At 42.3% G+C, this 69,073-nt stretch overlaps 7 protein-coding genes across 14 annotated transcripts in view; 5 read left to right on the top strand and 2 right to left on the bottom strand.

Annotated features, from left to right (window-relative positions):
- The first annotated feature begins 18,551 nt into the window (after positions 1-18,551).
- gprc5bb (G protein-coupled receptor, class C, group 5, member Bb) lies at positions 18,552-24,098 on the top strand. Of its 2 annotated transcripts, XM_086210968.1 has the most exons (5): positions 18,552-18,681; positions 18,794-19,319; positions 19,870-20,983; positions 23,048-23,160; positions 23,274-24,098. In XM_086210968.1, exons 3-5 carry the CDS (start codon positions 19,870-19,872, stop codon positions 23,316-23,318), a joined length of 1,272 nt encoding a protein of 423 aa, XP_086067094.1. In that variant the 5' UTR covers positions 18,552-18,681; positions 18,794-19,319; the 3' UTR covers positions 23,319-24,098. The 2 variants fall into 2 exon arrangements, with proteins under 2 accessions (XP_086067094.1, XP_086067093.1); XM_086210967.1 differs by having other exon boundaries at positions 18,552-19,319.
- Positions 24,099-28,091: 3,993 nt separating this feature from the next.
- knop1 (lysine-rich nucleolar protein 1) lies at positions 28,092-33,488 on the top strand. 3 transcript variants are annotated; one of them, XM_086210110.1, is made up of 5 exons: positions 28,092-28,443; positions 29,810-29,879; positions 29,995-31,204; positions 31,946-32,017; positions 32,818-33,488. In XM_086210110.1, exons 3-5 carry the CDS (start codon positions 30,107-30,109, stop codon positions 33,121-33,123), a joined length of 1,476 nt encoding a protein of 491 aa, XP_086066236.1. In that variant the 5' UTR covers positions 28,092-28,443; positions 29,810-29,879; positions 29,995-30,106; the 3' UTR covers positions 33,124-33,488. The 3 variants fall into 3 exon arrangements, with proteins under 3 accessions (XP_086066236.1, XP_086066237.1, XP_086066238.1); XM_086210111.1 differs by having other exon boundaries at positions 28,441-28,551; XM_086210112.1 differs by lacking the exon at positions 28,092-28,443 and adding an exon at positions 28,512-28,648.
- Positions 33,489-35,702: 2,214 nt separating this feature from the next.
- Positions 35,703-39,579, bottom strand: exosc1 (exosome component 1). The gene is made up of 8 exons (XM_086210966.1): positions 39,518-39,579; positions 38,152-38,267; positions 37,839-37,913; positions 37,496-37,584; positions 37,384-37,417; positions 37,241-37,291; positions 36,981-37,065; positions 35,703-36,655 (listed from the first exon to the last, which is right to left on the bottom strand). The coding sequence occupies exons 1-8, from the start codon at positions 39,543-39,545 to the stop codon at positions 36,549-36,551; spliced, it is 585 nt and encodes a 194-aa protein (XP_086067092.1). The 5' UTR covers positions 39,546-39,579; the 3' UTR covers positions 35,703-36,548.
- A 455-nt stretch (positions 39,580-40,034) lies between these two features.
- On the bottom strand, positions 40,035-43,226 carry pgam1b (phosphoglycerate mutase 1b). The gene is made up of 4 exons (XM_086210965.1): positions 42,820-43,226; positions 41,369-41,643; positions 41,079-41,259; positions 40,035-40,643 (listed from the first exon to the last, which is right to left on the bottom strand). The coding sequence occupies exons 1-4, from the start codon at positions 42,956-42,958 to the stop codon at positions 40,474-40,476; spliced, it is 765 nt and encodes a 254-aa protein (XP_086067091.1). The 5' UTR covers positions 42,959-43,226; the 3' UTR covers positions 40,035-40,473.
- Positions 43,227-44,736: 1,510 nt separating this feature from the next.
- pi4k2a (phosphatidylinositol 4-kinase type 2 alpha) lies at positions 44,737-51,300 on the top strand. 2 transcript variants are annotated; one of them, XR_015117566.1, is made up of 10 exons: positions 44,737-45,238; positions 46,918-47,118; positions 47,207-47,338; positions 48,176-48,329; positions 49,062-49,123; positions 49,293-49,392; positions 49,597-49,730; positions 49,919-49,978; positions 50,072-50,289; positions 50,405-51,300. XR_015117566.1 is itself a non-coding variant. In XM_086210964.1 (9 exons), the coding sequence occupies exons 1-9, from the start codon at positions 44,900-44,902 to the stop codon at positions 50,231-50,233; spliced, it is 1,344 nt and encodes a 447-aa protein (XP_086067090.1). In that variant the 5' UTR covers positions 44,738-44,899; the 3' UTR covers positions 50,234-51,300. The 2 variants fall into 2 exon arrangements, 1 of the variants encoding a protein (XP_086067090.1); XM_086210964.1 differs by having other exon boundaries at positions 44,738-45,238; positions 50,072-51,300.
- Positions 51,301-54,016: 2,716 nt separating this feature from the next.
- Positions 54,017-58,446, top strand: LOC147257152 (uncharacterized). Its single transcript, XM_086210963.1, has 3 exons — positions 54,017-54,776; positions 55,582-55,911; positions 57,211-58,446. The coding sequence occupies exons 1-3, from the start codon at positions 54,152-54,154 to the stop codon at positions 57,789-57,791; spliced, it is 1,536 nt and encodes a 511-aa protein (XP_086067089.1). The 5' UTR covers positions 54,017-54,151; the 3' UTR covers positions 57,792-58,446.
- Positions 58,447-59,128: 682 nt separating this feature from the next.
- zfyve27 (zinc finger, FYVE domain containing 27) overlaps positions 59,129-69,073 on the top strand; it is a 12,717-nt gene continuing 2,772 nt past the window's right edge. The window contains exons 1-10 of one of the 4 annotated variants that reach the window (XM_086210959.1): positions 59,129-59,447; positions 60,364-60,601; positions 60,699-60,769; positions 60,880-61,066; positions 64,068-64,163; positions 64,569-64,681; positions 64,779-64,897; positions 65,279-65,350; positions 67,278-67,298; positions 67,491-67,511. In XM_086210959.1, the coding sequence (XP_086067085.1) occupies positions 60,369-60,601; positions 60,699-60,769; positions 60,880-61,066; positions 64,068-64,163; positions 64,569-64,681; positions 64,779-64,897; positions 65,279-65,350; positions 67,278-67,298; positions 67,491-67,511 (933 nt within the window). In that variant the 5' untranslated portion in view covers positions 59,129-59,447; positions 60,364-60,368. The remainder of the gene's footprint in view (positions 59,448-60,363; positions 60,602-60,698; positions 60,770-60,879; positions 61,067-64,067; positions 64,164-64,568; positions 64,682-64,778; positions 64,898-65,278; positions 65,351-67,277; positions 67,299-67,490; positions 67,512-69,073) is intronic. The other 3 variants (XM_086210961.1, XM_086210960.1, XM_086210962.1) reach the window with 3 other exon arrangements.

Raw genomic sequence — 69,073 nt, 5'->3', positions numbered from 1 at the left:
GATGCTGCGGTGTCCCTGATGAGCCATTTGTAAGACACACCTTCTGAGGGCCACAGGGATGACAGCACAGAGGCCACAGGCAATACAGGCCTAAAAAGCATGTCTCTAGTTCTGGTGGGATGCGGGCAGGCCAAACATGTCTTATGTAGTCACAAAGTATGCTAAAGATGGGCTTGTCTGCTGAGGCGGTCTCCAGATCCCGGAGGGAGACTGTTTCCTTCAGTGGTGAGTGGATCAGGTGTACTACCTCCTCCTCATCCTCTGGACAGGCAGCAGAGCAGTGGGTGGCGGCAGGCCAGGATATGTCATCATGGAACTGTGACACCACAATGTCCAGGGCCACAGCAGATGCATCACAGGTCACGTATGTGGGGCAGTCCAGCTGGAAGTGTGCCAGGATTGGAGACGGGGTGAGGAGGCGTTTCAGTTCATTGAAATTTGCTGGCATTAAGGGTTCAAGAATGTTAATGTGTCTGAAGTAAGTGAAAATGAGGACCTGCAGTGATGTCATGAAAAGTGTGTTAAAAGTGTGTTACATTCTAAGACTGTCCACAAGGGTTAAAAATTGCTACTGAGAAAAATTTGATGTTTCAGGACATTGTAGATTTTTGGTCTGGAGCATTCTTAGGAGGTATAGAGTGCTGTAGAAGACTTAGGAAAGTTTGGAAAAATAAGGACCTCAATAATGTCCTGATTTTTTAACTGGTCCTGATACTAATGGTGTGTTGTCATAAAAATGTCCTGATGTGTCATGAATACAAACACACACACACACACACACACACACACACACACACACACACACACACACACACACACACACACACACACACACAAACTGCCGCTGCTGCTGCTTGCAATATTTGAAGTTTTAAATGAAGTTCCTTTGTTCTGATGCTCCACACCAGTTGCCTACCTTGCTGTTTCATGCCATTCTGTGTGCAAGGACGTGGAGCATTCCTGCCCCACCTGTCACAGGGTCATCCATGTCTACAAACGCATGTGAAACCCTACTGTCATGTCAGGAGCAATCACACATTGACTAGGCAAGGCATGACGAAACAAACATGGGGAGGGTTGTCGTCCTCGCCCTGTGCAAACATTCCTCACCTCACTTGTTTCCCTGCCTTAGTTTGTACAGATGTGATGAGCTGGACAAAGACACGAGTTCCCTCTTTTCATTCTCTTGACTTGAATATGTGAAAAGTGTAATTACCTGCACTTTTTTCCCCTTGTATTGTATATTATATACATGTGCTGTAAATGAAACGGCTGCTGATTGCCGACAATATGTCCAACGTATATAATGTCTATCAAATATCTTTATAGAATATTTCAACAGGAACAAAAACACAATTATTCAATAAACATTCCAAGCAAAAACTGTAACTCTTAATCAGTCATCATATTATAATTTATCTGAACAGTCATTTATTCATTAAGAACAGTTTCTATTTCACCAGCTGACAGAAAGATGATGACAAACTGTCTGTAAAGGGATGTTGTTTGTTCATTCATTCATTCAATCTTTCATTCATGACTGTTTCCTGTACTTCATGATCTTATTTGAGAAGAGAACTTTATTTACTCTGTTTCAATTATATTTATGAGGAATCCAGAAGTGAACAAATGTTGTGTCTTCAACCTCTGTAGGGTTATTAACACATTTGTATTCATGCAATCTATTAATAACGAATGGTGGTTGTCAGACTTTGTGACAAATGGGACTAAATTCAGCAGCGCCATCTAGGGGCAATTCACTGAAATGTGCATTTTCCATGTAGGTTGAATTGTGTTGTATCAGAACAGTGTACTTCGAGGGATGACCACTGTTGGTGTCTGAATAAACTGTAGTTGAGCCTTAAAGCGAGCGTAGTAAAACAAAAAAGCAGTCTGTGAATGTGAAAACTCTGTCAGACAATATTTGAATTTAAAATAGTTTGGATTCCTTTTTTCTTTTCCTCTCTTCTTTACATGGGTCTGATTTATTATTTCTGTCTTTCTCAAATGGAAAATCTCATAATGTCCCCGTGGATTGATTACCTCAAGTATAGTTCAATAAAATGCCAAATTTTTTAATAAAAAGGAAATGCATAAATATGTCGATCCATACTTCCTCTATGACTTGTGGCTTATTTATCGAAATGAAGAATGATAAATACCACAATATGTCAAATCTGAGCATTTGTTTCAGTAGAGAGAATTACACGTATTGCATTTTTTTCTACTCAAAAAAACAAGTTGGATGAGCTCTGACCAATTAGACTTTAAGTTGATAAATAGAATAAAACAAAGAAAAAAAAAACCCACACATACACGAGAACCTGTCTCCTTTACTGGAGTTCTATGTTGACTTCCTGAGTTCAAGTGTATTTCTCAGGGTTTTTGTGTTGCTGGGAATAACATGTCCTTCATGAAATCTCACACTATTTTGACAATAAAATGAGCTTCACACGCCCCCTACACTCAGACTTCTTCTTTTCTATCAAGGCAGAGCAAATGCTAGAATCCAGAAACCCAAAACCCTCTTGCTATGAGGCGACAGTGCTGACCACTGCACCACCGTGCAACCCATGTATAAATCAGTTTGCAATGTTTATAATGCAAACACAAGGATGATGCATCATTCATATTTTGGCCAATATTTCCTCAAATGTTTAACATTTTTCCTTCAACGTTGTAATCGGCTGCCAATACAAATTGTGGTTTGACATGACAACTAGAAATATGTGATTGAGTCACCCTGAGGTTCCCCATTTTGCTGTTCACAGGCTTACAAAGAGAACTTTTACTTCGAATACTTTTTTAAGTGGGTATCCATCCTGAAATATACTTACCGGTACTTAAAATGTGACGATGATGTCACAGTGTCTGCCACAAATGAAACGGAAGGATGAAGGATGTAATCCAGATTACACAAATCTCACAACCATTAGAGAAGAACAAACCAAGTTTTTTTTTGAGAGCATAGTTCAATTTATGCTTTATAATGATTTATTCTGGCATTAAGATCCATTGATAGGACCGTATGAGTGCAGTACCATTGTATGTGAAGGACAAGAAAAAAAATTTGATGAAAAATAAATGGTTGATGGGGCAGCACGGTACTGCAGTGGTCAGCACTGTCGCCTCACAGCAGGAAGGTTTTGGGTTCGAGTCCCGGCTCCATCACAGGATCTTTCTGTGTGGAGTCTCCGTGTTCTCCCTGTTCCTGTGTGGGTTCTCTCTGGTACTCCAGCTTCCTCCCACAGTCCAAAGACATCAAGAGGGGACGAGGCTGATTGATACTCTAAATTGACTGTAGGTGTGACTGTGAGTGTGAATGGTTGTCTGTCTCTGTGTGTTGGTCCTGTGATGGACTGGTGACCTGTCCAGGGTGAACCCCGCCTCTCACCTGAAGGCTGCTGGGATAGGCTCCAGCCTAATGGATGGATAAATGATTGATTTCTGAATGAGCTGCTGTTGAAAAGTCTGATATAGCTGATAATAGTCTAACCACAGAAATTACATTAGTAGATACACACACACAAACACACACACACACACACACACACACACACAAAGGTTTGCACAGTTATCTTTATAATGACATTCCATTTACATTCCACTGGTGTTTGGTCCCCATGAGGACTAGGACTATAAGATAAGACATTTTGCAATACATTCATCACATTATTTTCACAAGCAAAAGAAAATTGGGAAATTAAATAAAATAAGTGTCTGCACATTTAAAAAAAAAAGTTCATATCAGAGGAAGTTTTTCCAACTTCTTTTGGAGCATGTAAATACTATATTTGATTATTCACTGAGCATTTTTCCTGTTTCTTCTTTCTTTTCTTAAATAAAGATTCAAACCAATTGAAAGATTAATTGCTAACTACTTCCACCAAGTGGCCATTATTTAACATTGCACGTAAAAGCATAAAAACTGGCCTCCTTTTAAACTGTCTTACAAAAATAGCAAATGCAGAACGTCAAAGTAAAAGCAACAAAGACTGGCGAGCATTTGACTAAAACTGACTACACAACTATAACGACAAACAAAAGTAAATGCTGAGGAGGTTTGTGTCAGTGTTCTGCGTCACATTTACTGGGTGAAGCTGGGAGTTACTGCTTTTTTTATGACACGAGTATGTTTTTTTTTTAAATTTTACGTTGTGGCATTGTTGTAATTCCGTTTCTGTCATGGGGGTTGCTCTAAACCTACCTACCAACATTCCTTTGTTTGCACCTCAAGTCGATGATTTGCACAAATGTTGCATTCGCAGTGTATCTGCACACAAAATGTTCTCACATGAGGTGATCTGCACTGTATTGTGCTGTCTTGTCATATATATGTTTGTTGGTATGTGGTATGGTTGAACAAATATATATATATATATATATATATATATATATATATATATATATATATATATATAATATCAGGTCTTATAGAGCACATTTGTTGGACCAAATGCGCTTCACAACAAAGAAGGGAAAAAGGAAAAGAGCTCATAAAAACAGGGGGGAAAGAAAGCATTGCTGGTGTCTGTCTCAGTGACACTCAAACTGGTGGAAGCACCCGCACACTCCACACCTCCTTGTCAAGTTAAGCAGCGGCTGATCTGTGTTACGATGAAGTAGAATCAAAAATACCAAACACAAGGGTAAGAAGAGCTGATAGACAGTAGGGCAGCAGAGGAGGGAAGCTTTTCATTTGGCTTGCATTTTTTGGACATGTGTGCTTCTGAGTTGATAAAAGAAAATAATGTTTTAATGTTTTATTGTCACACTATGTTCAAATAGAAGTTCATTCAAGGTCACACTGTTATCATCATGAAAACGCACCTGCCTTGATATGAGCACCCATTCACACACTCCCATGTATCTGTATTATCAGTATAATAAAGAAGCAAGGAACTGTCTCGGCGGACTCTCTCTCTGGAAGCCACTGAGACAGGGTGCCCTTTGTACAAAGCTGAATTAGTTCGTGTTGTGTTTTTCCTAATAACGGGAATTTAGGTTTCGACCTGTTTTCCCTTAACATTTAATTGGTCCTTCGAGCCGGATAAACGCAGTGACTGCCTCGACGACGCCGGGAATCCACACCGCAGACTGTCGACAGCCAGTTCACCATAGGGGAACTGAAAGACCCAAACCGTTGAATTCGTGTTGGGCCGGTGGTTAGAGGAGACCGGGCGCCGTCGCCGCGGTTTACTCGTTTTCCGAAGAAACAGCGATTGTCTGAGGTAAGACATAACACGAAAAGACCAAAAGTGTGATTGTGTCTGTACCGGAGGTGAGCGAATAACCTAGGTTGTCAATATAGAAGTGACGTAATACTTCTAAGTAAAGGAGACGGAGGATCTCCGACAGTGTGACCCAGTGAGTGGTCTAAAAAACTAATCTGGAGGGATTAGACAGAATTAAGACGACGTACTGTCTTAATAAAACGTACAGAACAAACAGACGAATGAAAGTGTAAACGTATGAATGGTAGTTAACTGTCCATCACTCACGACAGTTACTACATAAAAAAGTGGGAAGGAAACAACAAACCACCTGTAGATGCACAGGCAAGAATTCTCCACCTGAAAGGGTAGAAGTGAGAGTTACTACAGACTGGTAATTTCAAATTGTTGTCCCACTTAGAAAAGTCGTCAAGTAGCGACCACCCCAGGTGTTAAATTGACGACTCCCAAAAGACATATAAAAAACATAAATGTCCGAAAGCGAATTAATAATTGGAGTTTGGGTCGACCCACAGGGACGTCAAACAAAAGTTGATTATATATATTAAGTGATCGCGATGTTCCAAGTGTAAAATATAGTCGAGTCACATTCTATGACGATAGAATCCAAATAAGACAAAGGTTCACTGACCTCGAACTCGCTGAAGAATTAATAGTCAAGGTTGAAGCTTTCAATTTAATGTGTTAATAAACCACGATGGGAAAAAGGTCAAAGCAAAGAGTTAACAGGCGATGCCCTGTACATGGAAAAACTGTACCCAGGCGCAGGACAAGTATGTTCAAAATGGATGTCCAAATATGGGTTTTCCGGAAACCTATCACTAACAGACATCCAGTTAGCAGTTAGCAGCTGATAGACAGAAGCAGAAAAAGGGAAGTAAGAAAAGACAGAAACTGGACAAAATGTGTGAATGGTCAGATGACTGGTTGAATGCAAGACAAGGAGAAGCAGAAGTTGGAGAAAAAGCTGTGTAGTATGATAGGAGAAGATGAGGAAACATGTATGAGAGTAAGAGACAGATCAAAGAGAAATACGAAGAAAGGAGAAATAGAGAGCCAGTCAGGATCAGATGAGGAAGTAAGTTACACCGGCCCTACAACTAGGGGCCGACAAATCAAAACTGAGTGTACTTCAACTGCGAAGTCAACACGCCCACACAGCATGAGCCCACATGAAAAGAATAAAGGGAAAAGTAAATACCCCGGGCAAGATGTGAAAGACACAGTCCATGCTTACAGGGACGGAAAACCAGAACATTCCTCAGACGAAAGTGAGGAAGAAAGGGCAGTTGGAGGAACTCTAGCTCCTCTAGTGGAAGTCGCAAACCCGAGATACGGCACAGACACAGATGGAAATGGTGCTGACATGCGACCTACTCTCGAAGTATTCCGTCCATGGACTCCCGGAGACCTCCGGAGAGCCGCAGATGGAATCACACCTCCCAGTGAAGATACAAATGAAAGCATAAACCAATTACAGGAACTTATTCGAAGTTTCAGACTAAATGGTCAAGAAATAGTCAGACTTCTACTACTAGTATGTAGACATCGTTGGTCCAGTGTACAAGGCCCATTTACTGGAACCGACCCCCAAGGAAGACCATTTCACCCAGATGACCTCAATCTAACCATACAGTTGCGAGAAGTATGGGAGAGAATGAGAAATGAATATCAGACACAACCTGATTACACCAAAATTGGATCATGTACACAAAAATCAGGCGAAGACCCAAGTGAATACGTGGGCCGCCTGTCCAAGGTAATGCGGAAACACTCTGGCATACCATACAGCGCTGATCCAGCATCCCCATTCCAACATCAGCTAAAACTAGCAATGGTGAACGGTCTACAACCGGACATTCAACGAATTGTAAAAAAGAATTGGGTTCTCATGGGAACTGGAACAGTGGCTGATGGCATATTACAAGCAAGACATGCCGAAAAAGTCCTGGCAGAAAAACAGGCCAGAGACTCAAGAAATGATTCAGCAGGAGTATTTGTGTTCCACCCTCAAGGAGGGAAAACACCATGGAAAGGGAAAGTTGATTTTAACCGAGGAAAAGATAAAAGACAGGAACAAAGTGGATGGAAACGTCCTCAAACTTCCCGTCCTCAAAATAACAGAGATGAAGAACAAAGAGAAAGGGACAGAATTAACGGAGCATGCTTCCATTGTCACCAAACAGGACATCAAGCCAGAGACTGTCCTGAAAAACGTAACCAATCATCATGACTAGCTTCATCCACATCACAACCGACTGATGATGAAGACGAAAATATGCTAGACATACAAGCTTGTGTAGCTAATCAAAGCAAGATGCCAATCAGACGATTAAAAGTTGGAGGAGCAGAGTTCGATTTCCTCTGCGACTCCAGAGCTTGTACAACTGTAGTGAGAACCTCTCCTCCTGAATACAAAAGAAGCAAAAAGACTGTTTTTGTTCGCAGTGCATCAGGTCACACATGTAAAAACAATTTCTCAGAACCACTATCTGTGACCGACATATCCACCACATTGCTCATTGCGCAAACTTCCTGAGTCCTCATGGAAGGACCTAGGTAAGATAGTTGATGTAGGAAATCGCACAACGTGGCCATATGTCCCAATCGGACAGTGGGCCACCGATGACAGAACAGGAATGAGTCGATTAGTGTTAGGTTGGACTCTGAGAGCCAAACCGACAACACATTTAAATGACACAGACGAAGAATGATATCAACTAGCACTGACAGCTACTCAAGAGGCAAGTTTAAATGGCCTACCACAGAAATTATGGTCAACTGGACCAACTGACGTAGGACTAATCAGAAACGTCACACCGGTAGATTTTATCCCACTTACATCATTAAGACCACAGATACGCCAATATCCAATCTCAAAAGAAGCAACTAACGGTATTACACCTGTAATTGAAGATATGTGCAAATCAGGAATTCTATCTCCTGTAAATAAATCACAATTGGAGTGTTATACCCCAATATTTTCTGTAAAGAAAGCAAACAAGAACGCTTGGAGAATGATCCAAGATCGCGCAGTAAATGAGATCTGTAAAAAAGATGACGTCAATGTAGCAAATCCACATACAATCATGAATAGTGTGGAACCTGATGCTACGTGGTTCTCCGTAATCGATTTATCAAATGCATTTTTCTCGGTACCACTTACAGCAAATGCTAAGCAATATTTTGGATTCCAATTTAAAGGACAATATTACACATACAACAGGCTCCCTCAAGGATTCTGTAATAGTCCTACAAGATACACAGAAGCTCTAAAACAATCAATGTCTACATGTCCACCTCTGATACATGGTAAATATTTGCTGTACGTGGATGATATTTTGATAACTGGACGCACACAAAAAGATTGTGAGTCAAACACACTCACCGTCCTTAAACATTTAAGTAATGAAGGTCACAAAGTGTCAAAAGATAAGCTGCAATATGTCCAACAACAAGTGATCAATCCTGGTCACCATCTATCAGCGGGAAACAGCTATTAGAAAGCAGAAAAACAACTATACAAGAAGCTCCTAAACCACAAACGAAACAACAGATGATGTCCTTTTTAGGACTCTGCAATTTCTGTAGGCAATGGATAGCTGAATTTGCAGTCACTGTCCAACCTCTGATGACAGCAATACATGGTCACGCGATGGCCATGAACGATCCTGTTATCTGGACGGAAGATATGAACGCTGCATTTGACAAATTAAAATCGCTACTGCAAACTGACGTCATGTTGAGTCTACCAAACTATGATAAACCATTTCATCTCATGGTTTCTCATAAAGGCCCATTTATGACGGCAGTACTCTTACAAGAATTTGGCAGCGCGAAAAGACCATTAGCCTACTATTCTAGACAAATGGACAACATCATTAGTGGTTTTCCTGATTGTGTTAAAGGTTGTTGCGCGGCTTATGAAGCTTTACAATCATGTGCAGACATTATATTAGGACACCAAGTCACCATCTACACTGAACACGCAGTACATGAAGTCCTATTACACGCGCATCTACCATTTGTAACGCACGCTAGACATCTACATTTAATCAAAGCATTGTTGTCAAAAGAAAATGTAACCATTACTAGATGCACAGCCGTCAATGTTGCAGACAACGTTGCAACACCGCTAGATGGAGCACCACATAGTTGTATTGCAGACATCAAAACACATACGCAACCACGCGCTGACATTTCCACATCTGCATTGACAGATGGAGAAGTTGTTTTCGTCGATGGTTCCGCTTCAAAGGACGAGAAGCGAGTCAACCGTGTGGGTTATGCTGTCGTCACAGCCGACTCTGTGATTGAAGCTCGCGCTCTCGCTCCCTCCTATTCTGCACAAACAGCGGAACTAGTTGCAGTTATGCGAGCGTGTGAACTCTATGCAGGGAAACATGTCACTGTCTACTCTGACAGTCAATATATTTTCAGTTCCATACACCACCATGCACGTATATGGGAACTGAGGGGTTTCAAGACCTCTGCAGGAAAAACATTGACACATGCCTCATTACTACAACAACTACTTGATGCAGTACAGTTACCAAAACGCCTAGCTGTATGCAAATGTGCAGCACATCAAAATGATGATTCCCCTATATCAAAAGGCAACGCCAAAAAAGCTGCAAGAACCGATGACATGTTACAATTATACGCTGTCACAGTTGGTTCACAATTAACCCCAGAACTACTAACAGATGAACAGAAAAGAGCACCGGTCTCCGAGGTAAAGACGTGGATAGCCAGAGGTGCTGTCCTATCTAATGATATCTACTGTGTTAATAACAAACCTATTTTACCAAAATCCCTACACGCAGCCGCAGCGTTGGTGAGCCATGGAAATACCCATGTCTCAACAGGAGGGATGGTAACATTGGTGAATAACCAATTCTACACTATAAATTTCGAAACTCAAGCAAAAATTCATGTTACAAAATGTATGATATGTCAAAAGAATAATGTACAAGGCCGACTGCGACCTAAACGAGGGGCATTCCCGACGCCTCCTCGCCCATTTCATACAATACACATGGATTTCATTGAATTAACATGTGAAGGAGGTACTAAATATGCGCTAGTGATCATTTGTGCATTCTCTAAATGGGTCGAAATATACCCAACCAAAAAAGCAGATGCCCCGACTGTTGTAAAATGCCTATGTAATCACTGTTTTCCCACATACGGTATCCCAGAAATTATCAGATCAGACAATGGTACACATTTTGTAAATCAATTTATGACCGGCATACCAAAAACACATTGTTCCTATCATCCCCAAAGTGCAGGATTGGTGGAACGAACAAACGGAACAATAAAACAGAGACTAAGAAAAACTGTCGCTGAGACACAAAGGCCGTGGCCTGACTGTCTCTCGCTTGTCAAAATGTGGATGAGAATAACATCAAGCAATGGACTTACACCTTTTGAGATTGTGTACGGTAGACAGTTCCCCCTACCTATCCTAAATGGTAACATAGAGAAATCAGAAAAAGAAACGTCGTTAGCAGATTGGATGAGACACATGTTAAAACAACAAGACGTTGTGAACGCTAATAGCGTACCAGACGCACCTGTATCTTCTCCCAACAGACAGCCACAACCTGGTGACTGGATCCTCGTTAAAGTCCTACAAAGAACAAATTGGAAAACACCAAGGTGGGACGGACCATATCAGGTACTATTAAGTACACCCACAGCTGTTAAAATAGCAGAGCGACAAACGTGGATACATCAGAGTCATTGTAAGTTGCTCCTCGATTAAGAGAGCGCTGGAGACACTTAGTGTGAAGGCCAGAACACCTCCAGGGCAGTCTACTCTGAACTGAGACCACAAGGGTCCAAGGAAGGGGGACAACAGGAGGGATCTCCTGGCACCTGGAGCTGGTGAAGTAAACATCGTGGAAAGGGTCAATCACCCTGAGGCCACCCTACGTGTCTCCCTAGGGAACGAATGTATTTAGTTGACATAATCCTTGTCGCCTGCCTGTTATTGATTCTGTGGAAGTGTGAACACGGAGGTGTCACACCTACGACGGTCCTGTTCCTTAACTATTGGTTAATACTTCTCATGTTACAGCTCACATTTGAATAGCCATGAACATCATAATAACCAGTATTACCCTTCTCAGCCATATCGTTGTAGGCGGCGCGTCAGACATAGATATAGACTTAGAGGGACTCTACTACAATAGCAGGTCGAACTTGTTTACAGGCACATTCAAAATTGCTCTGTGTAATTATAACCTGTATTGTCCCATGTGTGAAGAGCCTGGTCACCAAACTAGTTGCTGTACAAGTTGAGACATACATGAGACTGAATCAAAAAGAAGAACACGCACAATCACTCATTGAATCATGCATAGATGACGAAGACGGATCCTCAGATGACATCATTCTCCGTGACATACCTGACCTGTTCCCAGATCCTGGCAACTATGATGGTTAGACAACAAGAGCAGAGTGCTGAGGACTCTAGCTCCACCGGTGGGCCATGTGCTAGTAACCTCTGACCCCATCCCCATGTATATACATGTTACTTGCTTGAAATAATAACTTGTGTAATTTCATGTTTTGCAAACTCCTCATATATTCACAATGTACTCTCACTGTCTTGTCATTCGTATGAAGTCTTGACCGAAAATCGAGAGAAGTGGTTATTGATGGACTTAAACAAAGTATTACAAACAGGAGGGAATGATAAAAGAAAATAATGTTTTAATGTTTTATTGTCACACTATGTTCAAATAGAAGTTCATTCAAGGTCACACTGTTATCATCATGAAAACGCACCTGCCTTGATATGAGCACCCATTCACACACTCCCATGTATCTGTATTATCAGTATAATAAAGAAGCAAGGAACTGTCTCGGCGGACTCTCTCTCTGGAAGCCACTGAGACAGGGTGCCCTTTGTACAAAGCTGAATTAGTTCGTGTTGTGTTTTTCCTAATAACGGAAATTTAGATTTCGACCTGTTTTCCCTTAACATGAGTTTACAATCTAAATTCAACACAGCAAATATCTGACTGTGAAACAAATGAGGACGCATCTTCATTTTTTTTTCTCAGCTCAATTCTTCTTATAAAACAAAGGGGAGGCTGTTGTGCTTCTGATTTTAAGCGCTGATATTCTAATTCAGGCTGTTATTCTTAAAAGAACATGTAAATATACCTCATCGAACCTTGGAGTTTGTATAAAAGTTGTACTGTTTCAACTCCTCGTGTTTTAAAAGCCTTGTTACTTCCTGTTTGACGCGATTGAAGGTCCAGTCAAGAATTTGAATAATTAACAGGGAAAGGACGGAATGAGTGGTGTGTTGTGATTGACTGACCAAGTTGACAGGTTTAGCAAGGTCTGTTATTTACCTCACCTCCACACTTGATCTTTTGTGTGTTTGCTTTTCCTTTCTTCTTTCTGACTTTATTACAATGTATTCTCACAGTGACCAAGAGAGCTCAAGAAACACAAGCAAATGAAGAGAACACCTTGAACGTGTCACCACCCTTGTAAAACAACTGCCACAGACATTTTTTGACAATGATGTTTTTTGCCTAAAACAACTCCTTATGATTTTTTGTCTCCAATTTGTTTGTGTTGTCTGAAAAACTCGAAAAAGTGACAAGCGGTTATTTTAAGACGGCAACAATATTTGATCAATCATTTTCCAGTTGGATAGTGAACCCTGAAAAAACGAATTTACAGAATAGTTCAAACACACGATAGTTTAAAGAGATTAAACAGGAAAGTGCAGCTTATTCCCTTCACAAGCATAAACCTAACTTATTTATTTGAGATCTAATCAATCCAAAAAGGTCTTTATTTTTTGTCATTGTGCGTTATTCTTCTTAATAAATTAAATAAGATAAATTGGGCCGATATGTGGTCGTGCTGCACTTCGTGGCTGGTTGCTATGACTGAAAAAAGATAAGGGCTATGCAGGTTTAATGACATCAAACCGCTGCAGCTTTATTAGTGAGTCGAGTCAAACATGGCAGCCTGAGTTGGCAAACAAAAAAAAGCTGTTCCTTTGATTGTAAAGTTGATGTGCGTGCTCTTGAACATGTACATACTAATCATGTACATCCAAACGAATCAAATGCTATTTTGTCAGTCGAGAGGCAGATCCCAGGTGGACACGTTCGGCCTCATCTAGGAGAATTTTTGCTCTTACGCGAAGGTCATGGCCTAACCTGGGCCAGATGTGGGGCCATGTGAGATGGAACTGTGGTTCAGTTTTTGTAACTTCACTCATTCCAGGCCAAATACGAGCCATAAGAGAACTCACCTGACAACAGTTGTGAGCCACAGTTGGGATCTATAATCTAGCAGTAAGTAGCTTCGTTAAAAAAAAGGACTCGCGTGTTACTGTAATGAGGTAATTCATTATTTGGTATCACAGTTTCATGAGTTTATAGCTCAGTTTTGTTTTTTTCTCCAATGACCTGCCACATTTCTTCATTTTCTTGTGTGAGCGTTTCCTTTAACGCCATACATGGTGAGCTTTTCTGCCTTCGCTTGTGTTTTCTTAAGGTAGCGCAAGCAGATTGATCACTGCCAGAGCAGTTTGGACTGGGAACTTGAATGGGAGACATTTCTCATCAGGGGATGTTAACACCTCACCAGCAGAATTGCTCTCTTCTGTCAGACATTGCTCGCTCTCTCTCTCTCTCTCTCTCTCTCTCTCTCTCTCTCTCTCTCTTAGTCTCTCTCAGCACTAAGAAACTGGAAACATAAGAGTCTCAACATAGAGAATTACACACATAGACCTTTGCAAAACGTTGTTTACAGTATACAGAATAATCTGTTTTGTTTTGTTTTTTAACTTTTTTAAACGCCAGGTGACTCACAGATGTGGAACACTTCCATGGAAAAGCAGGATTAACTGGGTTCTGAGTAATTTCTTTAACTATGTAAATTTTGACGCTGCCAAACTTGCTTCCTGCTCCTCAACAGCGTTGGAATACTCACTTCTTTAATTCAAAAGCACCGCAACTTGATTGGTGGGTTTTTTTTGTGGTTTTTTTACACTGTAAGAGAGGTGGAGGTGTTGAAATACACACAAACTCAAGCTCACATTCAAAAACCCTCTTCACTCTGTCGATCTTCTGTGCTGAGTGAGCACAAGAAGAGCTGCCTCATACTTTCTTTCACTCTCCATCAGACAGGCATCATGGAGAATGATCAGCAGATCAAAGCACCACCGTACCCTGGCCCCCCTTTGGGAATTTACCAAACTCAGCCTGGTAAGACATCAACATGTCTCATGTCTCATTATATTTGCTTTTATTGCAATGCAGCTCTCATTAATCCCTCTCATTTTGGTCCATGTATTCACCTGTTTCTTTTCTCTGCTCCAATGTTTCTCGCTCCGATCCAGTTCAACAGCCGCCGTACCCTGGCCCCCCTGGGGGAGTCAACCAAGCTCAACCTAACTTCCAACCTGGTGAGACTTCACCACATTTTGTTCTTTATTCTATTTGCTCATTTTCCTCAGTTACTGTCATGGGTCTCCATAACTTTTTATTTTTGATTAACTGTGTTTGTTTGTTGTTTTAAAAAAAAATCCATCCAGTTCAACCACCTCTGTATCCGTCTCAGCCTGGTGAGTTTCTCTTTGCCACTGTCATTCACCCTATAAAACATGTCACAAACAAAGAAGGGACTATAAATATATATAAATATATATATATATATATATGTGTGTGTGTGTGTGTGTATATATATATGTGTGTGTGTGTGTGTGTATATATATATATATATATATATATATATATATATATATATATATATATATATATATATATATATATATATATATATATATATGAGGCCACAGATTGAGAGAACACAAGAGGAACCTAAATATTGCAAGCAACTATAGAAACTAAAAAGAAGTAACGGAAAAAATTAATGAAGAAAAAGAAGAAGAAAAGAGATATTAAGATGAAGTGATCTCTTTGCCTGAAGAATAATCTTTGAATAATGAAAACAGTCAGTGGCAACTAAATAATTTACACAAGTTCTATTCATAAAAAAGTGAAATCTTAATTCTCATTTTTACACCCAAAAATCTCATTAACTTTCCAATGTGAAATGAGTCATCATTGGCACTGCGATATTCATAAAATATCTCACTACAGGGTTTTTGCAATATATATTTACAAGGGTATTTTGTCTACTAGTGAACCAGGTAGTGGTGGTGCAGCAGCTGCTGACAGATGTTTCTGGACAGATGATGTGTCCTCACTGTCAAACCCCTGTTATCACTAACACCAACTTCAAAAATGGTTTGATGACCTGGCTGATCTGTGGAATACTAGGAGTCTTCCTGTGAGTAGAAACCCCGGCACACACACACACACACACACACACACACACACACACACACTGCTGCTGCTGCTTGCAATATTTGAAGTTTTAAATGAAGTTCCTTTGTTCTGATGCTCCACACCAGGTGCTGGCCTTGCTGTTGCATCCCATTCTGTGTGGATGCTTGCAAGGACGTGGAGCATTCCTGCCCCACCTGTCACAGGGTCATCCATGTCTACAAACGCATGTGAAACCCTACTGTCATGTCAGGAGCAATCACACATTGACTAGGCAAGGCATGACGAAACAAACATGGGGAGGGTCGTCGTCGTCGCCCTGTGCAAACATTCCTCACCTCACTTGTTTCCCTGCCTTAGTTTGTACAGATGTGATGAGCTGGACAAAGACACGAGTTCCCTCTTTTCATTCTCTTGACTTGAATATGTGAAAAGTGTAATTACCTGCACCTTTTTTCCCCTTGTATTGTATATTATATACATGTGCTGTAAATGAAACGGCTGCTGATTGCTGACAATATGTCCAACGTATATAATGTCTATCAAATATCTTTATAGAATATTTCAACAGGAACAAAAACACAATTATTCAATAAACATTTTGAGCAAAAACTATCTCCATCTTTCAAATTCAAGAAATGTTGATGTAACTGTAAGAACTCTTAATCAGTCATCATATTATAATTTATCTGAACAGTCATTTATTCATTAAGAACAGTTTCTATTTCACCAGCTGACAGAAAGATGATGACAAACTGTCTGTAAAGGGATGTTGTTTGTTCATTCATTCATTCAATCTTTCATTCATGACTGTTTCCTGTACTTCATGATCTTATTTGAGAAGAGAACTTTATTTACTCTGTTTCAATTACATTTAATGAGGAATCCAGAAGTGAACAAATGTTGTGTCTTCAACCTCTGTAGGGTTATTAACACATTTGTATTCATGCAATCTATTAATAACGAATGGTGGTTGTTAGACTTTGTGACAAACGGGACTAAATTCAGCAGCGCCATCTAGGGGCAATTCACTGAAATGTGCATTTTCCATGTAGGTTGAATTGTGTTGTATCAGGACAGTGTACTTCGAGGGATGACCACTGTTGGTGTCTGAATAAACTGTAGTTGAGCCTTAAAGCGAGCGTAGTAAAACAAAAAAGCAGTCTGTGAATGTGAAAACTCTGTCAGACAATATTTGAATTTAAAATAGTTTGGATTCCTTTTTTCTTTTCCTCTCTTCTTTACATGGGTCTGATTTATTATTTCTGTCTTTCTCAAATGGAAAATCTCATAATGTCCCCGTGGATTGATTACCTCAAGTATAGTTCAATAAAATGCCAAATCTTTTAATAAAAAGAAAATGCATAAATATGTCGATGCATACTTCCTCTATGACTTGTGGCTTATTTATCGAAATGAAGAATGATAAATACCACAATATGTCAAATCTGAGCATTTGTTTCAGTAGAGAGAATTACACGTATTGCATTTTTTTCTACTCAAAAAAACAAGTTGGATGAGCTCTGACCAATAAGACCTTAAATTGATAAATAGAATAAAACAAAGAAAAAAGATTAGTTTTCTAAATACTTTTGGAAAAAAGATTGAGAAAAGCATAATATCACTTCATTTTTTCAGTTTATAGATTTATATATCATATTTGAATGATGTCGACAAGGCCTGTGGAAAAACCTGTTTTTCGTAATCTAATATGAAATAAATACATGAAAACAAAGTGTACAACGATGAAGATAAATCTCTTAATGCTACACCTGCACCACACTGTAGCGTACAAATGTCCCTCAAAGAGGTCTGCAGGAGGACATGCAGCTCTGTGCCACTGACTGGTGATCAACTCTAACATGTGAAGTGCAGTTCAGTTAAATCCTGGTGAGGCTCCCTCGTACCCTCGGCTCTGTATTTGCAGGATTGTCAAGAGAGACCTAAGGTGGGATCAAGCAGGGATTACATGGTGGACCCTACGTAACAAAGGACTCTTGGACTGTGACCACAGTGATGACTGGATTAGCCGGATTAGGATTGATGTTGTTAGTCAGCACTTTTCTAGTCTGTTGTTTCCTGTCAAAGGATTCAACAAGACAAAAAATAAATTACCACAATTGCACAACTCTGACATCGCCCCACTCTGGCAGTATGGACAGTCATAATTGTGGCTCTCAGTAACTGGGTTGGATTGTCATTAAACTGGCCCTAGGACAAAACCTACTGATTGTTCCTCTTGCACTACAAGGACGTCCAAGATTACATAAACAGTGATAAACGCCTCAACATCCGCAGGCACAACGTTTTGTACAAAGGCTTGTGGTTTTTCATGATTTACCCAGCAGCATTCTCCACTGCCTGAATTCAAGCTAAACCAAGCTAGTGTTGAACATTAAACCTGCTAAACCAGCAAGTCCTCTGACCTCAACAACTACATAAACTGTTTGATTCCACTCTCCCCTTTTATTGTCATCATATGTTTGTGGTCTGGTTAGTTTTAGGCTCTGGGAGCCAGTTGACATCATGATGAACATAATGCCCAAAGTTCAGTGTCACACAATTGCAGATATTGTTTCTTTGCTCCTCAGGTTCAGGTACTATTTGATTGTATGTGGAAAAGCTCTTTTGCATCTTGTGTCAGTAAACGTGTGAACTTCTGTGGTCTCACACACTGTGGTCTGGATTAGACTCTTGCTCTCCTTTTCTCACACCGCTTCTCCGTGGTTGTAAGTATATTAATGCTCTTCAGAGCAGCCCTGGCCACTCCTTGTCATGACTTTCCTCATGCCGTGTCCCTCTCCAGCTCACCGTGAGGCCATCTCTAAATGAGGAGATTACTCCAGTCTAGAGGGAGGCTTGGTTGAATCATGCCATCAGTGCTGTTATGTAACACTCCCTACAAGGATGGCCACGTGGTCACAGATCTCACCTGTTTAGATTGACCATCTGCCCTTCCCTATCTAAATCCCATCCTCGCTCTACAACACATACTATCCACAGACGTCCTACAGCTGGGAGACAATTATATTGGTCCGATCTGGTTTCCATAACAAGATTCAACGATGAACTTACATCTCCAGCAGCTCTGGGCATGAGGAAGACTTTGAGTGGTATGAGGAAGACGTGGGAAATAACACAGACGTGCAAATGAGTGACTAATGCAGCGTTGGCTGTGAACTGTTATCTTCATAACCCTTACTTATTTCCATTTTTCCTGGTTAGACAGGTGCACCAGCAATTCCCACTTCCCATGTGTGGGTGAACAGAAGTAAAGCTGGGATTGCATTTCTGTTGACACCTCCGCAGAATCAGTGCGAAGCAGAAGAGAGAGAAACGCAGACGGAATGAACAGAAAGAAGAGGACAGAGGGAGCAAGAGAGCAGAAGAGACAGTGAGAGGGAGAGAAGAGCAGAAAAGAGACAAAAAAATGTAATTGACTATGTGGGTGTGTGAAATATCAAGGCATGCATCATAATTGTGGATTTCTCTTGGAGCAGCCGGATGTGTCACTGCAGCAACAGGACATCATTGATCTAACCAAGTGTGTTATTTGGCACCAGGCTGCGTTTGCAAGAGAGATTTCCAAAGAAGAAATGGAAATGTTTTTTTGTCTGCTGCTGCAACAACAATTTTATTAAGTGGGAATATAAAAATGCTAATTGAGGTGATGCTGAAAATGTCGAATGGAAAATAATGATGCCTCATCATTGTCAAGAATCAAGAATTTAATTCAGAAATCTATCTGGAGGTGAGTGCCAGATTAATACGATTGAATGTGTGCTGTGAGTGTCGAAGCTTTTGTGTTCTTGTACTTCTATTCTTGTTAAAACCAATTTGGTGTCGTGAAGAAATAAGGACATTTTGGATGATTTGAAGGTTTAAAAATTGGCTTAAAAGTCTGTTCTTAGTTCAATAAAGGGAGTTATTATGTTACTGATAGTCCTCACAAGCAGGCAAAATATTATGAGTGTGTGTCTGTGTGTGCGTGTGTTTCTCTGTGCTTTTGGGTACTGAAACTCGACTTCTCAAAGCCCTGTATGCAATGTAGTCGGCCCACGCTGTTTCCCGTTCCCATGGAAACCATTGCCCAGTGCTAAAAGGAGTTCTGTTCTGTGCAGTGAGTGCATGAGTGTTTGTGCATTTCTGAAAAAGAGAGCGTGAGACATATTAATCTCTAATACAGGTTTGCAGTGTATCAACAAGTCATTAAGCTCCTGCACTAAACTTATCATTTTGAACTTCCCCTTTTTCTCTTATTCTCATCGTTAATGTATCCTTTTAATCACTTTTTCTCAAAGATGGCTATCAACCCCTTCGTCATCTGCCTCCTGTTATTGATTGGCCATGGCTCATCACACCCCTCTCCTCCTCCTCCTCCTCGAGGCTGTAGTGAGAGTGTGGACCCTCCATACCGAGTGCTGTGTGACCTGGAGTCCGTCTGGGGTATTGTTCTGGAAGCTGTAGCCTGCAGCGGTGGGCTCACCTCTCTGATCCTCTCTGGTTTGTTGTTAGTCAAACTGCGTGCCATCTCTGACCCTGCCAGACACTCAGGCCTGGGGCCACTTCTCCTGCTCCTTGGCACGCTCCTTGGCATTTTCCCCATCTCTCTGGCTTTCCTGGTGGGAAAGAATCAGACACTCTGTGTGGTCCGCAGGGCTTTCTGGGGACCCCTCTTTGCCCTTTGCTTCTCTAGCTTGCTAGTTCAGGGTGTGAGGCTAAGGAGGCTTGTAGCTGGTAAGACCAGCCCGTCAGGCAGCTCCCTGGCAGCCCTGGGCCTGGCACTGGCCTTGGTTCAGGGGATCATTTCAGCTGAATGGGTCCTTCTGACTGTAGTCAGGGAGGGGCACCCAGCCTGTGAATATCCCCCTTTAGACTTTGCTCTGACATGCAGCTACACTCTAGGGCTGCTCCTCATAGCCATGGGGCTTTCTCTTGGGGTAGTGCTGTGTGGAGGAGAACTGGGGGCAGAAGGAGCAGGTGGAAGTGAGGAGGATAGAGAAGGAGAGAGCGAAAAACGGAGATGGAAGTGTAATGCCGTCTGGCTCTTCCTCGCATGTCTGGCATCAGCGTTGCTATGGGTGGCCTGGCTGGGGTTTTATCTTTATGGCAGCCAGGCACTGAGGGTAAAAGCGAAAGCGGGGAGGTTAGGCGGAGGAGGAAAGAAGGACGTCAGGGTGTTCGATGAGCCTGCGCTGGCGGTGGCCCTGGTCATTCAAGGCTGGATTCTGCTGCTGTTCCATGCAATTCCAGAAGCGCACCTGTGCCTCTGGAAACCTCCACAATCCAACACACAAGATTTCTTCGACACCAGTCAGACGACCCCTCCTCCACATTTCAGAGACGAGCTCCCTGCACACTCACACCGACCCTTCCAAGACAACCAGGCCTTTTCTCTGGAGGAGCACAGTGCAAGTAGGGTTATGTAATATGTGTGTTTCACTGTGCGTGTTTGTGTCTTCATGTAAGAATCCATTGTCTTCCACCTGGTTCAAATGCTGCTTACAAGTGGAACCTGTGAGGTCATGTGCTTGACATCAGGATGGAGTTGCTAGGCAACTGACAACAAAAACAAATGGCTTCTCAATTCCTTTTCAAAAATGGTGAATGACTGTTCCCTGAACTCAATGTCATAATTAGAATTGAAAAATACATTTCAGTTGATTCAAAGTCCTTTTAGTTTGAAACATTAGGCACCAACAGTGTTATCTGTTTCACTACTGACAGGAGTGGCTTTCGTGATTTGTTGGCCCAGGCAAAGCCCTCTATGTACATTAACATAACCAGAAGAAAACATTTATTCAGAGGCAGCTAAGACTGCTAATGTTTGCCAGCTTATCCTCTTCAGCTACCTGTTGCAAACCCTCCTTAAACTGTGTCTTCTTCTTTTTCTTCCCACACCCACTCTGAGATTTGTTTTTTATTTTAGCAAGACAGGTAATGCTTTTAGAATGATTCTTTTTTTTTTTTTTTTAAGTAAACAAATTAATGAGGCCTTCTTCTGATCAGGGCTCCAAGCTGTTGGCAATGCGATGAATGGTAAAATCCACCGTGACTGTTGCCCATCCATGAGTTTTTGGTTGCATTATATTTTATATCTCAGGTCCAAACGATTGTGTCCCAAAACAATCCTTCAGAGAGACTCTTGTTGCTTTAACACAACCCACTTCCTGTGTTAGTCCTGTTACCGTGTCAGAGATGGAGGCTCCTCTGAACACAGCTTTGTAATAACGTCTAGTGACAGGCAGTAAGCGACTCACTGGCTCTTCTCAAGTTCTCAATTCTAATTAGAAGGACAGGACTCTTTCAACTGGAAACTCTCCTCAGATGACATGCAGAATCAGTTCAGTATTTTAGGACCCTGTATTTTATGGTCCACATTCAGCTACTGTATGCAATCCAAAGTCAAAGATTCTTCGACAGGGAGTTATGACTCATTCCAGCTTTTTTGCTCGCCATATTTGAAACCAAATACACAGCAAACAATGAGGAAGCAGGATAAACAGAGTGACAGCAGTGCTAGAGAGGCAGCACAAAGAGCATCTTGCAGGACAGCAGCCTTCAGGAGACAGCTGGCTGAGGAGGAGAGTGTGTGAGCAGCTCAGCTCAAGCATGATAAGAAAGGAAAGTCACATAATATTCTGCAAGGTTATGGCATCTTTTACTAGCTTGAATGGATTCTCTGCAGTAGAGCTTGTGGGTGGCATGGTATTATAGGCATAATGGCCTGAAATAAGACTAAAAGAAAAATTGTAATTTTCCTCTAGAGGTCCAGTGCTCACTTTGACCTTGCTGCTGTGAGCAGTAGACTGCTGCATGAATACGACTTTTCTACCAAAGTTTTTGTAGCATAGGGCTAAGACACCCTTAGTTATTAGCTGCAGTAATGGCTATGTTGTTGAGTGTTAAATAGCCAATACAGAGATAAGACAGTAATTCCTCACTCTAAAACTTTTACCTTTTTTCTTATGAATGTTATACATAACGGTATGGAGTATGGCGCTCTGACACTCAGCATTGCACTGTTGAGGACGAGGTCACAGGGGAAAAAGTATTTAATCCAGCTGGATAAATGCCCACCCAAAATCCTGTATGTATTTTCACTATATTTGTCATGGTTGCCTCACTTCACCACAAGACAGGTATTTCTTTTGGCTCTATAAATTTCAACCGTAAGGCTACCTTTGTATTCCTCCACCTTTACTATGGATGCCTACTTTATACAATCTCACTTCAAAAAATCAAAACCTCCCATGAAAGTAAAACTGATAACATTTCCATAGCTCACGAGAAGACAACTGCTGTAGCTGCATCCTGGTCCCACTTCATGTGTCCTGGGTCAGATCAGCTCATTTGTGACGCCTTTAACTGACTACAATGAAACTGATTATGAAACAGAAGAACGATTATTTATTATCGCTAATGCCTGTATCTCGTTTGTTTGTTTGTTTGTTTGTTTGTTTGTTTGTTTTTGACCAGCCCTCCGTAGTGGAACCTACCACGGCAGTCGTGGGAGTGTCCGTCCTGGCATTGCCTTCAGAGGTCACGTCTACCAACCAACCGAAATGGCTCTAGTCATGAACGGTGGTACGGTAAGTATAGCAGAAATACAAATCTCTCAGAAGAACTTTGTCATTACTACTACTACTACTACTACTCCTCTACAACTACTTCACTTCTCTAAATATTTCTCTCCCTCTCGTAGATGCCCACTGCTCCCATAAACTACACTGGACGCCGGCTATGGTAAAATGGGACACAAGCTGAAGAGGAGACAGTACACCAGTGATAGAGACAGAAAGACAAGTCATTTGTCTGTATACAAGTTTTAATTTTGCATTTCAAAAACATTTACAAAAACATAGACAAACTTTATTTATATTTTTGCTGACATTTTCTCATTTGCCCCACCAAATACCATGAGGGGGCGTTGACCGTGAGGCTTTTACCGTGCATTACTTTACCCACCGCAGGCCACCATACATGTTGTGTGTAATATGTAAATAAGCTGATATGAAGTGTCCCAGCAAGGCTCACGTTTCTACATATGAGGATGAAGAGAGTTCGTCTTCATGAAAGTGAAGGACCAAATTAGCTGCATGAGGAAGACATTAGGAAAATGAAGCCTTAGCAGCTCCAAACACTACTGTTGCTTCTCTGCCTTCAAGGTACAGCTCAGATTAAAAACAACAACAACAAAAAGTTTCTGTAAATTACCTGCAAATGCTTACAAAGGTTGCTTGGTCTCGTCTGAAATCAAATGACTTGCAGAGTGTTTTTTGTGTTTATTTGAAATTTTCCATATTAGATTTTAAAGCTACAGTGCATAATTTTCCATAACTGAACTTCCCCTCCGTTAACTGCTTGGTTTTACACATTGCACATTCAAGGTAGAGTCCATAGCATGGCTCCAATATTGATTCAAATTGAGCTGTTTAAAGATGACTCAGTGCCACTGGAACTGTATCCCCTTGTGCAAACTGCTTGCTAGCACATGCAAACTACTGTTTTTTGTCACATATCTGTCCATCGGGGGGGGGGGGGGGGGCAGCTGTACATCCTTTAGGCTCTGTGTCATTGCTGGAAAGCAGGTGAAAGCCAAACCCAGATTTGGCGGGGGGGGGGGGGGGGTACTCACTCCCCACCCAAAAACATCCTGGTTAAACAAAATAATTGAAATACAGACAGAAGGGAGAGGCTCTGCAGACGCAGTCACTGCCACACACCGACAGGCCCATGAGGATAGAGGCTGATTAATTTTGTGAAAGTCTATATTTTGTTTTCCAAGAAAAAGACTGCAGTCTCAACCTTTCCGCTCCAGCTCAGGCTCCATGGACAGAGACAATGCCAGTCTGGTAACTTGAATGTGCTCAAAATCATGCGGCTTCTCCACTTTCCAAATGCTAGCAGGCGGAATGTGTCCAATTCTGATGGTGAAACAAATCAACCCAAAACAAATTAACACAACTTGTCGAGATGTTTTGATAAATCCCTGTTTATCAGATGATTTACAGAGGAATGTTTAGCTCACAGATGACTGGATTTTAAAAGCATATCATTAAAAAGCCATTTAATACTGTATATTTGTAGTATACAGTACAGGGTTTATTGTTGGAGGTTGTAATTTTGCACTTTATTGATGGTGATTATGTCTGGGCATTGTGATATTTGAGATTTACCGTCATTTCAAAAGCATGTGAAAGCAATGTTTTTTGTCAATATTAATGTATTTTCAGTGTTTTCTAGACTTTTGATATTTATTATATCGTGAGGAGTATAACTGTTGGGTTTCAAAGGACCTTCTTGACATTGGAAGCAACAGTCAACAAAACAATCTTTTAAGCCAAGGCCTTAAAGTGTTCAGAAGAAAGGGATCTTAATAGCTGAGGAAACCCTGTGGGCTGAGGAATATCGTTGGATATGACTTAACCTAGCAAAACAGCTACTTTGCAGAAGTTGACGTCAGACTTTCTTGTTTCCAATTGTACTGTGGTTTTACCTTGTTCTCCAAATTGGTATTTGATGACAACATCACATTGTAGTCTGACATTCAGGATCCCTTTAAGTTTTAAAATCCTTCAATTTAGAAGAAAATAAATAAAAAGGCGAGCCCGTCGGTCCCGACTCAAACACATCCGTGAATTTATCAGAAGCTATTTCGAACACATGCAGTCAGTTTACTGCGGTGACGTCACAAGTTCAGCCTCCCAGTATAGACTGATATTGTGGGTATTTTAACTCCGGAGGTAAAACAAACATGAAAATTTGACAGTGAGAAGTCAGTTTGTTACTTTAGCCACCCAAGACAAAAATTTTAAAAAATGACAGACAGTTCAACAAGCTGTTGCCGTCTACATATTTTACTTTCTTGCAACCTAATAACTACGGTACGTTTTCAGCAACTTTGCTTTTGTGTGCAGATGTTTGCTCTAATATTGTATAATGAAAATATTATCATGGATTTGTATGTCATGAATTAATAAAGGAGTGAAGAGCCCTGGTGTTTTTATGATGTTTTCTGTGACATAGTCACTGTTTTTAGGCCACACACATCAACTTCTGCAATCTGATTTGCCTGCATTTTTCTTTGTGGCTTCTGTGATGAACTAATGAATCCACTTAACTGCAGGAATCCCTCACAATCTAAAGACAGACAAAGGATCCCAGCCCAGAGAGAACATTCCGTACACACATCTACCGTGAGCAGAGCCTCCAGGAACAAGTGGTACTTGGTCTGGTTTAGTTCTAGTCTTTGTTTAACCTTCTCTCTTAATTTTCAGTCGCATATCTTATATACAGTATCTATTTTTTTCTTTATTATTTAACACTTTACTTTGATTTTAATGTGACTTATTTGCTCAATACTCATTCTGATTGATGTCCCACTGTATATCATTTGTTCTATAAAATATAGATTATAACAACGTAACTAAGCAATAGTGTCGCTTTTAATAAGATTATAGTTTTCTAATAATGCACTTCTCAAAATCCAACTTGCTTCTTAAGGAGAGCTTGTTTGTTTTATTTCAAACAGGCAAGTCATAGAATCAACATATTAATCTCAAGGATTAAAAATGCACAATTCAAATGAAATGGGATTACCATTATGACTCAAACATTTGATTCAGTCCTCCTTAAAACCAACAAATACGAGCAAAATAAAATCGTCACCTGTTCAGTCACAGAGTTCTGCAAACCAAACACACGAATCAACAAGGAGAGAGTTTGCTCTGTAATATCAGGCACGACGGAGGAAGAATAGACGTCAACAGCTGAATCTGTTTTACAACACGACCAGCAGCCGATCTCTCCAAGAGCCTTTGAGCAAATACATTTTCTATACCGCTTATCCATTAAAGGTTTGGGGGGGTGGGGGCCTATCCCAGCTGAGCAATTATGGTTCAGTATCTTGCTCAAGGATACTTCAACATGGTCACCGGGGGAAGTGAGGATCGAACCAGCGACACTTAGGTTGCTAGACGGCCACTCTACCTCTGAGCCATGCTGCCAGTCACATAATTACACTTAAAATAAGTGTTGAACAGCTCTACATTCAGGCAGCCACCACTGATAGAGTGTTTGGTCACCAACATGGGTCTCCCAGTCCCTCAACTCTGCAGTAAACAGAAACCGCAGTTATGGAATCATCTCCCCTGATTGGCTGAAAGTGGGAACAGGACACCAGAAAGTCCATCCATCCATTGTCTTGTGACTTCTGAATTAGAGTCTCAATCAGCCTCGTCCCCTCTTGATGTCTTTGGACTGTGGGAGGAAGCTGGAGTACCAGAGAGAACCCACACAGGAACAGGGAGAACATGCAGACTCCATACAGAAAGATCCCATGCTCAAGCTGGGACTCAAACCCGGAACCTTCTTGCTGTGAGGCGACATTGCTGACCACTGCACCACCGCGCAGCCCGACATCAGAAAGTGTCTAACCCTAACCCACTTGACTTACAAATGTAATGGCTGTCAGAATGTAGAGCCTTATAACACATATTTACTTATAAAATGCCTGATTTTATTCACTTACCGGTATATGACCTTTACCCTTTTCAGGATGGAACGTTTAGGTTAATATGAGACCAACAGTCCATCTACATCCATCCATCCATTTTCTACTGCTTATCCTGTTAAGGGTCTCAAACAAGTACAACTGATAATACTGATACCTAAGACAGGAACTATCAGCTTTTATTGAGAGTAAAATTATGACACAGAGGTAGAGGTTATGGGACAAAGATAAAGGCTAGAAGCTTTTTCACCTGACATTGTTCAGATTGTCGCCTTCTTGAAGTAATCGCCTAAGTTATTTTTTTTCAAGTTTTTAGACAACACAAAAAACTGGAGACAAAACATCACAATGAGTTATTTTAGGCACAAAAAAAAGTTAAGTAATGACTTAGGCGATTATTTTAAGATGATGATATCTAAATCAGCGGCTCAGACTTTTCCCACACAACTGGGTTTGACTCCTGCTTGTAGCTGTAAGCTACACGTTACAGCTTTAAAATAAAAAAAGGTATTATTGTTGACCTACATTTGGAGCTTCATTTTTAATTTCAAATTTGCACAAGTCTGTTCTCAGTTTCCTGCCATCCTCATTTAGGCTTTAGGTAGTTGTGGAAAGTAACTATGGCTTTTGTTTTGTTTTTTTACTGTTGTAAATTAAAAGGTTATGATATCTATACTTTACGTCAGTGTTCTTGCTTTCTGAGTATTTATCAGACACCGAAAACTTTCAACACACACACACGAGGTGAATCGGTGTTTGTACAGATGCCTAAAGTTGAGTCAACACAAATTCTAGTTGAAGGTTCGGGTTAAAAGAGATATCGCTGAATTCAAAGTATCAAAACAAACTATTCAAATGGAAGTGGTTGGAAATCTGTTTCTCAGTGGTGTGGCTGTCTATCACACCTGTACCTAATTAAACAATCACCGCACAGAAACGACTGCTCTCTGCAAAAATCAGGCTCAGCTCCAACACTTTAGAACTTTTATTATATGGGAAGGGACTTTGTGGGTGGCACAGTGAGGCAGTGGTTAGCCTCACAGCAAGAAGGTTGTGGGTTTGAGCCCCACCTCCACTACTACTAATAATAATTATTATTATTATATAAGAGAAGAAGCCTCACTTTATGTAGTCCTGATGTGGAATGTGTACTTTACAAGTACTTGTTTAGGTTCAAAGGTTTAGTGTTATAATACAACTTCCCACTGCGCTCACCAAGTAGCAAAAGCTCTTAGTTGCTTTTTCTCTTGTGCTATGCGCGCACTCGTCGCTACAGACGCCCAGCCCGTTGCTAACATGTGAATCACTTCCGGGTCAAGGAGGTAACCGCACCTCCACGTGATTTATCAAAGCGTACCAAGTGAGTAAAGTGTTCTTCATATTTTAAATGTTGGACTGCAACAACTATGTTATCTTCTCGTTGTCTGTGCGACCTATTACTTAACCTCTGCATCGGCGAAAGCTTCCGGTAATTATTAAAATGAAATTAGCTTGCTAGCATACGTTTTAGAAACGAACCAGCACTTCTCATAGATCGAGTACTCACCAAGAAGTTGTATTTAATGGTAAGACGTGTAATATGATTTTGTTAGCATGCGTGCTAGCTCACGATGCAACAGCAACGACTGGTTTAACTTTCCTTATCGCATTTCTCCGAATCTGTCTTATCCGACCTACTGTGGGAAACACGAATCCACGTTTTGTCTGCACATCTCTCGAAAGCCCAAAGACAGCTGAGTTCACTTCCTTTTATTGTATGTGCAACATGTAACGGGAGAATTTTTGGCGTCTCTGCCTGAGAATATTGCACCGTTCAACCTGTAATCTGACAGTCGTGCTACCACGCGTCTTCATAATTCGGTGTTCAGTTCTTTTTTTCCCGACGGATTCTCGTGACCTGTCATTAGTTTGAGGAAAGCCTGTATTGAATGTAATGGGATTGACTATTGATCAGGTCACAATATCACACAATTTGAACCAGGATTAGAAACAACATCATATTCGTTAGCAAATCAAAGTGAACGACAGCTTTATAGGACATTGGTAACGCTTATTCAGTTGGTGTCTACCAAGGGTGCAGACAGGCTGTGTTGTCTGACAGTGTGCTGAATTTAGAAACAATACATGTAGATGTTCAAAGCCAGAGAACTACAAAAATGTTTGATTTTGAAATCAAAATAAGCTGCGTCGGGGAGTCGGTTTATTTAGGTCATCTGGAGGTGTCCAAAATAGTTTTTTACAAAGTCCTTGACAAGCTACTACTTACTGCAAGGATGTGAATTTTACTAAATAGGATTAAAAGTACTCCACCTAGCACATGAGCGTATACAGGCTGTTCCACTGAGTAATAATTCATGTTTTAAATGTTTGGCCTCCGTTGCAAGTTTGTATTACTGGTGATGTTTTGTACATATTTAAATGTACATTTGTACATATTTCCCTGGGATGGGAAAGCCTCAACTCAGCCACCCGTCACTGTAGTTTCAAAGTTCCTACATTTGGGCTGGGCTTATCTAAACTCAAGCTGGAGCCTATTGTTGGTTGGCTGATTGGACAAGAGTAAATGTTCTTGTTTTGATACTCTTTCATCCCTACATTGTCAATTAAAACACAATAAAAATTTACTTAAACAAAGGTTCCAAATCTAAGCCAGAATTGTTGGCACTGTACATTTATTTTTTTTGCCACAATTGATGTTTTGGTTTTTCCTGCTCTCTTCCCTGCAGGTGAAGCGACTTGCTCCGCAAAGAGACGTTGATTCAGGAGTCCCTGCCTAAGCAGCCATCCCAAACTTCGGTTGGTAGTTCATGCTGTGTTTGCTCAAAGGACGAAAAACGACCACTCTCGTTTTGTCATTTCAGCTCTGGATTTGTAACTGTGTTGTAACTTGTGATCGTATTTCTCGCTCCAGCCGAGCCACGTGGGTGTTGTGGTGAAAAGTCCAGAAGTAAAAAGGGACGGTGAAGATTGGGAAAGAGGACCGAGCAAAGAAAGAGAAGAAGCACAAGACAAAACAAACCTTGATGCCTAAAATCAAAGACTGCGTTGTTTATGATGGAACCTCAGAAAGGCCAGAAAAAAGAAAGAAGAAAGTCAAAAGAGCTGAGCAAGTGGTTAAAGACGAGGAGTCTTCTCAAGATGGATGTGGAGAAAAAGATTTGAAGGCCAAAAAAAAGAAGAGGAAAGTCATTGCTGACCCTTTGAATGATGTTAATGGTTGTGACGTTTCGGATGGAAATGACAGAGGAGTCGGCAGAAAGAAGGGAAAAAAGAAAAGACCGGCTGAGAGTGAGAATCTGGTAGAAACTGAGCAGGGCTCGGTAAAAGATGGAGGAGAGGAGAAGAGACAGCGGAAGGAGAAAAAAAGAAAGAAACAACTTCAAGCTGAGAGTATAGAGAAAGAAGGAGAGGAGTTATCTAAGAAAGGAAAAAATAAGAGGGCAGTGGCAAGCACAGAGGAGACTGAAGAACACAATACAGACAGGGAAAAAAATACCTTTGAGAAGGATGGAATAGTTGGAACAAAAAAGAAAGCTAAACTAGCTGAGAATGGAGTAACATCAGGAACTCCAGCAGGGGAGAGGGTTGAGGTGGTGAAACCGAAAAAGAAAAACAAGAAAAAAGCCGAGAGTGACAGTGAAGAAGCAACAAGAGAAGATGAAAATAAAGTAGAAGTCCCAGATGTCAAAGGCTGCAAGAAGAAGAAGAAGAAGAAGAAGAGATTGGGAGTCGATCAGCCTGAAGCTGCAATGAAGGAGGAAAAGGAAGAGGACAACAAGAGAAAAGACAAATCCTCAAAGAGTGAGATAGTAATGGGAGAGGAAGGGGTCACAGAGAAAAGTAAAAAAGGTAAGAAGAGAATGGTCCCTGAGGTCAGCGTAGTGGAGGAAACGGAACCAGCCAAGATGAAGAAGAAGAAGAAAAGAGCAGAGTCAAAGGAAGAAGAACCTCTTAAATGGGACAAAGCTGAGGAGGAGGAGGAGGAGGAGGGACCGAAGAGGGACACAAGCAAGAAAAGTAAAAAGATGAAGAACTCTGTTCAGGTGGAAACAGAAGAGGAGAAAATAGGTTTAGTGGCAAAAAAGAAGAAAAAGATCAAAGAGGAGGCGAAAAACCAGCAGGTGAGATGCCGTTTTCTTGAAAATCACATCAGAATGATTCATGAGAACAAATGAAACCTGCGTAATGGTTGGAGGAGAGAGGATTTCTCCTGACCCGAGCTCACTGAGGTCCGCCAAACCACACGTATGCGGTCATTTGCATCAGATGTGCAGTTGCCGGGCAGATCTAAGGGAGGAATGGGAGGTTTAAGTCGAAGACTTGGAGGTGTAATGTGTGCAGTTCAAGCTAGAAAAAAAATAGACACGCAGGGCACTGTGTTGTTCTGGACACACCCGGAAGTTAGCACCTTCCACAAAAAGCCAGTTAGACTTTTATTTTTTTTACATTCGATTTTGGATTATTGCTGAAAAGAAACGCTGAGAGTAAACATTTAGAAGTGTTAATGTGATCACTAGAAGATAAAAGTTAATAATTAGCGATGAATAAATTACACCACACGCCTGACGGATGACGACTTTTCCTCAATAAACTCTGTTGTCTGGTTTAGTCACTTGTTTGCAACCGTCTGTTTCTTAAGACTCATAAATACTTTGACATTCACAGGTATTTATTTTTATACTGTATATTGCAATTAGAATATCTTAAACTGGTGTGAATCACGGAATTTATTTCAGGCATTGAACTGAAAAGCCTACGAAGGGAGCCAGATTCAAAAGATGGGAGAGTCCAGAATGTTGGATTTAATAGCTCACTGGTGTGGTGTTGATATTTTTTGTGCAAATAAAAACTTTGTGTTTCAGGAGTCATCCCAGGCGGATGTGGGTTTCCTGTCAGAGAAGACCGGAAACACTGACGAGGTGAACATCAACCAGGTGAGCCACTTATCCTGTTAAGGGTCGTGGGGGGCTGGAGTCTGTCCCAGCAGCCTTCAGGCGAGAGGCGGGGTTCACCCTGGACAGGTCACCAGTCCATCGCAGGGCCAGCACATAGAGACAGACAACCATTCACACTCACAGTCACACCTACGGTCAATTTAGAGTATCAATCAGCCTCGTCCCCTCTTGATGTCTTTGGACTGTGGGAGGAAGCTGGAGTACCAGAGAGAACCCACACAGGAACAGGGAGAACATGGAGACTCCACACAGAAAGATCCCGGGCTCGAACCTTGAACCTTCTTGCTGTGAGGCGACAGTGCTGACCACTGCACCATGCTGCCTGAGTCATCAAAAGTAATTCAGTATTCCATGCGCGGAGCAATTGAATTGACATATTCCTATAATGAGAGCCATCTCTTCTAAAAAGCTCTAAGTGCCCCATTGACATGTATCGTTTTGTTTGTTGTAAGAGAGACGACAGGCTTTATGAAGGTGGATGAAGCTTCTCAGCCTCAACACTCAGACAAACCTCTGGTCAGTGTCAGCAGGAAAGGTTCCATCAGTGTGGGATCTCCCGCGTCTCTTTGAGTGGTTCACTTCCATTAAACTCAGGACAAGACATTGTAGGCCCTGAAACAAAAAAAACAAAACATGCTACTGTGACTCATTCAACTGTCTCTCTGCAATCCAAGCCCTCTGTTGATAGTTGTGTTAACAGAACTCCTCTTCTCCTTCTCCCAGTCTTGAGAAAGTGTATTTATTTTAAGTTTTATGTCTCTTTTTTCTATGTCCCTCAGGGGTTTGGCCAGTGGCAAACCGCTCAGTTTGAAAGCTCTGAACAGCAACAGAAGTTCCTCAGGCTGATGGGCGGCTTCAAAAAGGGTTTCCAGGCAGCTGCGGCGAGCCCCAGAAATACAAATATGGCGCTTGGGAAGGAAGCGCAACAATATTTACAGCAAGGGCTTCTGGGAGAATTTGAGCGTGCTCAATCTCGCCGAATGGACTTTAATAACAGGGGGGCAGGACTTGGGTTTACTGCAACATCCAAGAAGAAGTTCTCCATCGATACCAATTCATGTCGATCCGTCCGCTTTGATGATTAATCAGCGTGTGCTTGATGGTGTTGTCTCTCTCTCGAGGTGGAACTGTTCACACACTAACACTGCAGATGTAAAGGAGTGAATACAACACCACGCCTCCTCTGTGCGCCTTCAGCCTCATGGTGGAGGAAGCTGACCGATTTCATCTGACCCAGTGTTCAGGCGGTGTTTTAGCTTTCAGTGCTTTTCTAAAGGTGTTAAAAAATGTTTCATTCTTGTATGTCAATCAGTGTTCAATGACAATATTATGTAACTTTTTATTTCACATGACACAACTGCAGTCGTGGTTTTCATTAGAAGCAGAGAGAAAGAGGCTCCAAACCACAAGTTGATCTGTCAGAGTTGCTGATCATTTTGTGAAATAAAATTTTATGCTTTTTAAGACATTGACAGAACATTTAATGCTTTTTTCCACAGCGATGCTCATGCACAGTTGCTCGGAATCATAATTTTGCTCCATCTGGAAACACAGGGTTGTTTAGTCCCAGTGAACGTTTGAGCCAAATTTGAAGAAACTCCCTTGAGGTCAACAAGAGTGGGGCAGACATCCTCTGACCTCGGGCTGTCATTAGTGCAGAGGCTTAAAAAATGACCTTAAGGAGTAACGTAATACTGAATATGACCACGCTGGCGTTGACCTCTGATTCTAAAATGTCACCACTTTCATGCTATTTGAAACTCGTGTGACATTTTGTCATAATTATTACTGTTGATTCCAGAGCTTGAAGGGTCCACCTGATAGAGCCTTCACAGTTGCAATATGTCTCAGTATTTTTTTTTTTTTTTTTACCTGCCGGGAGCAGAGGAGCAGATTTTGAGCCAAGCTGAACTGAGCTGTGTTAGCTTGTTCATCAGGCTGGTAAATTATAAACTAGATTTCTCAATTTTTTTCTGTATGAACCAGCATTTCAGAGAATGTATGGCGAGAACAAAAACGTACTCAAAGATGTGGAGAACTGACGTCAATTCATTGGTAGAAATGTGTGAATGCTGAGTCACCTGGTTACTGATGACAGTGCCAAAAGGGCAGTCCCACTTTATAGATTTTTTTTTTAAGGTAATTATTTAATTGAGCGCTCCATGCTACAAATATTTACTATATTTGGTTATCCTATGAAATGCAGTTTAAAATAAATATCAGTAGCCTTACATATGCTAATATATACTGAATATAAAGACAAACATTGCACTTGGTGATAAGTTTTAATTACATTTGAGAAGATTTGTAATTGCAATTTTTACAGTCGTCCAACAGAGGGCGCTGTTGTCACTGACCACCTCGTAGCAGTACAATTACAGAATATATGGAAGTGGGTGGATAACAACGAAAGGAGCTTGTGCATGCGTGAATGAATACAGGAACCTCCAAGATCCAAATCAAATAGACTTACTTAACGTGAGAGTCACTGTTTGTGTCTGAGTGTGGAGGAGGTGAGGGAGAAGCTGGATGTGCTCCTTCAAGACAATATCCAGGAGGCTTGAAGTGTGTGTACGTGTGTGTGTGTTCTTGTACTTGCTACATATTAAGGACTAGAATATGCATTTAACCAACAGAGTGAGGACATTTTTGGAAAGTGAGGACATTTTAGCCGGCCCTCACATCTTCAAAGGGCCAATTAAAGGTCAAGACTTGGTTTTTGGGTCGAGGTTCGAATCAGGTTCTGGTTAGGTTTAGGGTCAAGGTTAGGATCAGGCATCAGTTGAGAGGGGCTAGGGAATGTATTACGTCAATGAAAGTCCTCACAAAGATGTACCGTAAGTACAAGGATGTGCGTGTGTGTGTGTCCTTTAGCTCCCTGGGCTGACAATAAAACTTTCATCTCGTATCTCATGATTCATTTTAACTCTGGATTTTCCCTCACCTGGATGGAGGACAGGCTGCTGTGTGTTGGTGGCATCAGTGAGCCAATCAGCCATCACAGGTACTTCTGACTCGTGAGAGCAGGAGGAGAGAAAAGATGTCTGGTTCTTAACTTCATATTCAGTCTTGATTTTTATCATTTCAGATAACGACCTCTAGAGTCTGGATGAAGGAAAGTGTTGACCTGCAGCTGTTGTACTTGGATGATGAACAGAAAAGACTGCAGGAGCTCCACACATCCTCCAGACGCTCATAGCGGATGTGCATCACCCAAAAAGTGACCTCCGGGGAAGGTGAGAGGACTCTTGGTACAGCGACAATATAACACTTTACAACATAAGACAGTATCAAGAGTTCACCTGGTACTCATTTCAATCTTAAACAGTGATCCTCATTATTCTTTTTTTTTTTGGGGGGGGGGGATACAAGAATTTGACAAAACTGATGAACTCAAATGAAGAAAGAATAGAGGAATTCCTCTAAGGTGTTGAAGAGATATTGAATTGTCAGGTTCAGGGTTGCCTGCGGCTGTTGCTTGAGCATAAATTAATCCAGGCATCATCTCAAAATATTCTACCAGCTGTAAAACAGACTTTACTTTAAATTCTGAAAATGTTATTTAAACCTTTGGAAAGCTCTGTGAGAATGACTTTCACTACCAGCTGAACAGATGCTTCAACTACCAGGGAGGAAAGTGGCTCATGAAGAAAGAGGCAGCACCTTTGGTGGTTTTGATAGTCATTTATTTCATTCTTGCAGCCTATGACGTCTGTAAAGTAAGGAAAGTCCAAGTATTCGTCACTTCATAGATCAACTATTTCTGCATGTTTGCTGTTGGCTCATTATCGTTAAGACTGATGATGCGCTGGAAGGCAAAAAAGATGTGACTATCGTGCTGTCCTTCAATACTCCGTGTGTGTTCTGATTGGGCTCTTAATCACATTCATTTTCCTTTCAAACTGGAATGTTGGCAACATTTGTCTGTCAGTTTACCTGAAAATGGAAATGTTGGAGAGGAGTAAGGGGGGAAAAAAAAAAAAAACGAGCCTCAGAAAATTCAAACTTCTCCCAGCTGCTTTTGTTCCTTTTATCAAAAATACAAGTGTGTGCCATGCGGCAGTCCCATCAAATACTCCTCTCTGAATACAGGATGCAAAGTTCAGTTTTCTCCTTGCAGATGCTACTTTAGGTTGCTGCTTAAATCGTTGGAGTGACGTTTGCCATCATCCCCAACAGTGCAGCGTAGCGTCCTGCATCTATGAACCAGGATGCTGGTTTAGCAGCTCTGATGGAGTAAACTGAGGCATTTCTATCTTCTACAGTTTCAAGGAGACTTTTAGACCCACATTGCTGCCACATGCACTTCAATCTTGTTTAAAAAACAAAACAAAACAAAACTTTCCCTCCTGGCAGAGGGAAAGCTATGTAACACAAGAACCATGACAAACCACGTCTAAGGTCATCCACTCATTCTTAATACCATCCAGAACAGAGCAGGGAGTCGACTTGACGACAGTGAGGGAGGGAAGCTGTGTGTTCCTTGTGGAAGAAAGACGTCTCAGGGGTCTTACGCCTGTAGATACTCCGGCTGCACTCGCGCCACTTTGCGGAACTCTTTGGTGTGTGTTTGTGGACACTGCATCTCACACCAACTGATGGGAACCATCTGGACACCTGGTTTCCAGAGGAAGAACATTCGTATTACATTACCGAGCTGTCAAACAGTTAAACTACATGGCAGTATGTCTGCCTGGTTAAACATTTTGACTGTGTGAAAGAGGGAAATTTGGCTTGAGATTTTGGCCAGAGTTGTGGGTAATATCTCAAGTACACTCACACCATCATATATTTTGCATTGTTTCACACGAAGACCTGACAGTGAGCTTAGAAAAATAAATAAAGGTGGTCCCTCTTTTCTGTTCAATCTTTAGGGGAGTCACTCCAGCACCACCTTGTGTTGAAAAAAGACACAACAGAAACAAAATCTGTGGAGGTTTACCTGCTTCACTGTGGGCCACCACCACGCCCAGTTCGTTCTCGGCTGTTGTCAGCAGGTAGTTGGACTGAACGTCACCGAGGGAAATCTGACATCACGGGTCAAAGGTAAATAACGTACATCCAAAGATGTCAAAAGTTCTAAGAGAAATCTACCAATAACCTGGCTTATTTGGAGGCGATTGCCAAGTCGGACTCTGGGAACATCCATTAGTCATGGCTGACTACTGTCAGATTATGGACTGTATTATTTGTCAAGGATACCACTTTGGCCAGGACGATGTCTCCAGGTCTGAAACTTTTGTACGTCTCCACCTGCAAAAATAAGCAGTTTCAGAAATAAGAGCGAGCTTAAGAGTACGCAGGTGGCCATCAGAGAGAAATCCACACCGTCCGTTCAAACAAACCTTATCTTTCTCTGTCGCTCGCACATCTTCTTTTCTGTCAAAGACGGATGCGGTTTTAGCAAAGACACAGAATAACAATAACAACACACTGGAGCCGGGGTTCTGGTGGTACCTGATAGTCCCTCTGAAGCGGTCCTTCAGTGGGGTGGAGCCTACATAGAGGATGTGGACTTTAGCAAACCTGGGGTTGATGCTGGTCACCTGTCCAATCAAGAAGAAGGCAAACCACCACCTATTTTTATATCCCATTTATTTGAATTAGCGTGCTAAAATGTTAGAAACACCTTTCCATTCAATAGCACCAAAAAACAACCTTTCAAACAAATCACCACCTGTCAAATGGACTCCTTTCATCGAGGCGTTCTTTAAAAAGGCTGTGAGTGTACATCGTACCGAGTGTTAAATCAGGACATCAGTCAGTCGTACAAATATGTGTAACAGCTCTGGTTTCATACCTTACAAGTGACAATTGCTCCTACGTCTGGCAGAAGTTGCGCTTCTGTTTCCCTCACGACGGAGATCACCGGTAACTAGAGAAAACAGTCACGTGCATCGATTACAAACAAATGGAACACTTACATTTTTATGTTACACTTCAGGAAGACACCTCTCACACACAAGACTGATTATCTCAGCAGAGGCGCAGAGAAGACCTATTCTGCTGCAGTCATAAACATGAAAGTTGTGCAATATCACTACGCTTGACACTCCCAAACGTGTGAATGCTTCTGCAGCTTTCTCCTCATGACCGCACCCTCTCCGCCTCACCTCCTCTCCCTCGTTTTTTCTGAGCACGTAGCCTGCTAGTGAGGAGTATATATAGCCGTGCCGCAGGTATACTCCTGTACCAGGAATACAGTCCTCTACACTGCAGAGTTTGTCACCTTAGAACAAAGGAGAGGGCAAGACAGAAAGAGAGAGAGAGAGAGAGAAAGAGGTGTCAGGGATGATGCACACTGATGTTTGTTCGTATTTTATAGCAGAGCTGGACCTTCTCTGCTTATATTAAACTAAAACCAGTACCATTTTTAAATTCAATACTGTGGCTCTGCAGAGATGTGCTGCTGACATCATCAACACATATTTTTCTGACACAGGTCCCCACAAAAATCCCACCATTATCCTTTCACTGTAATTTTCTCAAAGTGGTGCAGCCCCGCCAGCAGAAATCTCGATCAGAATCAGAATCACTCTTGTAGGAAACTGGGTGCCCATTGTAGCTGAAGTCTGGGGTCGACAGGGGTCTTAGGTGACAAAGTATTAAATTCTTCGAAGAGGCTTGTGACGTCACACATTCAAAGATTCCTCAAATACCGATAAGCTGCCAGCAGCACTCATCTCTCAAGCAGCACCAGGACCCTGTGATGTCATCGGAGGACAACTTGCACCGAACTGCGCCCGACTTTAAATTTAAAAATGCGAAATTAGCTCAGCTTTGTCATTTCATCCTTCATTATCGCTAAGGTCCGTCAGACTTTTATTCTAGAAAAAAAAATCAAGTTTCCACACTCTTCACTAGAACTGAAGAAGCCTCTCGGATGAGAGGTGAAACGTCTTCAAGATAAACTTACGTCCAGTTGACCAGATTTTACTTCGCTTCGTTCAACGTAGTTGTACTCGTCAACTACTTATCATCGTTTGGACACTCGCCCTGACGCTCCAGCCGAGGACCTCCGGGGCCTGAGTCGAATCTTGGGTGAGTCAAAACAAGTGAGAGAAGGAATGCTGCAGTCTTGCCTGGAGCGATAGGCAGGGCTGCTCAAGAGCACTACCGTGGAAAGTAAAAGTCAACAACCCGCAAAGTACGAGTGACAGCGTCAACAACGCATCGGTTTAACGTAAAACAGGTAGATACATGCCAAAAAAAAGCTTGTCCAGACGTTCACCGGATACGCCCAAATTAGGACGCCGCCAGAAATCAACAAGTACCTTGATAAACTGTTCCACAAGGGTGAGCCCACCCTCCGCATGGTAGCTGGAGACAGCGAACGCTCACCGACTGGCACCTTCTCTCTGTTTTCCTGAATAAACAAGGGTTTCCACCCAAGCTACCACGACCAAGACATCCCTAAACGCTACTACGTCTAATTCAGCGACACCCTGATGAAAACAAGTACATACGGACGCTACTCACCAGGAACACACAGCTTCATGGGCGACATTTTTGCTTCAAGAACAGCGCTTCACATGATTGGCTGTAACGTAGATCTGTGCTCGATTCTGATTGGTGGAGCACACACCAATAGGAAGCAGACAACTTGTTCCGCCATGTTTGTTGTGGCACATGGAAACACACGCTGGTGTCTCACACCAGTGCAGTGCATTCAAATTTATTTCATTGTTCGTGATAGTAACACCAATCTAATTAGGATTATTGTCAATAGTTACAATGTAATTGCAGAAAAGGATTTTTTTATATCTTTTACTTTGCTCCCCTTTCTAGAGTGCAACTGACATGAATGTGAGCCAGTTTTATGATTTTATCCCTTATTTTCATGGGTACATCTCAGTGTCTGTACTTCTTCAAAGAAAAAGAAAAATGAAAGCGCACAACAGCAAGCACAAGCGATTATAATATTCAGGCTACTTGTTTTCATGATGGACTTGCGGAGGGGTTATCAGCCACCACTGAAAAAAAACAATTCATCACATCATGTCTCACAGCATTTATTCTTTTTTCTCACATTGCAACAACAATCAAAACCCGATGGTGCAGAGATTTTCAACTTGGTCTTACAACAACAGCGAGTGTTACTTCACAGGTTAAATAGAAGTAAACTACATAGATTGGATAGAGGAATACTCAAGAAAACTCTGCATGGTTAGTCTAACATATGCTCCTATACGCTGGTCCATAATTTGCAATTTGGTCAGTGCATAAATCATCATCAGTTAAAATCTATCACTGTGACATGAATCCGAATGTCCCAAAATATACACCCTCCGAACCTAAGATTGTAGGAATTGCATGAAGCTTGGTATTATTCAAATAAAGTGCACATTGTGTGAGCAAGTCTGTGATGACATATTTGACCTAACTTGGTAACTGAACAGCAAGTCTGATCTAGCAAACCCATGGGTCGGCATAGTCTATTTCTTGGCCTTCCCCTGAGCAGCCACGGCTGCCATGGCCTTCTGGACAGTCTCCTCATCTCCCAGGAACTGCATGGGTCCTAAAGGCTTCAGGTTTTTGTCCAGCTCGTACACAATGGGGATACCCGTGGGCAGGTTGAGCTCCATGATGGCCTCCTCTGACATACCTGGGAAAGAATATAACACACACACACACACACACACACACACACAAAACTTAAAAGCAAGTTTGCAAGGATGTCTTTCATGCAACAGTTGATCCAGTGTGTAATGGATGTATTTCACTGTGGGTGGTATGACTCAGGGGTAGAGTGGCCGTCTAGCAACCGAAGGGTTGCTGGTTTGATCCTCAACCTCGGTGACCATGTCAAAGAGTCCTTGAGCAAGATACTGAACCCATAATTGCTCCTGATGAGTAGGTTGGCGCCTTGCATGGCAGCCTCCACCATCAGTGTGTGAGTGTTTGTGTGTGTGTGAATGGGTGAATGAGATGACACTGTAAAGCGCTTTGAGTACCGCGAAGGTAGAAAAGCGCTATATAAAATTTTGTCCATTTACCATGAAGAAGTTATTGTTTGATGCACTCCTGTGCAGTCACTTACCCTCAAGATGCTTGACGATGCCACGGAGACTGTTGCCATGGGCTGCAATCAACACCCTCTTTCCCTCTTTGATCTGTGGAACAATCTCTTCATTCCAGAATGGCAGCGCCCTGGCAATGGTGTCCTTAAGGCTCTCACAGCTTGGAAGCTGGTCCTCTGTCAGGTCTGCATAACGCCGGTCCTACAGCAAAAGAGAGACTCCACATTGTTATTTGTCTTGCGGCCTTCAGGCCTACTCTGACGCAATCAAGATGTCCACACAGGGAACAGAGAGACAGACAGAGGCTCACCTTGCTAATGGTCTGATAGAAGTCGTGTTGCTCATCCATGGGAGGAGGAGGAATGTCAAATGATCGCCTCCAGATCTTGACCTGGGCCTCTCCGTGTTTGGCTGCTGTCTCAGCTTTGTTGAGCCCAGTCAGTCCTCCATAGTGGCGCTCATTGAGGCGCCAGGTCCGGTGGACAGGCAGCCACATCTGATCGATGCCATCCAGGACAAGCCACAGGGTGCGGATGGCCCTTTTTAGGACAGAGGTGTAGCAGATATCGAATTCATAGCCAGCGTCTGAGGTGAATCGGAGAACAGGACATGGAAATATGGTAAACGCAAATGACTGCACGACAAATCAACTGCATTTTTATGACGAACACCAAAAACATCCATTGCTTACTGCCCCTCTGCTAAAATGATCCGCTTTTGCTTAGTCAGAGGCAGCACGGGGGCTCTGCAGAAGGTGCCTGCGGATGAATTTTGGGTCACACAGAATATGAGGAGGACTTCCCTGCATGTAACCTAACAAATAGTCTTAGAGATTGCTAAGATTTTTGCTTTACAGTCCAGCCTTACACTCACTACCTCACCAGATTTTAACAACACAACCCTAAACATGCTAGTATGAAAATGACAGTGAGCGCATAGATTGGCATAGCAATAAGAACTGCTGCTCTTTGCCTTTATTATTTTTCTCACGATGGGCTTCCTAAGGAGGAATAATATACACATGCTAATTAAAAATAATAAGTATTTTAGATGGATTGTCCCCCACAGGGAATACAATTGTTTAAGGCATGAAGAAATCATTCTAAAATATACTGATAATTTTATCTCACTTAAAAAAAAACACACACACACTACGAGTCTCATCAAAATGACAACCAAGCAAGCACAAATTCCAATGTTTTTTTTATTATTATTATTTATTGATGTCAATGGAATTTGGACAATAAATGAATTGGAAATCAGACCCCTGAAGCTCAGATGTCACATCTACTTGAACAGATCTGCAAACAGTGCCAGTAAATCCATCACGACCAACTTGATCATCGCATATTTTGTGGGCTAATTTATAAAAAAGACAAATAAACATTACTTTCTGGGACGTGGTAAGTATAAGGAAATACGGTAGGTATGACACACCGCAGCCAATGTGGCTGCCCGTCCTCGTGTGAGGGACCATCATGCATCAGTGAGACCGACATCCGTGCTCAAGATCTCAGCGCCTTGGGCGTTCCGCTACAATGAATTCCGACAATAAAATAACCAACAGTGACAGACAGACACACACACACACACACACACACACACACACACACACAATCTCATCATGCTGGAGTGTGTTGTGTCGCAGTGGGCCTACTACCTGTTTCCCTATCCGGCCCAGTTGCATAAGCACTGGCTTGCAGAGGCTTAATCCGATGACAATGAGAAAACCCGATTAGGCACTGTGATATAAAACGCTACCTTTCAAAGCTTGTCCTCCTCTCTTTGCCTCCTGCTCCCCGGTCTCACTCAGGTCAGCGTCGAACCATCCGCAGAAACGGTTCTCCTGGTTCCAGCAGCTCTCTCCATGGCGGATCAGGACCAGCTTGTAAGCAGCCATCCTCACACCGATGCCCTCTGCGCTGTGTTTCCGGAAACTTTGCGGTAATCGACTGCTCTCTAGATCTGACAGCGACGTCTGCAGTCTTGTCCTAGTTTCACCGCAGCCCCGGAGACGGCGACACACAAGGGGGAGCAGAATTTTGTTAAGTAAGATTTAGATTTCAGGACCTGGCCGATCTGTCTGAACTTGACTGGTATCACGACCGGAGGTTTCTTCCTCTCGCTACTGCCGGATTCCACCAATCAGAGGACGAGCTGTGTGCGCCGGCGGAGGAGGAGGGAAGAGGGAGGATGCGCACAGAAGCACGTCCACACACCCACTGGTGCAGAGGAAACTGTGCGCAGCAGAGAAATTTAAAGGGCCCCGGGGAGGCCTTTGAGAGGAAGAAAAATAGAACTTCCCTCCATTTCAGTGTTTTGAGGCAATGTGATATCATTTACACCCACCATTTACTTATTTAGAGGTCATATGATATAATTTGTGAAAGCAATTGAACCTTTTTTAGTTTACAAGATATAACCTGTTATGTCCATGTCATTTTTAGTCCACAAGCTATCCTGTAACTTGCTCCATCAATTTGATATTTTATGGTGACAAGATAAGATAACTTGTTTCCTCACTCACTTATAGTCTCACTATGGCATTCAAATCACTAAACAGAGAGAACACTTTATATATGGCCACAAAATATGTCTTTTTCTCCCTATGGCAAATGTTTTCTCATCTTACAACAGGAGGCTCCAGACGTGACTGAGAAATAATCAGTGCAATACATTCAGGGAGACAATATCTATGTACGTCTTTAGAAACCAGTCACAGCTGGGTGTGACAAGTTTGCAAAGGGAGACTCGTGGATGCACTGTCACTCTCATCCCTGCTCACTAATGATGACATGTGGAAAGACAGCCTGCTGGGTGGCTCTGCTGCCTCCTCACAATTATTGTGTGGTGCAAAGATTCAATGAATTCATTGACATAAAACTTGTGAGTCTGCCTGACGTGACTTATTTATCTTGAGACTAAGTTTTGACCAGGCTACATACAGAGCTGTACACACGAATAAGGTATTGCGATTGAAAAGATGCCATGAGGAAAATAAACCATGGAGGTTCATACTGGGTTAGTAACAAAGTGTTTGCTTGGTTAATAAGATTTGTCTACACTTCCCTATAATGTATGAAGGTCTTGTGCTGATATCTGCAGATTATCAGTGGAAAAGAGGAACTGTAGAACATTAGTAGACCAAATTATATATTGAAAACCATTCATCTCTGCCAGCAAGACATTTTTTGGCATGAATGAACCAAAGATACAATGATTGTCCTCCAGGTTTTATGCTCAGTGGGAACAGCCCGACTTACCTTGCTGGCGTCACAGATGGCAGTCCACTATTTCTGTTTAATTTAAATTAACATTTTTAAATACAGATATGATTTTTGTATAATATTGCATATTTTTTGCTGAAATGGCAATTGTTTTAAATACAAAAGCAATATTATTAGCGCCTTGAATCGCTCAGTCTTCATAAATGAAAGTTTTATGTTTCTAGTCTTGACACGGGATGTTAGAGGAATTTCCTCCGTCTCATAAATTCACTAAAGGCGTTGAACTCTGGGTTAATCGATTGCGCTAATTTACACTCTCACGTTTCTTCCTTGGAGAGAAAGATTCTGTCCAATCAGCCTAAGAAGCCGAGTGATTGACAGGAGTTCTCAAAGGCTGATTGGTTAAAGATCAAAACACTCTTTAGGTTTCGCCTCTTACCGGAAGCTGACAGTCATCTGATTTTTCTTCTTTCCCCGTGTTTCCTTGTTAGCAAACGTTAGGTCTAGCAACACAACAACCGTCCCACTTTCTTTCCGTCTTCTTTTTTTGGGCTCTTTTCTGGTTTGTCTTCGTCTCTAGACGCCAGAGAAACCTAACGTCCATCTCTAGAACCATGGATGAGACGAGTCCGCTTGTCTCTCCGCTACGGGACTCCGGTGATTTCAGCTACTGTCCTACAGAGCCCACGAGCCCGCGGGGCTCATTTGGAGGCACGCCGGGCTCTGTGGTCCGCATCCCGGCCGGTAGCCCATCGCATAGCCGGGAGAGACAGCCTCTTCTGGACCGGGACCGTGGAAACTCCCCCCGGGAGCCACACAGAAACGAGTTTCCAGAGGATCCCGAGTTCAGAGAGATCATCCGAAAGGCCGAGCGAGCCATAGAGGAAGGGATCTACCCGGAGAGGATCTACCAGGGATCCAGTGGAAGCTATTTTGTCAAAGACTCACAGGGGGTAAGAGGAAGTTCTGCTATATATCACATCACATGCCAACGGCCCTCCCTGGTTCTGTGAATCCTATGTGGGATGTAATGGGGACCGTTATGATGAAGGCTCCTCTTCTAACTGACATGGGATGACTTAGCAGTTAGGCTATTACACATGCTAATACATCATGAACTTCCCAAACATTTCATCTTTTTTTCTATACTTAAATAAAAAATAAATCGAATCAAATAGAACGCAACTTTATTTACTACCAGGTCGCAACACTTCCTCAGGTTCATCATGAATACACACATGTAGCACAGACCAACAACACAGTCTGGATGGTGCCTTAATATAATCAGAAGCAATAGACCTTAACATGATGATAAAACAGGTCAGCCATCTTGGGTGGGTATTGCTGCCAAATACGTAGAATTAAGCTTATCTAACCTGGAGAAGAGGACGCTTCACCGCATTGAGTTGACCTCCTACCCTCCAGGCTCCAGTGAGGTCACAGTTCATGCTGCTCCTATATTTACGGCTCTGACTGGCTGTACTTCATATGAGTCTTGAATAGATACAAGTACTTGTCAAGTCTGCAGCCTTCATCCAGATTTGATTAGATAAATATGTAACATGCCTGTCTTTCAAACACATCCAGCTGTGTAATTCACTGCTTCCAGGCGATGCTCATTTTGGATCCTTCTGTTGAACCGGTGAACCTCCATTTCATACTAAATCAATAAAAACAAAGTGCACTCACTACATTCTTTAAACCAGGTATTCTTCTGTTTTTGTTGTTGCGCTGCATCGTATTTCTGGGTAAAGAACAAAGTCCCACCTCGTTTATCAAACAGATGATTGCAGCAGTTGGGAACACTTTCTGTCTCTTAAGTCCTTTGCATAATTGCGGATTCACAGCAGTAAACTTTGATCAGCACGATCGGAAGTGTTGAGCAAGCAGGTCTCCTCGTGGTATCTCTGTGTCGACAGCAGGGGTGCTCATACGCTGTCCCCGTCTCTGTTGCCTCGTTTTTTTTTTATTTGCTCACTTCACTCACACTATATTAACAAAGTTTCACTCTGCTGCCTATTCACTTTATGAAAAGATAGTGTATTAATAAGCATAAGAATCCTGCATATCTAAGTACCATTTTACAACACAAAATAGAAATAGCGTAAATATTTATTTGATGTAGATTTCTAACATTTTTTTTAATTGGTGGGTTAAATTAACTCCCAGATGTAAAAGCAGTATTTCACTTGTATTTTCAGTGCCCCTTTTTTTCTTAAACGCTTGTAGTACAGACATGAATGTCCTATGTCCTGAGCGTGTGTCCAGTGTCTTTACTTAGTCACCAATGTGCTTAGTAGTCATGTGCTAGCTCTTGGCGAGGATATAATTCTCTTCTCTGACCAAGTTTCATGTTATAATCTGTGTGTGTGTGTGTGTGTGTGTGTGTGTGTGTGTGTGTGTGTGTGTGTGTGATTCCAGCATAATGTGATAGATATCACTTAACCTCACGTGGCTGTACAGCATACAATTCCCTGGAGCATATAATTTCAGCTAGCCTATCCTCCAAGCTTCATACAGACATTTTGATCATCTTGTGCTTGAATTAAGATGTCTTCTCTTCTCTAACTGCCTCTTGCTTCCCTCTTTCCTTACATTCTTGTTCTATTATTTTCACTTTCTTGCTCAACAGAAGATCATCGGAGTGTTCAAACCTAAGAATGAAGAGCCCTATGGCCAGCTGAACCCAAAGTGGACCAAGTGGCTCCAAAAACTGTGTTGTCCGTGTTGTTTTGGCCGTGACTGTTTGGTCCTGAACCAGGGTTACCTCTCAGAGGCTGGGGCCAGCCTGGTGGATCAGAAACTGGAGCTCAACATCGTTCCCAGGACCAAGGTATACATGCACGTACAACAGAGTCGGTGGAAAAAAACAAACAAGCGACCATTTAATTTCCCCTCGTAATGAATGGTCTCCACTCTAGGTTGTGTACTTGGCTAGTGAAACTTTCAACTACAGTGCCATAGACAGGGTCAAGTCTCGAGGGAAGAGGCTAGCCCTGGAGAAGGTGCCTAAAGTGGGCCAGCGCTTCCACAGGATTGGACTGCCCCCTAAGGTAAGCTGATGAGTTCTACCATTACTCTGGGAGGCAATGATGTGCCACAGGGATGAGGGATTTTTGTGGGCTAACCTAGAAATTAGCATCTCCATGGGATTCCTCCACCAAAAACCAATGGGATTTCTGTGTTGAATTTTCAGTCATTGATGAAAATATGCTCTGTTGCAAACAAAAGTTACTGTGTTCATCAAGATAATATTCAACGAATGGAAGTGTAAATGCAATCATTATAAGTACAAATCTAAGGTTATGCTATGAACCAACTACACTACGTATGCATGACAATGGCACAACCCCTGTGTTTCCTTTGTGTGTATTTGTGATAGTGTCTGTAGTCTTGTGTTTTTTTAAAAATGAAATGCTTTGAAATTCACAAATTCAGTATTTCCAGGTGTATTTGACGTGGAGTAACAGAACATAAAAATATTTTAAGCTTGTATGAACCACAGATTTTATTTCAGACATTTAAGTAAAAGCCCACTGACATTGAGGTGAGGGAATCTGACGTTCAACGTTCACTCACTGCTGTTTTTAAGGACTCATTCCTGCACCACTCTGTGTTTGATTGGTCCACTTCAACCTTAGTTACTAATCAGAGAAACATTCCAAGCCTCCAAGAAAGGTTTTTAAAAAAAAATGTCACAATTAGCTGTGATTTAAGCACAGAAGTTTACAGTTCATTATTTCAGTCTGTGTCGGGCGTATGTGACTCCACATGAATGGACGTAATGTACCTCAAAGCCTGATTTTTGTCAAGGGCTTTTGGGTGGAGTGCTCCTTTAAATCAGCTGATTCTAAATGAACCAACTCATCCAGATTGATTTTCTCCACCAGGTTGGGTCCTTCCAGCTTTTCGTTGACGGATACAAGGATGCAGATTTCTGGCTGCGGAGGTTTGAGGCGGAGCCTCTGCCTGAGAACACCAACCGTCAGCTTCAGCTGCAGTTTGAGCGTCTCGTGGTACTCGATTACATCATCAGGAACACAGGCATGTAGTCTGCCCGCTCAGCACTGTCAGGGCTGGCCTCTAGAAATGTCCTGAACAAAGTACAACATAACGTAAAGCATAAATACAGTTTTAAGAATTTCGTTGACAAAATCAGAATTGTTCAGCATAAGTGTGGTTACTCTGGCTTGAATATGAATCACAATCAGACTCAAGGGTGAGCTAATAGACAGAGCTCAATTAGGTCATTTCATAGGTTCCATTGTAAAAGGGGAAGAATTGATTTATTGACCACACCTCTAATGTTGGGTGGCAGCATGTCCCCTTAAAGCTGGGGGCAATCAGACTCTCCTTTGCTTGACCTTTTCCATCGCATTCAAAAACAAGTTAACTAGCAGCAAGTGGCGTCCCCCTTGAACAGAGAACTGAAAAACTGACAACTCCTTCATCTAAGAAAGCAAAAGTTTACCTCTGTGCCTGCTCAGAAAACGATGTGTTGCTTTTGTCGTGGTTTCGCCCATAATGATTATTCCCCCTTGTGCGCTGCTAAACATGGCAGCTGAACGCCAAGCCAGTTAAGGACAACTTGAGGAGTATACATGCCAGAGTAGTTTGATTCCCAACCACATAATCTAGGTATGTTAGTCCGACTTGAAAAGCACAATTTCAGTCAGACTAATGTGTATACGTGGTTTTTTTTTTTAAATCCTATTTTTTTTGTCAGACTTAAGACGGAAAATAGACCTTTTCTAACATCATGTAAACATATTCTAGACCGAGGAAATGACAACTGGCTTCTGAAGTATGACTGCCCAATGGACACTGCTGGCACCCGGGTAGGAGTACACACACACACACACACACACACACACACACATATACACACACACAGTCTGAATCTTTTCATACATTAGAATTTCAAGCCTCCTCTGGTCTAAAGTCATCCAGTATTCCTTGAATAATTTTTAAACTCTTGCTTGCTGTATATTCTCTCCCTGGCTGCAGGACCCAGACTGGGTTGTAGTAAAGGACCCGATCATCAAGCTGGCAGCCATAGACAACGGTCTGGCCTTCCCCCTCAAGCATCCTGACTCCTGGAGAGCCTGTAAGCACCTGGATCCAGTCAGAGCCTCTCATTCTAGTACTGTGTGCAGAGAAAGCTGCTGTATTTGTATTTGCTTAGAAAAAAACAACAACACCAACCTGCAATATGAATCTTGCTTTTCTGTTCCAGTTCAGCTATACATTGTGTGTATTAACTTGAGTAAAAAAAAAACAAACTCATTTTCTTCTATTGTCCAATCAACAGACCCCTTCTACTGGGCGTGGCTTTCCCAGGCTAAAGTTGTTTTCTCCCAGGAAATCAGAGAGCTTGTTCTCCCTAAATTATCAGACCCCAATTTTATCAAAGACCTTGAAGAGGATCTTTATGAATTATTCAAGGTATGGAAGGACTTTGAGTTGATGATGCTGCATTGTGATCTTATGTCCATCTGTGCCACAAGCACTGTGGTTGACAGTAGTTTGTTAGAACTGAAGTAAGATAACTTACAGGATTAAGGGGGGTCTTGCAGCCCCCCGGCTTTAAAAGTGACATTAAACTCACATGTGCTTTGTTCCGTGCGCTACAGAAAGACCCTGGTTTTGACAGAGGACAGTTTCACAAACAAGTGGCAGTCATGAGGGGGCAGGTGAGTCATCAGCAAGCTAAATTAAGCCAGTTTGGATAAAGTCATTATTACAAAACTACTCATGCCCTTTTTCCTCTTTTTTTTTATTCCAAGATCCTGAACCTGTGCCAGGCCCTGAAGGACGGGAAAACCCCCCTCCAGCTGGTTCAGATGCCCCCGGTAATAGTCGAAACAGCAAGGGCACCTCAAAGAGCCAACAGTGAGTCCTACACGCAGAGTTTCCAGAGCAGAAGACCTTTCTTCACCTGGTGGTAGGAACCAAGGAGGAACAGCAGGAAGTTGGAGTGAGGAGTGTCCACGTGCGGATTGGGGTGAGCGCAGAATAGGAGCGTACTGGTTTTTCTCCTGGAAATGGGGGGAGGGGGAGAAAAAAAAAGAATCGTCGCCGTCCCTTCCTCTCCTAATGGATGCTTTGCTTTTACAAAGAGTGAGCGGATGGTTGGAGAGATGAGGCCAAAAGAGGAAGAGCTTCACAACAGGTCTTCCTGTTTGCCTCCGTGCCTTGTTTGGATAGAAGTGAAGAGTTCACACTGAAACGATGAAGAGACTCTTTACCTCCCTGCAACGAGATGTCAGAATTTCCTGTTGGACTCCCAGTTGCACAGATGCCCACTCACATGTGCATGCCAGTCAGAAAACCCTCTCTTACTTTGTTGGGTTGTTTTTTTGTTTTTGTTTTTGTTTATGGACGAGAGGCGTCGCATTCCATGTCAGGTTGTTTTTTTTTTGTTTTCCTTTATACCTCTCTGCCTTTAATAATCACCTGCATCTTCACCCCCACACAGTTTGAAACCCCGAGGCTGGTGGTGAAAGCAGCGATGCCACGAGTGATGAGCAGCATTTAAATTATTATTATTTTTAACAAATAAGAGATGTGTTCATCGCGGTCACGCGTGGAGAATTTCAGGAGACTCAATGGTGCGTATGTGTGTACTTACACAGTGAGCACAAGCCATGTGAACTGGTTTCACAGTTACTCTCTTAACTGTTTAGATTAGCATCTGCAAGTCATTGAGGGCGAAAGCTTTGGGTCGGGGCTGAGTACGCAGAGAAAGGTAGTAAACTGTGTTCTCTTCACTGGTGAGTGAGGTGATTGGTGAAGAAGACGCGTGAAAGAAGCAGGAGGGGTTCGTTTGCTCCGTTGATTGATTGAATCATTGATTTCTGATCATTTCTCGTGATTTGCTGACTCATACGGTAGACCTAAGTAACGTAACATCCTGCTGTACTGAACAGAAATGAAATGTATTGTGAAAATACACTGTATAATTTGTATGTAATATTTAATGATAGATTATAATAAAACATATTCAATTAATACAGATGAGTGGCCTGTTTGTGAATGGATCAGATCTGGTGTTGATACTACCGGCTCTCACACAAACACACGTTATCCTGATGGTTCTGACCCATGTGGGGTCCTGGGTTCTGTTCTGGATCTGTTCTATCACCATAATGTAACTTCACAGCTCAAACTAAAGTTCAGTTGGGACACTTAAGAAGAGCAGCTGGTGTTAGAATTTTTACAGTCCAACAATAATATGCTTAAGCTCAAAGCATTTGTATCTTCAAATGTTAGATCAGCACGTTACCGACACATATGATTATCTTCACATTCATTCAGCTCTGAGGTTCACTTTACTGTTGCAAACAAAGGAAGAAGCTGCACGGAGCGCTTTGGTGCTGAAGCCTCAGGAGTTGAACATGTTTGCAAGGATACAGATTTGAAATTTCTGTAACAGTTTGACTTTTCCTCAAGAAGATACAACAGACTTGTCTTTCAGATGTCTGAGTGTAGCATACAGCACATGAGAGCAGTCGGTGACATAACACATCCCCTCTAATAGAAACAATCCAGTATTTCATTCCGGCCTCCACCGCCATGTGGTCCCCCAGTAGTGAGGGGAACCTTCTCACCTGCTGTTCTCCATTGCCAGGAGGCAGGTTGGTCTTTTCCTCATCAGTCAAACCCGATAACGTCTCCTTGGGGCTGGAAGACACTGAAATAACTCCATGCATTCATACAACTACTTTCTCCTGCTTATTAGAACTAGGTCATAGTGGCAGTACGGAATCAAGTAACCCAGAAGCCCTTTTCCTTGCAACACTCCTCCGAGGACACCCCGAGTTGTTCACAGGCCATCCTCTGGGGGAGTGTTTGAATTTACAACAATAAGGTGCTCACTGTTACCACACACTCGTTCAGATGGAAGCAGATTTTTTTTCATTCTCATAATCAATCTTTTTTTTTTTCATAATTTTTCATAATCAATCTTTTTTTTTTTTTTTTAAGATGTAGGGTAACAGTCATTACACCATTTTGTGTTATTTCAAATCCCTGAGGACTCATGCCACCATTTTACCATCTGTGGCACTTTGCTACTCATCCAACAAATCTAATTTAGTCTCAGTGAGGAATGTTGAAAGCAAAGCATGACTGTGTGTGTGTGTCTGTGTGTGTGTGCGTGAGTAATGGTATACAGAGAGGAGGACACGGTCTTGTGAGGTCACGCTGTGTTTGTTAGGCACATGATAATTTACACACCATATTTCAAGGCGGGCTTCCTCAGGAACTCTGGACTCAAGTTGCTATTTTATGAATAATCTGAGCACTGAAGAGAATCTTTATCTACCTCAAATCTGAACATTTTAGTGGCTTCATGTCATGTGACACCTACTTGATATTTTTACACATTTGATCAGAAATAGCAGTACTTTTGACTATAATGCGTTTGTAGTAAAACATGACCTCCTATCAGCCTGTATGAAAGTCTTCAGTTTGACATGTAGACACTGAACACATAGAAATTGACCCCACAGTACCTGAAAGCACCACAATCAAACTAAACCAGGTGGCAGGTGTGTGTGTGTGTGTGTGTGGATGCCGGACTGCTGCTTTTAAATAGTTCCAGCTCTATCGGGCTCTGAGAGTCGACTTTGTTTCTTTAGACATGAAGATGTTCGGTGCCTCTCTGCTGAAGGCTCGGCTCTTCGCTCCCAGGGCAGGAGTCTTGCTTCAGCAACGAGCAAAATACATCCACAGTAAACCCGCTCAAGAGAATGTTGGTGTCGTGGTGAGTTAACAACATTCTTGCTGGCTTTTTGTTGTTTTTAAGTTTTCACTTTTTTCTTCTGTAAATTTAGGCTGTTCGGCAGGTCTCAGTTCCTGTCACATGTAGAAGTCAGACAGTCATAAACTGAGCACCTTCAGGACAAAAATGGCCCCTTAGACCACCATTACTCATCCCACCGCTATGCTTTTTTCTCCTTAAAATTGTATCTTAAAAGTTTTTTTTTTATATTTTTCACTATTTTCTCCCAGACTGAAGCAATTTTCTCTTGTTTGGCATTAGGATCAGTTCCATGTTGTTTCCCCTTCTCCCATAATGTAACGCACCATAGGGAGTTAAAATACAGCCACTCAAATTCTTGCGACAGTAAAGTTGCAAAAATCTAAAACTAATCAGACATTTTGTATCCCTCTATCTCTGCTGCGTAGAACCAGGAATTCTGTTGTTGAAGCCGTTAAAACCAAGCCTGAACCTGAGAAGTTGATTTCGTACTTTATGTCCCAGCTTATTCCGTTTTGTCCAGTTTTCCCCGAGGGAACAAATCTACCCTCTAGTGGACACCAGAGATATTACACACCTTTTTGAAGGTGTCGATTGAGGGTAAACAAAAGGAGTGTTTGTGATACATGTAAAGTTCTTAAAATTCATGAATATTCAGAAGTCATGATAAGGACAGGGGTTTGTTGAGGAAAAATTTATTTTCACCGAATATAAGTGTGAAACTAACTTTTTTTTTTTTCTTCCAACGACCCCAGAGGGATTTTTATCAAACGTTGTACTACTCAGAAACTGTCAAAGTGTGTGTGTGTGTGTGTGTGTGTGTGGTGGTGTCGCCGCCTACTCCTGTATGTCTGTCCTGTCCTACAGGAGTCTGCGGTGGTCCTGACTGTGCTGAACCTGGCCATCCTCGGGCCCTCTGGGTGGATACTTGCCCACTTGGACCACTACAAGACCCGAGCCTGATGATGATGATGATGATGATGGATACCCCCTAAGCAGCGTCGGCTGCACTTGTTATGAGTTCTGTTCATACAATAAAGTCTTAATTTGCCAGCGTCACTTGTCTGTGGCGCTGCCTGTAGTTTAGCCTTTGCGCCAGTAGATGTCAGGAGCTTTGGGCGGAAGTGCTGCCCGAGGACTGCGAGGAAAACCCTCCTCCCATCAGGAATTTGTTTACACTTGTAAACCAGCTAGTGTTACTGAGTGTAACATGAAACCCCAGCTGGTTGGTACCCAGAAGCGGCTGTCCGTGTCCACCTGTGCCGGAGCGGGGGTCGCTCTGTCCCTGCGGAAGCAGCTGACCGCAGTCATCAATGGAGCGTTCGAAGTGGCTGTGGAGATCGCAGTCCGAGAGGTGACGGAGCTCATCGGTCAAGTTACAGGCGACATCTACGAGGAGATGCGACGAGAGAACGAGTGTCTGAAACAAAGACTGCACAGAGCGGGGCAGGAAGGATGCGCCAGCCCCGTAACTACAAGTCAACTCCAGGCTGCTGGCGACCGCGCACATCAAGATCCTCACCTCGGCTACGATCACGTCAGCACTCAGGGGGGCGGTGTGTATGTTTGTACGGAGGACAGGGATGATGTGGCAGGTCACAGCCGTCTGGATGAGCCTCCTCCTGCCCTCAACCATGTGACCAGAGATGACCAGCAGAGAGGAGCCGGTCGAAGGAGGGCAAAGCTCACCAGTGACGCTGCTTCAGAGACACAACACAGTGATGGAGGTGCTGGCGCCGCAGTTCTTACGCTGCTACAACTCATCTCACCTGGTAGCACAGGACGCACTAATCAGATGTGCTCCTACATGGTGGTCGTTGCTCACACGTACAAAATGACTCGTATTAACCGCAGAAATCACTTAGTGTAGGTTTTTGCGGTACCTCATCACATCTTCCGTTTGTCGTAAAAGCCTCAACACATCCAATGAAAAAAACGTATTCATTTAGACTTATTAAAACTCTGTTGTGTAGAAAAACTAATGTAAAATCCTTGAGACACCACCTATTCCATATCGTATGAATATACAAATATTTTTCATTTCACGTGTTAATTACTGGTCCCACTGTGTCTTACGTTCCTATAAATTCTATTCATTGTTTTTGACCCGGAGGTATAAAAGCGCCACATCATACTTGTAGAGTGTTGAACAGTGACTAGCTTTCAAAATGTCTAATGTCTCAAGAACTGCTTCTCGAAGTCAGATTATCAAGTTCCGAGGAGAAAACGGACAACTGTCACCAAAGAATGTGAAACCTCCTCCATTGCACATGAATCGTAGTACTCTGAAATTTACAAAATTCATTAAATTCAGCTGTGCAGAAAGAGAACCACATTTTGACTCAAAGGGGACTTTAAAAATGTCATGAAAATAAACAGCTCATCTTATTCAGAAAACTCATTAAATCCCTTTAAATATGACTTTTTGTTCCCCCATTGACTCACTATGATAGATGCAAAAAAGAGGTTGTCAGTCGAAGTCATCGAATAATTGTCAAACTATCAATTGTATTGTTATCTTTCTGTTAACAGACACCACTGAAGAAATTGCCCATTTTTGTGTGGTGAAGGTAGAAAGCATTAACCAGCCGTGTCTGGTCCTGTCAGCTCAGCACCACCACGCGTTTCCGTCCTCCAGCAACGAGGGCGAGGCCACAGTGGAGCAGTTCATAAAGAAGGAGAAGCCAGAGGAGGAGGGAGGTGGTACAGCTGGCTGTTTGGATTCCATCAAAGTGGAAGATTCCAGTCAGCAGTGTGTGTTTGCAGCCCAGTCGCCGCTGCTGGATGAGTGGAATCCAGAGGGGCAGGAGATTCAAGGCAGAGACCCCGACAGCCAGCGGTCCTGCTCCAGGCTGGCTAAAGGTAAGCCAGTGAGTCTACACACAAAGAAATAGTGTGAATAACGCAGCATACATAAAACACAAATAACCCAGATTTAATGTTCAATACGGAAGATAAAACAGGCTTTCACTGGGGTTTGCAAAATACCAGATTCATTTTTATTTTTTAACTTATAAATATAGCTACCTCATGTGTGGCTATAGTTTACAAATGGAGAGCTTCAGGTAACCAGTAGAGGGCAGTAATTGTACTTGGCTGTGTCTAGTCTGCTGGAAATTAAATGCAGACAAAGATTTCACCCTTTAGGATCTAAGCATTTATTTATACCAGCAGCCTTCAGGGGGGGGGTTCACCCTGGACAGGTCACCAGTCCATCACAGGGCCAACACATAGAGACAGACAACCATTCACACTCACAGTCACACCTACGGTCAATTTAGAGTATCAATCAGCCTCGTCCTCTCTTGATGTCTTTGGACTGTGGGAGGAAGCTGGAGTACCAGAGAGAACCCACACAGGTACAGGGAGAACATGGAGACTCCACACAGAAAGATCCTGTGATGGAGCCGGGACTCTAACCCAGAACCTTCTTTTTTTAGATTATAGACCATGTTACTTTAGACCAAAAACTAAGAGTCTTTGAGTTTTTGACTGTTGCAGCCCTGCTATGGCCCTCTTTAATGCTCCATCATGTAGGTTGTTGTGCTGTCTAGAGGTTAAGATTGCAGAACCTGACCTCAGAAATCTCAGCGGCAGCTTGGTGGTCATTCATGTAAGCTAAACGAGTTCTCAAATTTGGGTTTTCAAACGTTTCAAAACCATGGCGATGCAGTTCGGCTACGTCGTCAGTCATGACTGAAATAACCATATTACTGTCATCTGTTGAGGCTGAATTTTGCTGTGATTTAATTGCGATAAACTGATCAAATTGATGCTGACATAACGACATCATGATATCTGTTCGTACTGCGCGTTATTTCTGCTTTATCATGCCTGTCAACAAGGGTACAAGCAAACAACTTTTTCCAAAGCTGGTTTTCTGACTTTGGTATATGGAATGTAGATCACATTCTGTGCTCTTCCCCCATCGCTTTGCTTCTCATCCTCTGTCGGGACTCCATCGGGAGTGATGTCTGTTTCTGCCGTCGCCACGATAGTCGTTTGAATAGCTTTACTGATCAGCTGGTGTAAACAATTAAACTGCTGCGAACGCATTCGATGCATAACACATGCATACACTCCTCATTTAAATGACAAACTTTTACTTTGAAACTGCCCAAACTCCCATCATTTGAACATCTCTATGTGATTTCTCTACAGGTCATCATTCAAACCTCAGCACAGGGCTCCCACCATCCACTGATCTTCCATCCCTCTCCTCAGAGTTCTCAAACATCCGTCAGCTGGCAAAAACCGCTCCAATCTCGCTAGATTCTCCCCAACATCACGGTGTCCATGTCAAAACCAGCCGTGACATCAGCCACAACATCACCAAAATCTACACCTGCAAGTTCTGCTGTCAGACTTTTCAACTGCCCAGCTTGCTGCGGCGCCACACCAGCCATTGCCAGCAGAAGCTCCAGCAGTATTCCCGACAGCCCGTAGCAGGAAGCAAGAGGACCAGACTGCAGCTTTACCCACCGGGGTGCAGTCCTTTCCGCTGCACAGTGTGCAACCGGGAGTTCAACCGCATGGAGAACCTCAAGACCCACCTTCGTATCCACACCGGGGAGAGACCGTACACCTGCTCCGTCTGCTCCAAGTGTTTCCGTCACTCGGGAGCACTAACCAGACACTTCCGTATCCACACCGGAGAGAAGCCTTACATCTGCGGACAGTGTGGAAAGTCCTTTAGAAACTGTGGGGGGCTCAAATTCCACCAGCGTACACATAGCAAGTAAACACAGACTGGGATGCGTTTCATTTGTTAGATGTACACAGCTGGTATCGTTCCATTGTTACGTTCAAAATCATTTTAATTAAAGTTGCAGGTATCAGACACAGTTAATGTAGAGGGAGACTAATGGCTCAGCATCAAATTTTAAAGAAAGACCATGAATGCAGCTTTGGTGAACTGATGATATACCGTAATCCGTCTGTTTCTGTACTGATGTTGCTAGTATGGATGTCGTGCCTCCTCCTGGGATTTTTTTTTAGGTATCAAAATTAAGCTTTTGCTATATCTGCCAGAATATGTTGAACGTGTTGCGCATTGTCCTGTTGAATAAATGATACATAAGGGCCCTCGTGCATGATACTGTTAATCTTTAACGTCTCTGAGTTTTACATAACTGTCTGCACTGATTCACCTTTTACTTCCAGGTCCTTTTTTCTCTTCTTTTTGTTGCAGTTGTAGGAAGGCTTCTCTCACCCAGAAAGAAGCGTATTCATACGTTTGAAGTCTTCTCAAACACGATTAGAATCTCATTAGAAAAGAAGTAAGTATGAACAGTAAGGCATGATGATCTTGACATGAAATATTTCGCTTATTGTTGTATTTGATGGCTCAGAAGTATAAACTGATATAAAATGTGTCTGTTTAGCATAGCAGTGAAAAATTGTGTGTGTGTGTGTGTGTGGGGGGTTACAGCTTGCAAACCATTTCATCCTACTTTATTCTAAAAAGCATTATCTCAGTGTTGCAGAAGCTAATCTGGACCCATTGATGTCACCTAGGTACTTATTCAATTATTTTTTGGGTGTCTGAATAAGGAAATCAATTGGCTATTTCTATTTGTATGTTTTTATTAGTTTCCCCCAAAGTGAAATTAAATATTTTGGCATCTTCAAAGTGCACCTGGACCATCCACGGAAGTCCTGAGGACAGAGGAGCTGTGATTTGTTTGTTTTTCTCACTGTGTATGCCTGCGTTTGCATATGCAAGCCTTGACAACTACAACACATTTACTACTTCTGTAAGGCACAATTATTGAAAACAGATGGAGAGAGAGAGAGAGATCGATTGATCACCACTGAAGTATCTTTGAGGAAGACACCAAACTTCTACAACTGTCTCACTCTGTTCAATACGGTAGTAAATTATCATTTTACCTGGCAAGAACTCAGTTATAACAGATAAAGGCAAAGGAAAGCATAAAGTCATAGAATATGAAATGTTGGAATAAATTTTATCACAGAAATATCAAATCGGTACGGACACTTCAGTCGCAGGACGTTCGATCACTGTACTCTGTGATCGACTGTATCTGATGTGTGCCTCTTTTCTAGTATCAATTAATCGGCCTGGATTAAACAAGGAAGCGGACACGGAGCTAGCACGGCTAACTGGTAGAAGCAGCCCTACTCAGTCAAAATAGACGATTTACTAGACTCTTACGTCAGCAGACAGCCCGATACTCCTGTAAACCACTTTGTTTTGGACGGATTAATACTCATGCTGCCGGGCAGGGTGCTGTCATGTCGGCCGGGCCGTTGAATATGGAGGCTGTTCCTTCCTCCAGGATGGTGATGTCGGCGAGGTTTGCCAGTCTCGCTTGAGCCTCTCTTTTCGTTGCTATTGCTTCTGAAGTCCTCTGTTGACGGACTGGTAGTTCGGGGTAAGCTATTTCCCCTATTGCCTTTCCAGCAGCTAATTTTGAGCGGGCAGAAGTCACGATAGCATATCTAGCGTGTTCTGTTGTCAACAAACCGAGCTAATTTTGCTGTTTGACAGCATCGCACAGGCCACAGCACATCAGAGGGGCTTATTTAAGGATGATGCTAACTTAATTTTAGCTTGCTGTTTTCCCTTGTGGGTCTGAAAGTTACAACTAGCTGTGTGAACTACCGCAAAAGCAAGATTATATCGTTAATGGAAAGCTCACCGAAAAACGTACATGTCGATTTAAGTTAAAGTAATTTTGCCACTAAAACAAGAAGCTCGCGATCAGTTTGATCGCATATTTGATGTGTTTATTACAAAAATTACGAAGTGATTTTCTCTCCTCATTCATTGCTAGCGTAGTGATAGTGCAGTGATGACATTTGTGGGAATAACAGGTTCTACCACTCTGACAACACTTGTGATTTAAACTTTTTTCAAAGCTTCCTTTGTAGCAATAACAAACTATTGCTGCAGTTCTCCACTGTGGCTATGATTTGAATTTACGTTTGTACTCTAGTCTGCTCAATTTGCACTAGCAACAATACTAATATATACTCTGCAAATACAAGCCTGAATTGATTGTCTTTGGGGCTCATAAAGGAAATACCACAAGGACCAACTGAGAGTTATAAGCAGTTATAAACGCATTTGTCCCACTTGTCATGCTCATTCCAAACCCACAGTGCATGCTAGTGTCTCAGAGTCCACCGCGGTCCATCCTGAGGAAAGATAGAAGGAAGGAAAGATGGAACAGTCATAGCCTGGGTTGTTTTGACCCGGGAGCACAATACAAAGGCTCAGAATTTTTAAAAAGGCTGTAACATCGCTGTAATGTTGCCTGTTCTTCTTCTTGCCTTCATATTGTACAGGGAAGATGATGCAGGGTACAGCATTGACCCAGGACCCTTCCCACTCAACAGGGGAACGTGGGGAACTGGTACACACGTTATCTAAAGAGACTCTGGGTTCCCCAGATGCGTCTGAGTTGGGGAGCCCTCGGTCTACTCCAAACTTTGATCTTCTCAACATGGTGGTGTCCTATAAGAGAATGGCCCTATTTCTAGAGCCAGTTGTAGATGCAGTGGAGCTTGCCCGCTACCTGCTTGGGTCTGTACATATATATATTTTTTGACTTTCCTAATAATCTGCGTTACAATGCTTTTAGTTTTGCTAGCAGAGCAGATCAATGATTTTTATCCCTCAGGTGGAAGATGCCACTTTGCTCTCTGCTTGTCTGTATATTCCTCAACATCTTCTTCTGCACTGTCAGTCAAGGTAAGATGAGGAATTAGACATGAATATCAGTTACATTTTTATTCACGTGTTTAGAATGATGCTTGAATAATTGATGACGCTGCTGCTCCTGTCTGGCTCTCTGCTATTAGTGGGTTGGTTCTCAGTGGGTGTGGTGGCAGTGACGATGCCTGCTGCCCTGGGATACCTGCAGGACAGGTGCGGGGGCGGAGCTTCTGAAGCTGAGCTCCAGAGGAGGCGCTATCATGCGGTGCACCGCAGGGACCTGCAGACGGTGCACCTTACCAAACAGGAGGCTATGTTGGAAGTCAAAGACCTGTAAGAGGCACTGCAGGGGAGTGGCTGATGGGCTGGATGAATGAGTGGGCTGGCACAGACTCTGTGTGTGTGTGTGTGTGTGTGTGTGTGTGTGTGAGAGAGAGAGAGAGAGAGAGATTGAGTTATCACCCCAACAGGACCTGCTCTGTGCATGTGGGGGCCCTGACCAGCAGTATTCACCATCTCCAACTACTATGCAATATTAGTTGAAGATGATACATTTTATCTGCATGTTTATCAGCATGAATCACAGCTTTTTAAAATTTTTTTTTACTGCAAATCAATTACACACTCTTGCCATTTTTACTTTATTTTTCAAATAACTGCTTAGCGCTGAACATTTAATAATTCAGTTGTCAATGTCAGTCTTGTTGACATGGACTCCTTGCCGCTATAAGCTGCAGCCTCTCCTTCAAATTTGGTTTTCTCTTGTATCTTTGTGTTTACAGGTTAGACCAGGGGTCGGCAACCTTTAACACTCAAAGAGCCATTTCCAGACGGAAAAGACAACACTGGGAGCCGAAAACATTTTTTATATTTAAAATAATACAATATATCCGTAATTTCCGGACTATAAGGCGCACCAGCAAAATTTAGGTAAAAAACAAATGTGTATATATACAAACCGCACTGAACTATAAGCCGCAGGTGTTTTAATGTTTAATTACCATATGTAAGGGTTCGTGCACAGAGGGGATTGTCAGGAAAGAGATAGCTGTTTGGGGAAGCTTCCGATTTGTTAACATTTCCTACAAACAACAAGTTGCATTGATGCATAACTTATAATAACAGTACGGAACATGTACCGTGCTGTGTAAACTGTACTGTATCACATGACACATCGCGTTCAGACACACAAACTTTCACAACATTCGAAACGTCTTTACTGTGTAGAAATAAAGAGTGAGCTCTCAGCGCACGGACCATAAACAAAGCTTACAGCGCTCGACGAGGCTATGCCTAATTAATAGGGCTGCAACTAACCACTATTTTAATAGTCCACTAGTCACCGACTATTGAAACTATTAGTCGACTAATCGGATAATTATTAATTTTTTCTTAAATTCAGCATGAAGTTGATTTCATTATGTGGCAAATGATGATAAACACAAGAAAGATGGGTACAATGAAAAATACTTCTTTTATTGAACACACTGCGGATTCGTACAAAAATTAAATAAAAATGTCCTGTCTAAAACCAATTAGGCAGTGTTCGGTCAGTAGAGACATAAATCCATAAATAAATAAACCTCTGTCTATTTTTGTAGGAACTGGCAAATAAATAATAAATCAAAATCAAGTACAATGCTTATAAAATGTACAATGTGTGTCATAAAAACTGTATTCGCTTGAATGTTACTTGAATCTCACCGAGGCGAGTCAGACTCCGTTTCGTTCAACTTCTCGACGGGCTTCTTTAAATGTTCCTGCATCACCGAGGTACTGCCATGACGCTCAAGGTCTGCTTTGCAAACTTTATTAGTAGTCTTTTTATTCGCCGTATCCAGGCTAAAAGGCTCCCAAACTTTAGAAGTTTTGATACGCGTCCCTGATGTTGACGCTGCCATTTCTCTATGTTACCGCTCAGAGACAGAGACGCTATTGCGCATGAGCGACTCTCGGCAGAAATTATAATCAAGAGAGATGCCTCACTGTTGGAAAAACGCGTCTGGCGACAATAGTTGACAATGGAATTCATTGTCGACTATTGCTATTATCGATTTTTGTGGACAACGTTGACAAATCGTTGCAGCCCTACTAATTAAGTGTTTTTTAAAAGTGCCGGTAACACAGCAGTAGGCCTAAAGGTGCAGTAACGTCAGTTTAAAATATAACCAGCCTACCAGAAACGCCAGCCGCACCGTTGTATAAACCGCAGCATTCAAAGCAGGGGGAAAAAGTAGCGGCTTATAGTCCAGAAAATGTGTAATTTTATTTTAATATTTCGAGATCACAATAATCTCACAATTTGCAACTACAATTAAACAAATGAACAAACACAAAGAAAATACTTTGTTCAGATATTGCGCAGTTTTGGTGTCGCTGGGCTTTCCGCGCATGCCGGCTGCCTGCTGACACGTCCAGTGCTGTCAAACGTCTCTGAAGAAGGCGAATGCTGATCACCGAAATTGCACAAGGTCTGAAGAAAGAAGTTAAAAACTTTGACTTAATAAGAAGACATGATACACGTTTTTGAGACAAATAACATACACTTCAATCGGACACTTAAAATTTATTTTCCCAAGCCACGCAGAGCCGCAACATAAGGATGAAAGAGCCGCGGGTTGCCGACCCCTTGGTTAGACAGTCCCACACAAATTGAATTTTGACTTTACAACATATCGTCCCAAAGCTCCCAAAGCTCAACTTCAATTTGACATCTAACGTTCCACAAGAAAAGTACTTTCTGGCCAGTAAGATATGCCATCTAAGTTACACTGTGAGGGAATAATGATAGGTTCCGTTTAGCCAAAAAAAATCTATTATCAAATTCCTTTTGCCTGCATCACATTATAATAATAGTCTGGACAAACATGGATGTAAAAGTCAAGTGAAGAGTTTGGTGGAAGCAGGCAACCTCCAGGTGGTAATTATTCTTTATGAAAAGCCTGCTGTCGTCACCCCCCATCAGCTAGCGCCCACACTGCTTACACCTACGTTTTTACAAGTGTCTTATTAAAAAACAGAAGTGTTTCATATTACATTACTTTGTAGGTGTTGATGTTTTTATCCGTCTTTACACGGTAACCTTCTAAGTCACTTCCTGTTCTCTCAATACAGCCCTACTAGGGGTTCTTAAACTTACATTTACGTGTTTTCTGTGTTTACCATACATGAATTATATTTAGTAGTCATTAAAAAAAAAATTCATAGACTGACTATAAAAACAAATACATGACCTATATATGTGTGATGTATGTGTAGGATGTTTGTGTTGTGTATGTTGAAGAATGTCTTTGCTCATATGGCGTTATGACCTTATATTTCCTGTTTTCGCCAGGTTGAAGCACCTGGATGACCTGCTGTCCTCTGCTTGTCAGTCAGCAGAAACCCTTTACCATGTCTTGTACTGGGACAATCACACCAAATCATCAAGGTCTGAATACACACACAGATGATGCCCTCTGATGTTTTTATTTGGCACGTTAACATGAACCGACTGGTACTATGTTGCCAAGATCAAATGTAAGATCGTATTTATTAGAAGGATAATCAAAGATAAGCACAGAGTCTTATTTTAAAATTCGTCAGAAAGAGATTGTAAAGAAGGCGAGCTGTAGATGTTAACAAACCAGTGTGATCACCCTTAAGGTAAATCCCTGTTTATTTCAAACTATACTGGGAGATACAGAGGCAGGTTAAACTGAACTGGGAACTTTCATTGTAATACTGTGTTATTATGAGACGCGTCAGAGGTTGCAGCATTTTGGCCTTGAATTACAAATGCAGACTTGCTGTTGAGTCTCATACACGGTGGAACATTTGTAATCCTCTGCTCCAGGTTTTATGGGGGGATGTTAATCGTGATGTGCCTGCTCTACATCACTCCTGTGGGCTGGGTGCTGGCTGGCCTGAACAGTGCCGTCTTCCTGTGGAACAGAGACTTCTGCAGAGGTGAGCTCACTATGTCATGCAATAGAAATGTGACATTTAAAAACAACAACAACAACAACAAAAAACAGGTGTTACATTTTTGACACTTGGCTTTCAGTTTTGTTGGACCTAAGGAAGCTGCTTCATGTGGGCCAGGCCCAGACCTCAGAGGGATTCACTGAAGAGCAGGAGCAGGGCAACATATTGGACAGAACGCCCACACCAACTAGTCTGGAGGTGAGAGGAGTTGGAACACTGACAGCTTTACTGTTCGTGATTTACATTAAAAGCTGTAAGCTTCTTATCCAGGTCACGTCATGCCTTATGGATGGATTTGCATGGACCGGCTTTTTCCCTGTTGAGATTTGATGCTGCTGGGGGGATCAGATGAATGTGGCTTTATGTTTCTGGAGGCCATTGGGTCACAACAAAGCATAAGTTCCAGAATATTCTTCTGCTTTTAACAGCTCAGTGGGATGTGTTAGAATGTGCGCTGTCCAAGGTGCTGATCCTGGAACCACAGAAATGTGTGAGCGTTGAGTATATTTACAAGGGTGTGTGTGTGTGTGTGTGTGTGTGTGTGTGTGTGTGTGTGTGTGTGTGTGTGTTGTACTCTAGGACCTGTCTCCTGGCAGTGTCGAGGAAGCTGAAGAGGCAGAACCCGATGATGAATTTAAGGATGCTATTGAGGTGAAGACAATCATGAAGCTCAATTCTGTATTTTCCATATACATGTTTTGAAAACAGTGTTTTTCTCCCAGGTGGTCAAATCTGGCCTTGTTTGCATTTTCTTTTTCTGTTTTTTTCTGGTGATCCTTTTGATCAGAGCTCAAACTGCCAATACAGCTGTGCGGCATACGTGAGCAATATGACAGAGGATACAAACAATCTTAAATCTCTGGTTGTTATTAAAGTGAGTTTTCACGTCCTCGCCAAGAGCTCGGAGAGCAGATTGATATGCTTCTCATATCGGTGTTAAATACGGAGCATAAGCGAGGACACATTCCACTCAAAGAGTTCTAATAGCCTTCCCACCTTCATGTAAATACTCCAGATCATCCAGAGAGGTGAGACATATGGAGAGGCAGTCATACCTCATTGGTCACCAGAGGCTTCCCAATATTCTTCAGGGGGTCACTGGCCTCCATTTTATTCCGTCAGCTTTGTTGTCCTCAGTGAAGACTTCCCATGTGTGAAAGTGGTCTTGCTGCCCCAACATTTCAAGCTCCTCGTCGTCGTCCTCCTCCTCCGCTTTATCCGGTGGGTCCGGGTCGTGGGGGCAGCAGCCTCAGCAAGGAAGTCCAGACTGTCCTCTCCCCAGCCATTTCCACCAGCTCTTCCGGGGGAATCCCGAGGCATTCCCAGGCCAGCCGAGAGATATAATCCCTCCAGTGTGTCCTAGGTTGGCTTGAGGCCTCCTCCCAGTTGGGCATGCCTGGATCACCTCCATTCAAGCTCACCCTTCATTATTACAGTATCTAGTAATAAGTCAACCAGAAAGCCATCTCCCTGCAGGTAGAAGAATGCGAGAATGTACCATGAAGGGAAGGACAATCTCTGGAGCTCTGGGGCCAAATACAATGATGTCTGCCTGTAGATGAATCAGTGAGTGGATCCTCAGTCTGGGGGAGAGCATCACCCACGTTCTGTCATACAAGATCAGAGCAGCTTGGCTATTTTTCTCCAGGGTTGCTCTTTGTCTGATCCTGTCAAACTGCATCAGTGCAAGCAGTGGAGAGGACTGGATCTGATGAGCTGTGCTTGAACCCTGGGCAGGGAATGTTGTTTATGGTGCTGACCCCCACGGAACTCCTCCTGTGGTGAAGAGACCTGGTCCTGTTCAAATTACCTCCACCTGCTTCTAGATGTCACCACTCAGCCAGAAGATGGAAACATACAAGTTGGACCAAGACATGAGGACCAACCCCAGAGAGGTGAAGTTCTCCAACTATCTGCTGAGGATTGGTGAGGACCAGGAGGAGAAATTGAAAGTCAAGATTCCACCTCACATCTGGTCATGTCTTAGTCCCTGCTGGCTGAAGAGGTCTTCCCCAACCTGGCCTCTACCTGCCACACTCCAGATTACCTGTTGACTGGGACCACTGGCACACTGCTGAACAGAAACAGAGATGATCCTGGGGGACAATCAGTCGGAATCAATTCCTCCTGAATGTCTCACCTCCTTGACTCATTCCAGACTCCCTGACAACAAGCTGTTGCCCTACCAAGCCTGTCCTGTCATGCTGTTTAGGATCCTGATCCCTGCTGGAGCCCCAGGAACCAGACAAGATTCACAGTGGTGAACATGAGAACCAGTGTGAGGCAGCAGACACTGAAACTAGAAATGGACATTTCTAGTTAGATATTTGGCCTAATAATCCCAGTATTTACAGTATTTTCAAGATCTGACATTCTCAAGGACATGTCAGGTAGTCAAAGGATTGGCGTTTCAAGAAGAAATCCTGTTCACTATTCACTTCACAACATGCATTTTAGGACCAAACTTTCTACCTTCCAGTAACAAATAGACATTATTGCCATCACTGTGTGAAAAACCCTCTTTCATGCTGATGATGCGTGTCCTCTTTTTTTTTTTCCTGCTACCGTCTGAAATCAGGAGAATTCAATTTCCCTGCAGGTGAGTGTCAAGCTACCTTGATTTAGGAGAGGTACCATTAGGATCCTAGTAGTTGGAAGCTCATGTGAGGTGGTGTTGTTGCTTGTGCTCTGCTTCTTGAAGCCTGGTTGTCGGTATGCTCACGTGTAGTCACACCTGAATAGGTGTTTGTGGGTAATGTGGTTCTCATGTGTTATCCTCCATCCCTCTAAGGAAACACCTCTGGTCTTGGTGGTAAGTGGATTTCCCAGTACCTTCCATCCATCTGTTTTTGTTTTTTTGTTTTTATGTCCCTCTTCCCTTGGTCTTCAGCAATGATGGCTGAGCAGGCTCATCATTAGTGACTCCAGGGAATGGTTGTTTGCATCATAGGAATATCTTAACGACCACCCTGACTTTGTCCATGCTCATAGATATTTAACACTGCATTGGTCACATCAACTTTTGCCCCTAAACTCATCCTGGTGCGATAGACCCAGATTGTGAACATAACCACAGCAAGTGAACCACCTCTGCTCTGTTAGAGCCTGACTGCTACTGCTGATATTTGGGATTTTGATATCGATCATTAACATACATGTGAGAAACACTCAACGCCCAGGACTCACACCCTGCATCTGAATTGGACGCACATCGACCTATTTTTTTTTTTCAATGACCATGAAAGCAGATAAGAGTAGCCGCCGCTGCCATGATGCAACACTTTTGCTAAGGAGGCTCACAAATGTTTTTGGGTGAAACGCACATCTCGCTGCTAAAATAGACTTAGAAATAATCAGTTTTGAGTCACTTTGATTTCATATGAGCAACATTTAATGTAGATTAAACATTTCTGGTGTGTCTGTCAAAATAACAGCTCTCACTGGCACGTTTGTTTTAAGAATGAATTCATTTGAAGTTATTCAAAGGGTCATGTTGTGTATGAACATACCATATTTAAACTAGTTCTTGGTTTTATTTTTGAAGAAATTATACAGTCAAACCAGAGACCTGATTGAGTCAAACTATTTATATTAACAGTATAAGAAAATACTGTCCTGTGGAGAGCAGTCAATTACTTTGCAAAAGCCCACTCTTGGAAAGAATAGTGCAGAAACTAAAGATAATCTCACAAATGCTCTTAATTTGGAAATTGAACAGGCCACGTGAAGACTCCTTTATTTCTCTCCATTGTCTCACTCTTCTTTTTTTGACACTTTCAGATGGGTCAGTTTATTTCAACACTTATTATAAATTACATGTATCGTATGAAATGAAAAACATTCATATTTTTGAGAATTATTCAAAATAAACTCTGTTGAGAATGAAATTGCTGGCGGGGGCAGTGCTGCTTGCAGACGCGGAATGTGTGAAGAACAACACGGAGAGAAGAGCAGCAGTCGCAGACGCAGACATGCTGCAGAGGTAGACGCAAGATGTGCGTCCCGGGCCTAATTGTTTGCGTAATATAGCTCTATACCAGTAGCTTGATCCCGATTTATGACTTTGAAAGGCAAAAATTGGCAGATGATCAGTTTATCAGTGAGGTTCTTTTGACATTATACCATATTTTCACTGACACATTTTCCTTTCACTGTGGATGTTTCCTTTAACTGATGCTACTTCCTAGCAGACACTACATGTCTCCTTCTCTGAAACAGTTTTTTAAAAATTATTTTAACATGGAGCATCATCCACTCATTTTGTAGCTCGTTACTTCATCACTCGTCTTTGTCCCCTCCTCTTGGTTTATTTATTGGCTGTCACGCCGACCTGCAGTTCTACTTACCAGTAGTTTCTACAGCCCTTTGGCCTCC

This window comes from Aulostomus chinensis, chromosome 8, assembly GCF_037954235.1.
Source record: "Aulostomus chinensis isolate RoL2024-O1b breed Wild chromosome 8, RoL_Achi_v1.0, whole genome shotgun sequence".
Classification (NCBI taxonomy): Eukaryota; Metazoa; Chordata; class Actinopteri; order Syngnathiformes; family Aulostomidae; genus Aulostomus; species Aulostomus chinensis.
This window is presented reverse-complemented; position numbering and strand designations above follow the sequence as displayed.

What these genes read in the sequence shown, in the direction of transcription:
- gprc5bb (XM_086210968.1), top strand. Translation starts at nt 19,870, where the DNA reads ATGGCTATCAACCCCTTCGTCATCTGCCTCCTGTTATTGATTGGCCAT. An exon ending in TCTGGAGGAGCACAGTGCAA is followed by an intron (nt 20,984 to 23,047) that starts GTAGGGTTATGT and finishes GTTTTTGACCAG; the next exon opens with CCCTCCGTAGTGGAACCTAC. An exon ending in TAGTCATGAACGGTGGTACG is followed by an intron (nt 23,161 to 23,273) that starts GTAAGTATAGCA and finishes TCCCTCTCGTAG; the next exon opens with ATGCCCACTGCTCCCATAAA.
- knop1 (XM_086210110.1), top strand. Translation starts at nt 30,107, where the DNA reads ATGCCTAAAATCAAAGACTGCGTTGTTTATGATGGAACCTCAGAAAGG. An exon ending in AGGAGGCGAAAAACCAGCAG is followed by an intron (nt 31,205 to 31,945) that starts GTGAGATGCCGT and finishes TTTGTGTTTCAG; the next exon opens with GAGTCATCCCAGGCGGATGT. An exon ending in ACGAGGTGAACATCAACCAG is followed by an intron (nt 32,018 to 32,817) that starts GTGAGCCACTTA and finishes TATGTCCCTCAG; the next exon opens with GGGTTTGGCCAGTGGCAAAC.
- exosc1 (XM_086210966.1), bottom strand. Translation starts at nt 39,545, where the DNA reads ATGTCGCCCATGAAGCTGTGTGTTCCTG. An exon ending in CGCTTCAGAGGGACTATCAG is followed by an intron (nt 37,418 to 37,495) that starts GTACCACCAGAA and finishes CGTCTTTGACAG; the next exon opens with AAAAGAAGATGTGCGAGCGA. An exon ending in GGTGGCCCACAGTGAAGCAG is followed by an intron (nt 36,656 to 36,980) that starts GTAAACCTCCAC and finishes TCTGGAAACCAG; the next exon opens with GTGTCCAGATGGTTCCCATC.
- pgam1b (XM_086210965.1), bottom strand. Translation starts at nt 42,958, where the DNA reads ATGGCTGCTTACAAGCTGGTCCTGATCCGCCATGGAGAGAGCTGCTGG. An exon ending in AGGAGGACAAGCTTTGAAAG is followed by an intron (nt 41,644 to 42,819) that starts GTAGCGTTTTAT and finishes GATTCACCTCAG; the next exon opens with ACGCTGGCTATGAATTCGAT. An exon ending in CATCGTCAAGCATCTTGAGG is followed by an intron (nt 40,644 to 41,078) that starts GTAAGTGACTGC and finishes ATTCTTTCCCAG; the next exon opens with GTATGTCAGAGGAGGCCATC.
- pi4k2a (XM_086210964.1), top strand. Translation starts at nt 44,900, where the DNA reads ATGGATGAGACGAGTCCGCTTGTCTCTCCGCTACGGGACTCCGGTGAT. An exon ending in TGGACACTGCTGGCACCCGG is followed by an intron (nt 49,124 to 49,292) that starts GTAGGAGTACAC and finishes CCCTGGCTGCAG; the next exon opens with GACCCAGACTGGGTTGTAGT. An exon ending in TCCTGACTCCTGGAGAGCCT is followed by an intron (nt 49,393 to 49,596) that starts GTAAGCACCTGG and finishes TCCAATCAACAG; the next exon opens with ACCCCTTCTACTGGGCGTGG.
- LOC147257152 (XM_086210963.1), top strand. Translation starts at nt 54,152, where the DNA reads ATGTCAGGAGCTTTGGGCGGAAGTGCTGCCCGAGGACTGCGAGGAAAA. An exon ending in GACACAACACAGTGATGGAG is followed by an intron (nt 54,777 to 55,581) that starts GTGCTGGCGCCG and finishes TTCTGTTAACAG; the next exon opens with ACACCACTGAAGAAATTGCC. An exon ending in CTGCTCCAGGCTGGCTAAAG is followed by an intron (nt 55,912 to 57,210) that starts GTAAGCCAGTGA and finishes ATTTCTCTACAG; the next exon opens with GTCATCATTCAAACCTCAGC.